The sequence below is a fragment of the Physcomitrium patens genome, chromosome 14 (genome assembly GCF_059467195.1).
Source record: "Physcomitrium patens ecotype Gransden chromosome 14, ASM5946719v1, whole genome shotgun sequence".
Classification (NCBI taxonomy): Eukaryota; Viridiplantae; Streptophyta; class Bryopsida; order Funariales; family Funariaceae; genus Physcomitrium; species Physcomitrium patens.
The window spans coordinates 13532419-13602073 of record NC_143423.1 but is presented as its reverse complement, the minus strand read 5'-3'; the positions used below and the strand labels follow the sequence as shown (position 1 = coordinate 13602073).

Sequence of the window (69655 nt, the reverse complement as noted above, 5' to 3'; positions counted from 1 at the left end):
TGAAAAGTCATGAAAGCAAACAGAAGGACAAGACAGGAGGGAATTGTATGATTGTGTCAAATGTTTACTAAATTTATATGGTATACATTTATGGGAATGTTAGGTAGACCCAATTTTTTACTAAATTTATATGGGATACATTTACAAGAATGTTAAATAGACCCAATTTTTTACTAAATTTATATGGGATACATTTACAAGAATGTTAAATAGACCCAATTTTTTACTAAATTTATATGGGATACATTTACAAGAATGTTAAGTAGACCCAATTTTTTACTAAATCAACCTACCTATCCTAACCATTATACAAAATATATATATATATATATATATATATTGATTTCTAGATTCATTTTCCCATTATTGGATGTGCAATCAATAAAAAAAATATTGATTTGTACATTTATTTTTCCATTATTGGATCTGCAATCAATAAAAAAAATAAAAAATAAAAAATAAAAAATCTAGATTCATTTTCTCATTATTGGAATTGCAATCAATAAAATAAAATAAAAATAATTTTTAGATTCTTTTTCCTATTATTGGATCTACAACCAACAAAAATCAACCACATTCATCATAATTATTAGATTCTTTATCAAAGGTGGGTCTATTTAAATTTTTCCTATATTTATTGATTTATTACTTTGTAATAACAAAATATTATATATTTATTAAAACTATCTACATTAAATTAAAGAATCTTAAATAGTAATAATCATGTAAGCATGTAATTTGGTGGTTTTAATAATAAAAGTTGGATCATTTTTCAAACTAAAATATATTCAATGGTTTATTATATCTTTAAGGTAGAAATTAAACATAGAATTATGATTTAGCTAGAAACAAAGTAATATTATAAATTATAAATTTTTGACTAGATATGTATGTATACTAGAAAGATTTAAAGATTTAAGTTATATGATATTTGATAGTTAAATATTTATATTTTTGGTAGTATATAAAGGCTTGTTTTACATATAGCAAGTATAAAATTCTATTAATTAAATATTTTCTTCTAGTGTGCTATAAAAATTGGATTCTTATAGTAGTCTATTTTTCTATTCAAAGATAATTTCTTGTTAAGCAATATTTTGTCTTTATATTCTTCAATAAATCTATTAATACCACTATTTAAAAAATTCATTGAAGCTATTATTAAATGATTTGAGATACTAGTATTAATTATAAAATTAGATTCTATAGAATATTAATTTTAATTTTAAAAATAAATTAACTAAAGAATATTAGCCAAAGAATGAAAATAAATAAATTTAAAATATGTAATACTATTTATTTTACATGAACAATGCTTAAGCATTATTGATTGTTTCATTTTTTGCTTAACATATAATGAATTCAAACTCAAGTTGTAGAATATTTTAATAATAGAATAGAATAGAATAGAATAGGAGATTCATAGACAATACTATCTTATTTTTTATAAATTTAATATTTTCAGAATTTGATTTATTTATGTTAATCATGTCTTTCTCTCTAATTATTTATTTTGTTACTTTTATAAATTTTAAGCCAAAATTTAAAGAATATATAGCTTTATAAATAAAATTTCATGACTTTAAATTATAAATTTTAATGTAATAAGCAATTTAAAATATTTTTAGTTTATACAATGTTCTATGATAAATTATTTTATGTATAATAAATACATTGTTCAAAACGTGTTTAAGGAATAAAAAGGCACTTTGATCTTTTTATAATTATTTTTAATAAAGAGACCAAATTTTTAATTATCAAATGTTTTCAAAGATCTTGTCTATATTATGTAATAGAGTAATGAAAATAGCTTTATACTTGAAGCCCACTTTACAAGACCATTATTCTAATGCCTTATTAAGGCTTAGTAGAGAATAAATCTTTTTTGAAAGACTTGGCCTTTACATGTAGTGTAGAGTGAAAAGATGCTATAAATTAAACCAAACTATTTTTTTTATTTCAAGTATAAATATGTTGGTATATGCCTTAATTCTAAAAAATTTAGAAATTCTATATATATATATATAAACAACAACAACAACAACAACAAATTTTTGTTACTTATAGGTTATTTTAATTATTTTATAACATCAATTTTTAATCATTTCTTTAAAACAACTCTTGAAATTTATGCAATCAAAATGCTAAGAATCAACACTATTCATGTTTTATAGAAAGAAATTACATTCTACCTCATCTATTCTTCAGAAGGCCTTTAGATCAATTTTTCTAAGTTCAAAGCCAAAATAATAAGAGTTCTAAAGTTCAACCAATCTAAGAATTTAAAGGTTTTAGTTTCTTGCATTATCTTCTACATATAAAGATTATTTATTTTATAATCTCTAATTTTAAAGCAAAAACATAATAAGTCTTTATATAATGGTTTAATTTTTTTCTATTAATTCTTTAAATAATTTAGAATCATAGTATTAGATGATAAACTAAAATTATAGATAAACTATATTTTAATATACTTTGACCTAAAGTTTAATTATTGATTAGATTTTTGATTGAGTTTTATATTTCTTACATCATTAAAGATTTTTCTATAAGACTTGATATTAGTTATTTAAATATTTTTTTATTAGAGTACTATAACTTTATCTAAAAATATATACTTATTTTATAATATGCTTATATTTGAATATAAATTAAAATTTTATCTTATTTTAGTTATTTTTATAGTATTTTTTAATTACTTATAGATAATACTTTTTTATTTTTTATTATTGAAAATATAACTAATAAGAATAAAGAATAACTTTACAAGTCTTTAAAAAAACTTGTTTCTATACTTTAATTAAAATTATCAAAAAATGTAGTTTAAAATGGATTTTATAATTTTTTTTTTCTAGAATCATTTTTTGCTTTTTGTTATTATATTTTATCAATAATAAATTTTAATAAATTTATCAATTAATTAATATTCTATATATTAAAATTAAAATACCATTAAATAAAAAATACGATTTATTTTTTTATCTTTATCTTTAAAAAAGTAAAGAAATTCTTCTAAAAATAATACTCTACTTCCTCCCATTATAAATGTCTAAGTGTTTAAATATTATTTCTTCTTATGCTTTGATTTAAATTAAAAGAGTACAAAAAGATAATTTAATAAATCTCATACAAATATGTGATTGATGTATATTATAGATTCTATTAAAATCTTTTAAGTTTCTAATTATTACAATAAATATCTATTAATTATCCTTATTCTATCTTTTGGTAGACTTTATTGGTTTGTGACTCTATTTTATGCCTATGTTGATTGTTTTAACTATATTATGGCATAGACTATTAGTCTTTCATCTCCGACTTTAGATTTTTTCTACTAAATTTTTTTAGTAAGGTCTAATTTTAATAAATTAAATTTTATTACATCAAATATATTTAAAGAAAAATAAAAGCCTTATTTTTTTTATTATAAGAGTGAATAAACTTCTCAACTAGTGGATATACTTTTATCTTAATGTCTTTCATAGTATTTTTGTTTTGTAGTTAAAAAAATATTAATTATCTTAGTATTAGGTAAAATAAATTATGCATAATTATAGAGAAGAAATTAGAAGTGACAAATATTAAATTATTACTAAATATTAAATATACTATAACCATCTTTATTTTTCATAATAAAAAATCAAAAATAAAAATAAAAAATCCTTCTTTTTTCTTCTTCTTGATATAGCTAAATTATCTTCTATTTTTAATAGTTTTTTCAAACTCATATAAATCTATTTTTAATTTTCATTTTTATTAATGTTTTTCATCTTTTTGTTTTTCTTGAGCTTAACATGTAGATTTCTCACTTGATGATTGTCTTTTTAAAAGTTGTTAAAATCAACTTAAAAACATTGTGAATATCTTACTTGTTTATTATTATTTATTAATTTTGATCTTCTCTAATTCTATTTTTTTATTATTTTATTCTAAGTCTCATTTTCTTTTAGTATATTCTAATTGAATTTTGTACAGTGACATTTATTTGGTTTTTTAGTACAAAAGATTGTCCACAGTGCCTTGAATCTTAACTAACATGTTGATACTATGCAATAGTAAGGAGTCGTAAGACAGAAAATTTCTTTTATAATAGTAATGTTTAGTTTAAATATCTCTTTTTTGATTATGATAAAGAATTTAGTTTTTTTTCAAATAATTAATTTAATGCCTATGCTTGATAATATAGATAATACATATACAAAGATATAATAATACTATAAATATATGTATATACATAATTGATTATTTTTGAATACATGTACCTATTTTTGGAATCTCTTGCTATATAAAATATATGACTTAAAATATCTTTATCAATATATAATTGTTAGAAAATATTTCTATTATTAATCTAATAGCAACTTCATTTACTCTAAATTCATAAATTATATTTTAAAATATAATTTAAGTAAGAATTTAAATTTAGATTAATATCATTTATAATTGAGAAATAATTTGATATTTATCTATATATTATACATATTTGTATTATCAAAGTATAACATATTTTCTTCAAAAATTAAAAAAATTATTGTTGAAAAGATACTAATAAAAAAATGTTTTAAGAATAAATTTTTCTTCTTTTAATATTTTTTATCGATTTCTATCAAATCATTTTAATTTCTAAGTAATAAATTTCCTAGTTATAGAAATATTCTTATATATTTTTTTCTTTGGCATTTCTTTTAATGAATCAGTGTCTAAATATGTATCTTGATTAGATATTGGATTTTCTAAGACCATCAAACATTCACCTTCCATTATAACTCTAGTCACATTATTTTTCTCCAACTTCATTGAACTCTCAACATTTCTTATTTCATATACACCAAGAGCTAGATTTTATATTATTTTTTTGCATATATCAAGTTGCATGCTGCTATATTTAGTCAAACTATTATTACCAACTCTAAGCTCTTGCAATCCTAAACAACATTTTATTCTAACTCTTACTCAAACCAATTACATTAAAAAAATTCCAAGTCTCTAAATTATAATTGTCAAAGTAAGAGAAATTAGAAACATTTTATTATAAATAATCTATGTAGACAAATGATATAAGAACAAATCAAAGAGTTGTTGATGCCATCCATTTGTGCTTCCATAGAAGTAAAAATTATTTCTTTCAAAAGCACACACACACTAGTAGTCTTTAACACCTTTCATTTGTTCCACAGCAATTTATTTTCCACTAATATAATGAAAAATTCAATCAATCAATCAATGAAGAAGAGCAACCTTTTAAGATTACAAGAGCTCATGACTTTGAGGCTCACCCTGGATGCTCTCATTTCATATCTTCTCCCAAAATAGTGTGCTCCATGTTCCTGCTACATCCTCCTCCCCCCCCCCCCCCCCCCCCCAACAACACAATATGTTGTTTCTCTGCTAAATTCTACATGGACACCCTTTAAATGACCACATTTATGCAAAAGTGTACTACTTAACAGGCAATGAGCAGCAGAGATCTTCACAGCCAGCGACGCCTGGCCATGCACTCCAATTGTTTTTCCCACTGACTGACCAGGTGCTTCCATTCATGGCGCCTTCAGAACCTGAGGTTTCCCTTCTGATCTGAGCTGCAGCAGAAGCACCACAATGGATGCAACCATTTGACAGAGTCAACCATGATGGCCCTGACAACTCCTCCTAAGATTTGTGGAGCTTGGCAACATCTTGTTGTTGCTGTTGTTGTTGTTGTTCTAGTTGTTATTGATGTTGCTCCTCCTCAAATCCTCTTCCTCCTCCTCATCTCCCACTCATGAACCCCCTTCTGTCCTCGCCGTCTCCTGACATTAAATTACATTGTATTAATGCATATTATCGTCCGTATTGTATTGAATTACCATCGACAAGAAGCACTGGAATGCAAGGCGCGTTTGTTTGTTTGTTTGTGTGTCGTGTCGACCTCCACGCCGCTGTGGTGTGACGTACGTGGCTTCGGATCCTATGACAAGAGGAGAGAGTGAGGGAGGAAAAAGAAAAAAGGAGTGATTTAGAACTCGAGGTTTGGGGTTATACTTTTGACACAGTGATCTCGTCATACCTCCGTCGTGCCGAATTCAATGTTGTCTACGTACTCCAACATTAAATTGCGCCTCTCTGCTGACTTGGAGTTGTACCTGGAAACGACAGGTGGTACCAACAGTTTCGAGCAAGACTTTGAAGTATCGGTCTAGCTTGCAGAATGATCAAAAGCACTTAATTTCAGGTGCCTAGGTTCTGGGACAGCGAGGATTATCAAACAAGAGTGACTAAGTAAATAAACTAATCCTTGGTTCTTCCTAGATCGTTACTTGTAACTGAACTCAGCGTACACTTGTCCTTGATCGGAGCCTATATGTGTTCTTCTCAGGATACGAGTAACGGCCTACTAGAGTGGTAGAAATATCGCCCTTTGAAACTGTACTCCTCATAGATGTGGCCCTAGTACACGTAGTAGAAGCTCAGCTTAGTTCAGATCATTAGAAATAATCTTTCAGTTGCCACAGGAATGGTAGTCCTTTCCCCCCCGGTCTAGCATTTACGTTGCACGCATTTTGAATGAGGGCAGAGAGGTGGCAGAAACGGCAGGGAGGCAGTCAGACCCAACGGCAGTCAATGGATCCAATGACCCCACAAAGGCCTGCAGGTGGCGGTGTGTTAAGGCTATTGCGACTTTAATGACGCCTTACTTGCAACAACTGTTACTTTGCACGATCGTTGAAGTTAGTGTGCACCCGTTCCCTGGGAGTCCCAACTAACCCAAGAACCTTCCCCAACCGACATGCTAGCCTGACGAGGTTGATCAAACTCACAGCAAGAATTTCCTCCCTCGTACCAGGTATCGCACAATTCGCGGCTAATCCAGGTTGTTTCAAAACAAATCTGCATAGCAGGTTTATGTCAAAGGTGTGATAAAAAGTTCGGGAAGATAATTTGAAACAGAAGTTCCTTTCTAGACACCGTCTAATGTGCTGACTTTGATTGTTATTATGTCGTGAAGCAATGAGAGGCCGAATCCAATGACTGATGTTTCACTGTTCCATAGGGTGGTTAGCTACAAAGTGATGTCGAGGATCCCTAAGGAGTGTTGCTTGGATTGTTTTTTGAAAGCTTAAACGATAGCAACTTTCGGTTCCCAGTGATTTGAACTTGCCCTACCCGTTCTGGCAACAGCCCAACCTCCTCATTGAAAAACTGAGGGATTGGATGCTCTGGTCTATATCTGTGACATGCAGATGCCTCGACTGTTGGAGTGGTCGGAGTAGGCGGACCGTCGCACACCCATGCAGTTGAATTGTACACCATAATCAACCAATGTGACCCTGAGCCATATGCGAGCTTCATCTGCTCTGGGTTTCTTCTCGAATTCAGAATCAACGAGACATTTCTTGGCTAATGCCAGATAGCGATCAAACGAAAACTGGTGGAGGTTCATTGTTTAGTGTTTTCAAACCGAGCGACTAATCACCAGTCTCCGTCTCCCTGCAACCCCAGATTTACTTTTATCTTTCACAACTTGAGTGATGATTTGCAAATGGAAGTGAATTGTGAAAGTATCCGGTTGGCTGAATGTTTGAGAACCAATCTGCGAATGGGTATCAATTACCTGCAGATGGGCATAAAGCTGTGACTGATGTGAGCCTTCTTTAGAGCAGAATCTGCGTTGTCAAAGCTGCGGACAGGTTCAGCAAAGGTAACCTGCAGTGGCGAGGAGTTTCAGCGGCCATTTCTTTGCACTGCGGTGCCAGGATCTGTCACAGATCGTGAATAAATGCAGGTGAGGCGAATGAAGTCCAAGGGCAGGTAACCAGGTGTTGCACAACATCAATGAAGTGCTCGCCAGTGGTGATGGACTGAGTGAACTCTTATCATTTCCAAATTGAAAGTGGTCACTAAACCTCCCTTTCAGACATGGATCCCGAAAGATGGACCCAGAAGTAGTGGAGCCATGGATGGTGGAGCTTACTTGCTTGCGATTCTTAGATTGCAGATGTTCTGAGTCCCTTGATGGAGATAAAGGCTTGGTGGAGCATTTATGAAGCAGCAAGAGAAATCTTTGCTCGTGGATTACACCGTCGTTCTTTCCATGTGATACTTTACAGGAAGCTACACCACTTCAGTTCCTCAACAGAGATTGAGCTGCCACGATTCAGTAACATAGCCAAACCTGGTTATACACAAGCTTCAACCTTCTGAATATCGATAAGAATAATAGGTGTTGTTCACCCAAACAATGAACTGCCGGCTAGCGTGCGCATCAACCGATGGATGAGTCCGCGGCACAAACCAGGTGTGGTGTAATCAGTGTACCCCTAAAACGTCGATTATGTCATCTGAGGGAATGAACTTGCTCCCTCCCTCCCTCCTTTCCTTCCGAGTGCTGCTCCTCAAAGCCCTCTTCCAGCAATTGCAAGCAAGTCCCGGGATTTCGAACTCATCCCAGCATTTCCGATCACAACTTCGATTGCATATTCCACCCGCAACTCAGGCTGCAACCCACAACGCCCCATTAGCGGCACGCCCTTCCATTGCAGATCACAGTCTCAGGAACCAGAGGAGCTTCGGATTTCGCGAGAGCAGGAGAAACGCAGATTCCCCTCGGCGCTAATCGTTCAACACAAGCAAAGCCAGTGCAGATTTTCACCAGACTCATGTTTCGAAGATCTGGAGTCTGTTTCATCCTCGGCGCCGCAATCTCCATCCCAGATCGACCCAGATTCATATTCTAGTTGTTGAATGCCTATTTCATTAACAATAGTAAAAGTAAAATGTTTAATATCTTAAGATTCTGTTACAATGATTAGCTTTACACACACACAAACTCTCTCGCAGACACATATTTTTATATTTATATAGATGTAATATGTAAAGGTGGCATGCCATTGCAACAAACGGCACAACCTGTTCTTTTATTTCGTTTTGGTCTACTCCGAGTTCATATGTCATCGCAACAGATACTTCCACACAATTTTGTTAAATCTTCTAATTGGAATACAAACATATAAAATCAGATACATGCATGTACAGCAAACCCCTCCATTTCTTCATAGAGTCCAAGAGTTTTTCACGAGAAAGTCCATTTCCTGGAAGCTTGCTGCACAATTTCGATCCTTCGGCATCATCGCCGACTGTTTTTGATGTGGGTCATTTGACGCAGAGCAGCGATAGACCGAGGGCGATCCTCACAATTAACTGGGTTCCTCTCGATTCAATTCTCTATGTGCTTTTTTGAGGCAATTTATTGAAGGAGTTGTGGTTGTGGTTGTGGATGGAAGCGGGAGAAGCCATGGCGACGTATGAGTTGCGGTAGACGGCGTACGTGAAGCTCGTCCTGCACTCGTTGAAGCACACATCCAGTGTGTTGAACGGCGCCTTGATCGGACGCGAGGGAGGAACGGGCGATGGGAAACCCACAGCTTAGGTCACGAATTGCGTGCCGTTGTTTCATGGGAAGCTGGGCCTGTTGTCCATGCAGGAGCTGGCGCTCACGCAGGTGGAGGAGTACCTGGTTGGTGGCGATGACGGGTCGTTGAAAATTGTTGGGTATTACCATGCGAACGAGCAGTTTGAAAACCACGAGCTGAGCTCTGTTACAAAGATGATTGGTGACCACTTTGCTAAGCATTGCCCGCAAGCTGCTATTGTTTCATTGGATGACATGCTGCCTCAAGGTCTCGCGAAAGGGAACACTGAGGCGGCAGGTGAACCCTTCCATAATATGTGACGGAAGGGTTGGGATGGCGGATAGCAGGGTCTGGGGAGGTGCAAAGTATGGAGATGCGGTTAAAGGAGACAATGGCAAACAGCATTTTGAGCGCTTTCATTATGGAAGAGCGTAAGTGCCGCGTCTCCTGATTTGACAAACATTTGGACGATGTTGCTAAAGATTGGCTGAATCCTACCCATTTCAATTAAGTACAGGTTTATGCTTATCCTCGGATTAAAACCAATTTTAGTTCTTTGATGACACTTCAACTGCAGCGATGCCACACGCACTATCAATGTCATCGTTCTGGGGTTTTCTTTTTTATGAGTTCTTGTGACAAAGACCTTGTGTAAATAATTTTGACATCATTAGAAATATATTCTCTAGTTTCCGATTCCTGCGGAGTGCAATTTCTTTTTGAATGGTGCTTGTTCTTCTCCCCAATTTATGCTGTTCGTCGGCATTATCGTGATTGTCGGTTAATTCGCGATTGAATAGAACAACCACTTATGAAAAACAAATAATTAAATAAAAATAAGTACCTGAATTCTGCTAGAATGCCTACGTTTTTACGGTTCTAACTTCTGTTACTTCTTTACTATTATTATTATTATTATTATTATTTACTCAGTCGGTGTACATGGCAGACATTACCACCAGTAGATAATATCTTATGCCAAGCGAAACAAAACATTCCGGATGGTTGTCAGAATATTGGGCATGTTTAAAAGTTACAAATTTACCAAAAACCAAATCGTTGATCTTATGATCATTTGTTAAAACTAGATTTGGTCATGTAACGTCGCAGTGAATCTTCCGGGATGATTAGTTCACAAATCAAACGTGTGGACCTTCTGCCAGAAACCCTACGATTCTACATCTTCAAACATGAACTGCTGGAGTCAATCCTTGCGGTGTACTAGCGTCATGCATCACAGGTTAGCTCATAAACTTAAATTCACTTAAGTGCAACCCCAACTGCCGCACTCTGACGGCACAGCGCCCTCACAAGACTCATACTCTGATTACGCATCACCTAGATTGCTGTTGACCATCATGAAATGTAGTGATGAGCTTCACATTGCTCTTGCCACACAAAGTCGGCTTAACACAGTAATCAAGCAGCGGGATACAGGCTACATTTACCCTAAGCTCCTACCTCATACGTGTTTCAATTAGTTGCGTCAATGTTGAAAGTAGCAACGTAAAACACTTGGTTTGTTGACGCACCGCCACAGAAGCAATTTTTGTCATCCTGCTACTTGGTGTTGCATCTTTAGGCCCACGCATACGTAGCCACCACTTATAATCAAGCTCCTCCACATTCGGAACGGATCTTCAAGACTATGAAGGTCTGGTGTGGACATGGCATCAGATTCCTGTTCAAACAGGCAGCTAAAGTCGTATGAGGTTTACCGAACTCGAAAGCTTAGATCCGCACAAAACGCCCTTGATTTTCATAACGATTGTTTTTCCGACCCCGCCTTAGTCAAATCGTCTGGATAATATGGTTAGTGCAGCCCCCATGATTTCCCGATAATCTAAGTATCAATGTTAACACAGACTTTACAGAGCTTTCCATCGAAACCGATAAGGATTCGTAGTTCTGAATCGCACTGGAGTATCTCCTTGCATGAGTGGCCTGATTCTGCACGAGATCTAGGATAGACCGTGTGAGAAGATCGACTGGAGGCATCGTCGCATTCGATAGATATACCTAGTCCGTGCAATCCAGTCCTTCAGGGACACTGAAGAAGACCAACGGATCACGGCGTGATCCACTGCTTGTCGAGGATATTAACCAAGATATGAATGGAACCAATTTCTATCACCCTCACACAGTGACCAGGATTGATCAAAGCACTCCCTAGCGTGGTAAGAGTAAAGTGGCCATTTCAATGCGGGTATATTCTGTGCCAGTTCTGCAGCCCTCATCTGACCCAACCATGGTCGAATGGTGACTTGAAGAGGGAGAAGTTCTGACTTCGTGTGATGGCCATTGCTGCAACGTGTAGTTTTGAGTAGGCCGCTCGGCACTTTGCAGCAGGGGTTCTAGTACACTAACTACATGCTGCCACACACACATACACATACACAACCAAATCAAGTGTGTTAATGGGTGGTCTAATGAAACCGTAAACTTGAAAATGAAAATATCATGAAAGCACAGAGATCATGACCAGCAGCTAGGTAGAGCAACCGAACCTTCATGGATGGTCTCCTGCTCTTCTCAAAACTTGCACACATCAAGGCCAAGTCCACAAGCTTAGCATACGTTTCTTGAGGATATTTCCCCTCGAGTTTGCAATCTACAATACTTGCAACGTTGCCATCTTTACTCTGCTCCCTTCTGAGCTTTGTCTGCAGCCAGTCGAGGTCAAATTTTGTTAAGGATCTCGTACTCTGAATAATCTAGGCAGCTAAAATCTAAGAGATCACGTGCGCAATCACGAATAGTTTGCGCTGCTCACCCATTCGATAAGATTAGTGTCCTCATCAGAAGTAGAATTGAGAACAATGGCTCTGCGGCCAGTTATCAACTCCAATAAAACCACCCCAAAGCTGTAAACGTCGCTAGCTGTAGTTAGTTGGCGACGAAGGAAGTACTGAGGATCGAAGTACCTGATGCAGAAGGGCACTGTGATGTCAACAAGGAAAAATGCCGTGGTAATGAGGTTCTACTAACTACGAAGGTATTGGCAGATTGTGAAGAAAATAAAAAGAAGCATTGTAAGGGTGACTCAAATAGTTGGAGTCTACCCTGCGGTGCCCGCTGGCCTGGTGGACACATGCGTGTCAATTTCCGGTGACTCTCTGGAGATACCAAAGTCAGCCACTTTCGCCACCAGATTTTCGTCCAGCAAGATGTTGCTTGGCTTCACATCTCTATGGATCACCGGAGGATCCTATAAACACCAAGTTTTTCTTTAAACAAAGAAGAAAAACAAAAAAACAAAAAAAAAATCATATTTATTTCAAAAGTAAGATGCGGAGGAACAATCGTCAACGCATCAGTGCAATGGGTGCACCCCTAGCAATTCCTTTTAAAAAAAGAATAAGCGGAGTTAGAATGTTTTTGATTCGAGAAAAATACCGCAAAGGAATGAAGGTAGTCCAATCCCTGAGCAATATGAAGTGCAATCTCAAGGCGCTTGTACCAGTCCAACATGATGTATTTACCAGCATTCTTCCCTGCGATCCCAATTACATGATTTTAGAGGAACATAGTCTACACAGAATGAACACCCAATCTATCTTTTCTCTGAAATCATAGGATTGAATGTGAAACATGTGCGAGGGGTCCTATTTACCACGATGATCTTCATGGAGAAGGCTGTGAAGATTTCCTAGCTTCATGAACTCGTACACCAAAATCTGTAACCAACACAAGCAACAACCCCCACCGCCACATGTGGTCAGATTTGAAGCCCACTACTCCCATGCTCCAGAATATTACAAAACAATAAGAACATTCTCATGAGAACAGTCGGAAGAGAAATAGAAAAAAGTACCTGGTAATCTTCCTCATCACAGAATCCCTCAAGCCGAACCAAGTTCTTGTGGTGGAGTCTACTCAACAGTAACACCTGACAACCCCGAGATTATTCAAAAGTTGAGAATAGGTTGAGGCTGTAGGTATTAAGGGCATTTCGCCAAAAGGAACGCATTATGATCTTCATGTAACTTAGTCAATTGAAAACAACATACCTCATTCCTGAACTGCTGGTGGCCTGCTCCTGAGTTGGGGCTGAAGACAGGGGCGGCTCGCTTGAGAGCCAAAGTGCGACCATCAGGAAAGTGACCGACAAATACCTTGCCGAATCCACCTTCGCCAATTTCATGGGCCTTGTCGAAGCCATCGGTTGCCTTGGTTAATTCTTCTAATGTAAATCGCTGTACACCGTTCGGAACTTCCCATAGTGCACTACTATACCTCATGCTACCCACTGTCATCACCACACAAAAATAAGAAAGAAAAACTTTTTGCAGAAGGGTTTTTAGTGGAGCACTGAAACGAAAAACGTATTTTTTTTTAATTCCAAATGCACAATCCAATATCTAGACAAGTACCTTCTTTACCTATGCTGAAAAAGTCAGGACGAGACTTGGGTCCCTCCCTGGCTTTGCTCTTGCGTTTAAATAAGAAAAAGTATGCTAGGGTCATTAGGAAAATCATAAGCACAGCTCCGCCCACGGTAACACCTATAATTGCACCAATTCCGAACTTCTTGCTCGATTTCACTTCATCTGCAAGCACGGTCAAAACCGACCATTTCAGAACAAAGAACGCCACAAGACGATAGAAAATAAAGTTAAATGAAGACAGATGTAGGTATCATGCTAGTGACAATTGACTGGAAACAAGCCAATCATAAAATCAGTGTTAAGGGGAATGGATTGCACCTTTAAAACAAATGCAAGTAGTTAAGTTAACAGGATGTTGATCTGGAGGACATGCGGGACACCGTGTTCCTGTAATAAGGAGAAAACGAAAGAGATAATACTGAGTATAATCTACTGCATCCTTGAGTAACTAAGCCTGTTTAGCATACCCGAGCTACCTTAAAGCTACACCACAGCATAGCATATTCGTCCAGCACAGCTGATGAAAATGCTGAAGAATAATTCGATAAGGCTGAAAGAACGGTTCCTGTACCATTTCCCGTGGCCAGTTGAAAGTTGAGGCAATTTTGAGGCCTGATGCAGGCCGAATCTGAGTTGGTATCACCAACAAAGCAATTGTATTGGAGAGAGGCCCTATAAAGAGTAATAAGGATACTTTGCATCACTTAAGGAAACGTCTGATATGGGCAGAAAAGTATATTCGCTCAGCAGTTATATCATATTTTAGTGTATAAGGTAATCTATCTTGAACATCAGTTTCAAATTCGGCTCACAAAACACTGTTAAAACGTGGAGCACAGTAGCAATTCCAAAAGAAGTTGACAAACTTACGTAATATTTTGGGACACGCTTGGCCTGTTCCCATTTAAGTAGTTGCACTCCATAGATCTGCAAAGAAGAAGCCGCAACCAAGTGGCCACGTCAGTCCTCTAATAATACAGCATACATTATCACAGGAAAAAACGTAGTCCCAAACCAGTTGACCAACAGTATATAAGATACCGCAGAATAGGTTGTCACAATGCCCTTAAAAATCCTAAAATCGGTTAGACGGATTCTCAAAGCGATCTCACAAGCTAAACACACGATTGATTTATTGATTGGCAGTGGACGGAGGAGAGAACTGATGTTCCAGCCCAAGGAAAACTCACATGTTTCGCAGCCCTGGGGTGTAGGTCTCATTCAGACCTGGTGGAAGCGGTCCATAGAGATTATTATTGGTGCCTCGTCTGTTGAATTACATGTCAATGGCCGAACCTGATAATGTCAGTAACTTGAGCATAGGGTCTATCTCCCCAAGTTAGATAGCAATTTAGGCGGCAAAGCGCCATGTATTAACATATTTTCGACATCAACCAGGAATATGAGAACCACAAGCGGTTTAATGAGGCTTACATGATCGCAAGCTTAGGAAATTGCAGAAGCCAGGTAGGCAACGGTCCGTATAAGTAGTTGTTGTTGATCTCGCTGCATTGCAATAGAATGAGTTGGTTAGTTTATTAAAGCACGAGTCAGATTTAAAAGCTTCGCTGGATGTTTAGACATAATGAAGCAGGCAAAGAAGATTTAGAGCCCCTACAAATCTTTGAGGTTAACCATAGAACGCCAGCTGTCTGGAATAGGCCCTGTGAAATTGTTCTTGAACAGAATCCTGAGCTCACGAATACACAGGACAACAACAAATACATAATCGGGCAAGTATACATAAATAATCGGGCAGATTAATCATGAATTGTAACGCATCAGAAGATCAGCAGTATGCGTGAATAAAAACAAAAAATAAATAAAAGAAAATCAAAAAGACGTTGAATCTTCTTCAATTCTTCTGTTGCACCAAACTTTCAATTACCATCAAGAATTTCAACAGGAAAGATTTTATGGATTTCATGGCTTACAATTTCTCCAATTTGGTGAGTTTCGAATATTCCGGGGGAAGGCCACCGTAGAGACCACACTTATTCAAATTCCTGCACACGGACGCAAGGATTGAGAAATAAATACTTGCCAATCCTCACGTAAGGCGTTGTCAAAATGAAACCCTAAATGATCAAGTATATGCTGTTATCATGCGCAGTAGTATGTCATTGAGTTTTCAAATGTGTGGAGGATTTATTTTCCTTCAAAAAGACTCTGATGAGCTGCTTACAAGTAGGTTAAATTGACAAGCTTTCCCAGCTCCGGAGGACATACAGAGTAGAATGGACTATTCCAGATAGTCCTGGACAGCATAAACCCCCACAACGTTAATTACAAAGGCGAACAGGTTTACAAAATAATGTCTCAAGAAACTCCTACTTCTGTGGGTACTCTTCGGGCAATCGAAACACTCACTTAACCCCCCTAGATAATATGTCTACGGGGAATCGATGAACTCACAGCTCATGTAAATTCACGAGTTTGCTGAGAGGCCCCCCGTCCAAGGGACCCGTGAATGAGTTGTTTCCCAAGTACCTGTAACCAGCAGATGGGTTTGTAAGAACCCATATCATACAAACCTACCAAATCGAGTGAAGAGCTAAAATATAATTGATCCCATCAGAGCTCTTGAATATTACAATGAAGAAAGTTCTGTCACGTACAGAATCTGCAGATTGGTAAGTGTTGAGAGCTGATAAGGAAATTTTCCTCTAATCAAGGTGTTGTCCACTCTCCTGTTCCCAAGCAGAGAGCAAATTAGATCACACATATTCATCTCTTCATAGACAATCAAAACTTGCTAAATTTTCCCAGCAATCGAGGAATCCAACCAGCTAGAGAAATATGATCACTTACAAGTTTACTAACTTCGTAAGTTTGAAGATGGAGGAAGGAAATATATCGAGAGAAAGCTCATTCGAGGTAAGTATTCTGCAAAGCGCCACAAGAGAAGGTGGATAAGTAAATGAAACACCGCAAGCTGACAGTGTGCAGAACTCTCCATTCCAACGTTCACTCTACGAAAACGGAAGTGATGTGAAGCAGATAAAGCTGATCAGAACTGGAAGCTTCTACGCCACGGCCAGAACTCACAATGTCTGTAAATTCACCAGAGTCGAAAGAGCGGCAAGGTCACCCTTCACCCTATTCCATGGCCCACATTTCTCACAGTTCTTGTCGTTACCCATATCCAAAACCTTCAGCGAAGTAAGCTTGCCCAACGCCATTGGAATTTCTCCACTGAGTCCGACGTGTGTTAAGTTCCTGGGCGGGAATCGCAATGCAACAATTTTCGTTAGAAGCTCTGCATAAATTGATGGACGCTCAACTACCAACCTTAAGAACACGATGTAGGGAGCGAACCCTCTTTCGATTACGTTTTCCTTCGCAGTCGGATATGGACTAAAAATATGCAGAAAGTGGTGCTCGGAAGCCAGTGGTGAAGAGATGAAATGTGACGATTCTTACAGTGTGACGACGTGGCCTGTTGTATCGCAATCCAACCTCATCCAGACGGCAACACATGGATCTGTGCCAATCACCCATGAAGGCATGGACCTTGTTATCCACTTAGTATCCAACACTTCTTGCAATGCATTGCCTGAAATTTCCACACCCAACTTGTGAGCCCCTGTGCATCTGCAACATTCTTTGGTTTTTGATTGACGGAAAATATGGTTCTCGCGAGTTAGCGGCTGGTGGCAGAGATCCACCTCCATCTCGCCATCAGAAGGTGGAGATTATAGCAATAGAGCTAGCATTTGCTGAAGTTCGTAATACGAGCGGACAGAGGAGGGATTAATGGTAATTGCTTCTTTGCTCCTAAAATTTCATAACTGAGCATTGGATCGGTCCAGCAGTAAACTATGTTTACTGAAGACGTAGCGTAACCGAAGCAATATTTCATGAGCTTTACACTGCATCCGTAATTGCAAACACCGGTGTTGTTATGGAGAAATGGACGTATTAAGAACCGCGTACCTTCTTCAATGGTGGCTGCACCTCGGCTACATAAGGAGGTGAACATTGCCACTAATAAAACAGATACTAAGAGCGTGGGCCGCTCGGATCCTCCCATATCACCCCACGGATTTATCGACTGCACACGCACCACTAACTTTACTGCCTTGCGCTTCGGCGCCCGAGACTCACAAGTACCCCTTGAAGATCGCCCCCATTCGGCCGACCTTTCGCGACATCAGCTACAAATGGTGTTTAGGTATTGTGTACTAAAATTTCTTGAATACCTACAAAGTCGATTTGGTGACAAGATCATAAGCTTGGCTCCTCATTGTTTGCAGCCCCATGAGCTGGCGCACAAGCTACTCCCAACACCCACAGCTACAAAGAACTAACCAACCGTCTGCCTGCACCAAACTAGAAAAGAAGACTAACAGACTGTTCAGCACCGCGATTTTGACAGCGATGGCGCAGGACTTCGAACCCACCTAAGCCCTCGGCAGCTGCAAGGAAGCACTGTAAACTAACCGGAAAGACTGAGTCAAAACAGCAATTCCTAGTCATTTCGTGTGCCTGTAAACAAAGTGAAACACTCGTTCGAACAACCCGAGCGCAGCGCGCACGACTCCATCGCAACGGTACAGAAACGTCCACCTGGACCACAAGGCAGTCCCTTGTTAAATGAAAACTCTTAAGTTCAGCATCCTCGTCACAGCTAGTTAGATATCGACACTGATCTAGCGGAATCTAGAACAAAGATCAAATAACTATCCAAGAAAGCGTTACGCGATCAATCGGTCGCTTCGCTGTGCACAATCCCACTTGAGCTGGAAGCCTCGTGCGAGAGAGCCCTTTCGACAGTCTACAATGCACCACCTGGAAACTGAAACTATTGATCGGGTCGTCTTGGTCATGGCCTACTCGTAGCCAACAAGGTGCGCAAGAGTCGAACTCGAATGGATCCCTGGTGTTGTGGCTCGACTCATCCCACAATCGCACCATCGTCCGTGCAATGCCCTTGCACATTTCGTGGGCTTCGCGTGACGTGCATGATCGCAAAGGTCCACCATACTGACACCGAAATTCCCAAAGCTAAAGCATCATGGCCTTCCCTGCTGACTGAGAAACCCCAGGTCCATCTGTCTGCTGCCATGCGAAGTTTCAATGCAACCACTGTAGCTTCCATGCACAAATTAACCACAGCAAATGATTATTGACACCTAGTTTCAAACCTTCCAAGCAACTGACAATGTTCAGACGCGGTTTTCAAGCCTGTCAGTGAAAAACTAAAACACCAAGACGACCATTATTAAGGTATTGGATGAGAGTTGGAAAAAGGATAAGTAAAACAACACAAAAAACAAAGCCCGTGGTTGATATTCTTTTGCCAACAAGGCCTGCAGAGATCTCGAAAATGAAACAAAAATCTATGAAACTGTGATGAATTTCAGTGTGACTACCGAATTGGAAATTGGAAAACCTGGAACAGCAATCCATGCCAAAAACGAATATGTTTAGATGCAGAGGTTTTAATGACAGGTTGGACCCATGCCACAAAGCTACCCTCAATGAAGAAAAACCTTTCAAGGATTCATTTTTTTTCTTCCTTAGAAGGTGTGATATTCAATGGGATATCTACTACAGTGGTCAGTGTTGTCAATAGGATTCCATGCACCTTCCATAGCAGTAGGTGACTTAGTCTTACTTCCCCTTTATTTCCACCTCTCAACTCCTTTATCCATCGGTTGTTGTGCTGTGCTTGACATTTTTGCTGCACAGTCCACACACTAGTCCTGTTTTCATTCCACATTCATTGCCCCCAAAGTGTCCACACATGATGATTCTGGGGCCAGCACTTGGATTGTACTAAACTTTTCCACCTTTTTTTTTTTTTTTTTTTTTTTTTTCCATCTTCATTCACATTCTTCTACTTCTTTTCATTATTATTTTTTTCTTATTTAAATGTGTTATTTGTTATCTTGCTAATTTAATAATTTTTGGTGAAATATCATTTTTTTTCAATGTGATGTTTGTGGGTGTGATCCAGATATCTAAGCAGTGGGGTACTGTCAGAAAGGGACTTGTGGATGCCATTTGCATCACCAAATGCCTCTTTCCTCTTGCCTTGCAGATTTTTCATACTGCACAGTTTGGTGGATACAGGCTTCTAACAATGACCTATTTGATTTCATCTCTAGCATGTCAATATTGGCAGTATAATCCAGAATCAAGGTCACAAAAAAACACAACTCAGTAAAATCTTACTTTAGAATCCATCTGGGAGATTGCACAATAAGAAAGAAGGCATGAACAACTCTGAAAGTTCACACTAAAATTCGTTATTCTCACCATGGCAGCAATTCTTTTGATCATAACATCTTTCCATAAACAAATTCATACTCCCATGTCTGAATTAGAGAAAAATTAACTAAATTATGGATACAAAACAAATCTCATGGAGATCAAAATAAAAACGCAACAAAAAATATAATAATAATAATGATAATAATAATATTATTATTATAAAAAACACAGTGAATGAAATCATCTCTTAGTAAAAACATGCCATACCAAACTCAACTGGGTTTTGCAAGTTGTGAGATTATGATTCAGCTAGTAAAGGTTGTCCTCTAACAGGCATTTTGATGCTTACTGCTGTGAAAAAGAACCTCTGTAGGATCCTGCATCCAATCTTATTTACTATTTCTATTTGTTAGTATTATTATTATGATTGTTTTTGTCTGTTGTTTGATTTATATTTACCTCTCTTCCACTATCCCTGTGACTTCCGAAATGGATCCAATATAAGCTACAATTAGGTCAGCAGCACCATCCCAGTGACAAAGCACAAGAGGTAGGCTGCCCTATTCCCCCTTGTTTGGTCTTTTCAATAAAGATAAGCGTGAGTAGAATGATGTCTGTGGGTTTACTGTAGACTCTAAATAGTAGAGGGTGTGTCGGTGCACATGTTGCATCCTTCCCCTTCTGCCCACAACCTGCGTTGGCCTCACATTTAGATACTTGGGGTTGGGGGGGGGGGTGCTTGGAATAGGGTCCCGGGAGAGCCACTAATAGGCGGTCAGTTGTCAGTGGCTGGGAATTGCCCCTTGCTGCCCTGGCTAGTGCGCCATGAGCTCACCGCATCTACCCGTGGCCCATCCCCATTGGCACCAATGGATGGCGATGCCCTAAGACAAAGTTTAAAACTTTATAAAATTTGTTTCTGGGATCCATTATATTGTGATGTAGTAACATGTAGTTTGAATTTGTTAAAACTAATTGATTATATCACAAGCATTGATGTGTAGGAATTTTGAACCACGTGCAAATGTCCAATTAGAATAAAAGTAAAATGATATGATTTAGCACAATATCAACATCCTAAAAACAATTTGGTATGTTTTTCTCCAAAAAAATTAGAAGGGTGCATTTCAAATTAGAATAGAATTCTACATTTGCACCGTATCTAAATGAGTTTACCATTATGTGTTCAAGTGATACAAGGTTTTTAAAAATCAATCTAAAATAATATTTATAGTTTTTTTTAATATGTATTTTTAATATGGGTGTTGTAAGATTGCTATGAACACGTAAAACATCCAATTATATATTTTTTGAAAAAATAAAATAGTATTACAATCTTAAATTTAAAAGAAAAAATCGAATTATATTACATAATTTAATCCGGTTTTAATACTGTAAAACATCAAAAATGATTTGCAATCTTCAGAAATCCTTACCTTGCATACGCTTCAAAGAATGGCTTAAGAATTTTTTAATTCTTCTTATTATTTTTTTACTTTTGGTGCATACTTTTGGTATAACTATAGTCAAACATTTTCAGTAATTATAGTCATACTTATGTAATTTTCTTATAAATTAAAAACATTCAATATTAATCAGTTAACAGTTATAAGAAATACATGATGTCACTTGTAATGAAACTAATGAACTACAGGATACTTGCACGTAACTATGACCAGTTTTTTTTTTTTTTTTTTTTATTTATTACTCTTATCAAAGTTAGTATATACTCATCAAAACTGTTTAGTTATAAATGTTTTTTAAAAAATATGTTAAAACTAAAATTTATAATTCTGGTTTTACTGTTTAAAAATCTACATTAGTCATACTTTTAATAAACATAGTATACCATCTAACATCTAAAGTCATGAAATTTTTGTTCTCAATAATATAAAATAATCTTGTCCATTATTTAAAAAATATTTAAAAAATTGGGAATCTAATTGTATTCTAAAGCTTTTTTTAGATATAAAATATGCCAAAATAATAACTTAATAACTATTTATAAAATTTTAATACACATATAATAATAAATAATAAAAATAGTAATAATAAATAAAATGTATATTTAATTTTTTGAAATCAACTGAATCTTTTTTTCTTGAACACAAAAGATTATTGAATTGTAAATTAAAGCTAAAAAAACATATTTTAACATAATTTTGTATAAAAATTTATGAAGAGTATAGCTTTAAATTAATTCCAACACCCTGATTGTACATTATCTTAATATTATTTGTGCACTGCACAGGTAGGAAAAATACTTTCAACCAAAACAAGAGCTTTTAGATCCCCTCTTTGCCCACAATAAAAACTCATGCATTTCCCAAAATGAAAAACTCATGCCTTGGGTTCATGTGGTTCCACAAACAAACACAAAAACAATCATAAAAGTGGGACCCTAAAAACAAGGCCATAAAGTCCCCATTGTCCCCCCCCCCCCCTATCCCCATGCAACCTGGCCCTCTCCCAAAGGAGAAAGAAACTACTGGGATGTGTGGAAGTCAAACTTTGAAAGCGGGTGACAGTTGTCCTTTTGTTGACAGGGCAACCCACCCAGGCTCTTGGCCCATCCTGTCCCCATCATTTCCAAGCCTCCCCCCAAGCCTCTCTTCTGCCTCAGAGTTTGCTTCGGGGTGGGCATCCCCACCATGGCTGGCTCACCATTCAGTCCACACCAACCATGTGGGACTGTGTGGGCACTGCAGGACGTCTGTTCACCTGGCCCATGTGTTCATGAAGCATTAACAATGGCATGCCCCAGTTCTGAGAAAAAGGATAATATGAGGTTGTCCTCTTGGGGGAAATTCCCACATCCCCCAAATTCATTGAAACCCACAAGTACTTGGTTGTTGTTTTGTATGCTTTGTCTCAATCTATGTTCTTATATTGTATTGATTTCATTATGGAATAAATGCAGGGTTTTGTTAACCTGACTTTGTACATGGTCCATTCAGTTGTAGTAAGGTAGATATACTATTTCCAATGACTTAAGCATTTCAACATAAATAAAAATAAAATTTGTAGTAAATGTAAAATTAAAAATAATATATTCCTACACAGGAAAAAAAATCAAAAAATCAAGAAGATTCCAAGTGTTATTACACAATTTGGCCCAAGAGCTAAATTTACATAAATGTTTAAGTTGAAAATTTGCCTTGACCCATTTTTAACATACAAACCAACCTCATTCTAACCTGATATGGGTATAAAAGTGTGGCACCTGATTATGCAATATTATTCCACCCCAACCAATCAACAACTACCACCTATATCAATAGTTTACACATATCCATTCCAAGCACAATGAATTTTATTTATTACTCACAACCTAACACCAATTTAACAAATCCCTGACCTATTTCCGACCAACAAATGTAAGATATGGTTCATAACAGCTTGCCGGACTAATGGAAACACCCCACCCTCTGGGTTGGTCAACAATGAGTCGGCCACCTCATTCCAAAAACGTTTTCCTCAAGGAAGGACGAAGCAGGATGACTATGAGCTAGTGGGAGAGCTTCGAATGCTCTGGAAGGATACACACCGTGCTGTGTGAACAAGACCTTGGTGCGTGACTTCTCGGGCGCGTGGGGGTCATTTGACTCATGCTCTGGCATGGGACGGGCCGGGCCGGGCTTGGGCCAGGCTGGTGAAAGGGTGGGTCCCGGTGGCGGGAGACAGCTCCGACTGTTATGCTGGAGCCCAGCAGCCTCAGTTGATTTTCGGAGCCATTCCAGGTCAGAGGTATGAATCTTGTTTTGTCAACCCTGCCCGTAAGTTCACTGCCCGATTGTGCCACCTTGCTCAACCATCCTTCACCAATTGCTCAACTTAGGATCTTTTGCTGTTTTCATGTGGACCTTCAACATGTACAACATTTCCTGTCTTCAATTATAAAATAAAAGCAGATTTTAAATGGAATATTATTTAATGACTTGTGGTGTATTGAATTTTACATGTGAAGAATGTCCACTTCATATTCATGCAATACATACTGTCATTACATCTTATTGAAGCATCAATGAGAATTAACACAACAACAATTAACAATCAACAAAAGATTGCAAAGGCTACAGTTGATGGCTATGACCACCACTCCAAAAGAATGACCATGCCATTGATTGAAACCCTACAACAATAATATTAAAAATAGCAAAAGTTCACCAATGTCAAAACTACACTACCATATCATCGCAATGTAGAAAAGAATGAATTAAAATCACAACAGCTAATTGCACCACCCCCTTCATGTGTTCCTCATTGATTTATCCAGAGCCTGTAACCACATCCATAGAGTCTACCCTGGTTACTTTGCATACAACATTGTACTGATTATGTATCCTTCAGATCAAACCCTGCAACCTAATACAATACTTAAAGATAAGCGTTATGTGCTTTTGTGATGCCCATCCAGAGAAATGATGGTGACCATGGATACCTGGTCAATACCCATTAAACACCAGGTAACCCTAACATGATGTCACTAGAACTACAAAAAAAAGTAAAATTTGGACATGTCATAATGTATTGTTGTAGTAACAATGATACTGCACTGATTTGATATATGCATACATATATTTATATTTATTGGTGGTTAAACCATTGACTTTGCCAATATTGCAAACCTTTTTTGCAGTCCAAAAAACTGTTGAGATCATTAAATATAGCAGGCGTTCTCCAAAAATATTTATTGTAGAATATAGTAAATACTATAGCTATAGTATTTAGAGTCTAGTGGAGAAGTACTGTTTATCCTCTCCCCTTTTTCTCTTCTTCTATACGAGACACAACCAGATCAATAGATTTTTGTGTGTGAAGCTCTCTCTCCTTAGAAACCCTCTTGTGTGTATGACTTACTACTACTCTTGTGTCTGTGTATGACTTACTATTACTCTTGTGTCTTTCTAAACATTCTCAACATGTTATCAGCACGACTCTCTTCTACACAATATCACATTTTTTTTGCTCTAATCTTGACTCTTCAAACTTGTTGCTACCCTTGCTCAGTGTTTGCCTCATGATCTTGTTCTTCTTAATAGCCCCTCACACATTAGCTGCTTCCTTAGAGCACTTGTTCCAGTCTCTGCCCTGCTTGCTTAGAATACTTAATCTAGCCCAACTCTACCCTAGCTTGCTCCGTGCTCTAGCGCCTGCCGCCAAATTATTGCCGAATAGCCGCCAAACCCACCACTTCCATCGCCGCCATAACGCCGCAACCGTCACAGCCTGTTGTTGTTGTCCGTCGTTGCTTGCCATTGTCCGCTGCTGTCCGCCGTTGCCACCTTACTCCTACCGCCCTACCGCTACCTGTTGCTGCCATCTTAATGCTGTTCTGCTGCTTTAATCTACAACCTCCTTAAAAAATATATATATATATATATATATATATATATATATATTTAATTTCAAGTTTATTATTTTATTTGACTTTATGTTTTAAGGTATGTTTTACTCAACTTTTCTACTTGATCTTGTATTTTCTTTACAAATTTATTTATAATGAGTGCTTCAACATCTTCAACTGCTTCTACTATGGTTCCAACTATTACTAGTGCATCCCAACATTTTCAAGCTCTTTTATTTCCACCATTGATTATGGATGGAAACAATTATCTATTATAGGCAAAAATGACAAAAATAAATTTATTTGTAGAATAATTCTCGGATGCCATTATGTTTGAAGAATCTTCTACAATAAGTATTTCTATACCTCATGTTATTCAATGGAAAGCACTTCTTCTCCTTCGTCGTCATCTTGTATCTGCATTACAACATCAATATTTGGAATTAGAAGATCGTATAGAGCTTTGGAAGAATCTTAAATCTAGGTTGGATCATCAAAAGACCATTTTTCTTCCACGTCCACGTCATAATTGGACACATTTATGTGTCTTGGAATTTCCAAATTTAAATGCTTTCAATAGTGAAATGTATAGTATTGTCTTACAATTACGATTATATGGACAAAGCATTTCTGAAGAAGAAATGATTGAAAAAACTCTCTCTATATTTCTTTCTATATCTGCTGTGCTTGCACAACAATACAGGAACATGAAATTTCAGAGTCATTCTGATCTCATGTCCTATCTACTTCTTGCAGAGAAGCAAAATGAACTACTCTTGTGCAATGCAGAAGCTCATCCTATTGGAACTACAGTTCCAAAATCTCATGCGCTTAATATTTCAGAGTCTAAGAAGAAATTATATAAATATGGGAAACGTACTCATAAGTATCAGGGTATTCATAGTCATGACCATTTCTATCTATATGGAAAGAATAAACGTTCTACTATTAATTATAATAGAAAATAAAAATCAGAGATGTATTCTTGCCATAAATGTGGAATGATTGGACATTTAGCATATGCATATCGTACTTCAGAATATTTTATTAAAATGTTCCAAGAAAATAAAAAATTACAAGCTGAGGCTTGTGAAGTTCATACCATAGATGCGTCTATGGATTCAATTGGTGTTGATGACTTAGAGGCTTATATGAATGATAGAACCTCTAATGATGAATCAAATGATGCACTCATTGATTTTGCAATAATACATATTATCTTGCAAGATAGACGATTTTTTATTCAAAAATCTTCAACTTGGCAAACTAAAAATATGATGACCATGGCTGGAGCAAATGCGTTCTGTTTCCAAGAGGCCACAGCAATGGTAAAATTACTTGTGGGTTCCATCATAAAATGTAATCATGCGATGTTTGCACCTTCAGCACCTCGCAGTTTGATCAACTATTGAGATGTGCGTATTAATGGTTATCATCTCTCGACTGCCACTTTAAATAGAAAAGAGGTTTTGGTTCTTGCGAAGAACCATAAAGTTGTTGAAAAAGCTTTTGCTACAAAAAATGGTTTATACCGAATTGTGATTCAGCCTCCCATTATATTTAATTTTGCATCATCTATCTCTGAGAGTCGAGTTTCTCTCTGGCATGGACAATTGGGACATCCAAGATCCACATTATTTAGAAAGATCATTCCATGTATAACTGGACACAATTTAAAGCCTGCAGATGTAGATTCTATGGAATTATGTCGTGCATGCATGCAAGGTAAAATGATTACTCGACCTACAATTTGGAAACTACCACAAGAATTACCACCATTGTTTGAAAGATTGCATGGTTATATTTGTGGTCTTATTAATCCAATATCGTGACCATTTCATTATTTTTTGGTCCTTGTTGATGCATCAGGCAAACAATCACATGTTTCATTATTATCAACTCAAAACATGGTGTTTGCCAATCTTATATCTATGCTTATTCGCTTTTGGACACATTTTCCTGATTATCCTATAAAAATATTGCATATAGATAATGCAAAAGAATTCCCATCAAAGTCTTTTGAAGACTATTGTACTGCAACAGAAATTGAGTTGACATATTATGTTCTATATGAACATGCTTAAAATGGACTTGCATAGTCATTTATAAAACATATACAATTCATTACCCGGCCACTCCTCTTTCATACATATTTACCTGCATCTATGTGAGATCATTCAGTTTTACATGCTACAGCATTAATACGCCTCCGTCCTTCTTCTCTTGAAATTATTTTATTACATGAGTTCATTTCGAGTCGTATTCCAAATGAATCTCACTTGCAAGTATTTGGTTGCCAAATTTGGATTCCAGTACGAGAACCTCAATGGCGTACCATTGGAGCTCATTGATAAGAAGGCATATATGTTGGTTTTGATTCACCAAGCATTATTCGTATTGTTCATCCATCAACTAGCACATTATTACCTACACATTTGTAAAATTGCCGTTTTGAAGAAAATGTATTCTCATCTCTTCAAGGAAGAGTATCCAATCAACAAAGAAATAAAGTACTCATATTTGAAGCACCAAAAATATTTACAATGAATCCCGATCCTAGGACATCTTTGGGAGAAACTGAAGTTGCTAAGATTTTGCATCTAAAACGGATCGCAGATGAAACACCTGATGGCTTCAATGATGCACCTAGAATTACAAGAGTTCCTATTAATGAGGCTCAAAATGCACCTGCTCAGATTGCAGTGCCATTGACTACAATACCTCAAGTTATAACAACAACAACTAAAAGAACTCGTGGACCAGATAAGCAATCACGTGAGAAAAAAGCTATAAAATTCACTAATCCTGGTATTATTTCTCAAGAAATTGCCACACATCTTGCAAGATTACCATTTCATGATGATATATCCATGCATAATGTACCTTCAATTCCTATGAAAAACAATCTTGGAATTGTTAGGAATAAGAATAAGTTGGGTAAAGAATTATCTATTCTATATTGTGCTACAGATGATATTTAGGACAGACCATGTATTATGGTAGATGAATCATTTGTATATATGATTGTAGAAGCCCTTTCTCGTAAGGAAGACAATCCTAAATCTCAAACCATCAAAGAGGCGATGCGTCGCTGAGATTGGTCAAAATAAAAAACTGCTATTGAGGAGGAGTATGCCTCTTTGCGTAAGAAGAAAGTCTTTGGTCCAATTGTAGACACTCTTACATCTTGCCCTATGGGATATAAAATGATATTAATATGCAAGCGAGATGCTCAAGGCCAAATAACTTATTATAAAGCTCGTCTTGTTGCTGAAGAATTTAGTCAATGATTTGGCATTGATTATGAATTCACATATTCTTCAGTCATGGATTCAATTACATTTTGATATATTATTGGAATGATAGTTCATGCCACCCTTGAGATGCATCTGATGGATGTAGTAACTGCATATCTATATGGTTCTCTTGATGCAAATATTTATATGAAAGTTCCACCTGGTTTAGAAACAGGAACTCCAAATCAACCCGCTCTAGGACAATATCCAGGTATTAAATTATGTAAGGCCTTGTATGGTTTAAAACAATCTGAATATATGTAGTATCAATGTCTTTGAGATTATTTAATTACAAATAATTTTATAAGTGATCCACTAATCCCTTATTTATTTATCAAATGAGACAAAATTGGTTTTGTGATCATCATTGTATATGTTGATGATCTTAATCTAGTGGGCACTACATCTGCATGTGTTACAGCTACTAACCTACTAATACGTGAATTTGATATGAAAATGCTAGGAAAAATAACTTTCTGCATTGGTCTTCAAATTATTCATCTAACAGATGGTAGCATTTTTCTCTACCAACTAACGTATATTAAACAAATCTTGCAAAGATTTAATATGATTGATGCTTATCCATTGTCCACACCAATGGTTGGACGTGGTCGTGATGGTCATTTTTCATACTTTCTATGTAAGGAGAAGGATAAAATATTAGGAGATCAATATCTATACCTCACAGCGGTTGGAACACTTTTGTATTTAGCTACATCTACAAGATTAGATATTGCATTTGGAGTTACTGTCCTTGCAAGACATAGTATACGTCCAACACTACAACATTGAAATGACATCAAATATTTATTATGTTATTTAAAAGGTATTGAAGACTTGGGATTATACTAGACACAATCAGTAGATCCAAAATTGGTTGGATATTATGATGCAGGATATAAATCTGATATTGCAACAGCTAAATCTCAAATAGGATATGTATTCTTAAGACATAGAGCTGCAATATCATAGAAATCAGTGAAACAAACAATAACTGCAACTTCATCCAACTATGCAAAAATTATTACCTTACATGAAGCATCTCGAGAATATATTTGGTTGCAATCAATTGATAAATTCATTCAAACAACATGTGGATTTTCATATGATGATTCTCCAACTATCTTGCATGAAGATAATAGTGCTTGTATTGCACAGATGCAAGTTGGTTTCATTAAAGGCGACAAAACAAAGCATATTGATCTAAAGTATTTTAGTTATACCCACGACTTGATTACTAATCAAGCACTTATAATTAAGAAAATTGAATCTACAAATAATCTTGCTCATCTCTTCACCAAAGCTCTTCCATTAAGTAACCATCATCGACTTACTTATGACATTGGTATGCGGTGACTTTCTCTTCTTGAATAAGAAAATTAATGAGCTCTTTAAATAATTAAAAAAAATGATGTTGTACTCTTTTTCCTTCATGTATGGTTTTGTCCTTAAATAAAATAAGGTTTTCCTAGATAAGGTTTTAATGAGGCAACAATTGTTGATCTTGCAAGATCACAGAAAAGTATAGATCATAATTATATATAAATTTTATATTATGTAAATATTATGATGAGCTAGGAGGAGTGTTGAGATCATTAAATATAGTTGGTGCTCTCCACAATATTTACTGTAGAATATAATAAATAATATAGCTACAATATTTAGAGTCTAGTAAAAAAGTATTGTTTATCCTCTCCTCTTTTTCTCTTCTTGTATACAAGACACAATTAAATCAATAGATTTTTGTGTGTGAAGCTCTCTCCTTAGAAATCCTCTTGTGTGTATGACTTACTATTGTTCTTGTATCTTTCTAAACATTCTCAACAAAAACAAAACAAAAACACCTAATGAGTGCCCCTTATGGTGATAAAAAACACAACAAAAAATGGCACCATGTCAACAATGTACACCACTTTCATCAATAGTCCCGCCCATCCCATCTCAATAACTGGATATGTAGGTAGTAACTAGGTTAAACCCATAATTAGGTTTTACCACCATATTGCTCTAGCCAATGGGATTTTTTGACGCTCCAATCAAATGTAGGCTGGTCAATTTTTTTAAATATATATGTATGATAGATGACCTATTTCCAATTATTGAAGCATTTCAACATATTTTCAATGAGTGTAAAAATTAAATTAAAATACTTCCATACAGAAATATACAAATGAAAAGGATTCTAAGTATTTATATACAATATGGCTGAAAAATAAAATTCGTATAAATGTTTTAGTTGAAGATTCTCTTTGATCCATATATGACTAATAGACCAACCTCATTCCAACTTGGTGGGTTATAAAAGTGAGAATCCAACTTTTACAAACCAAGAAGTATGGAACCTAATTATTCTATCCCATTCTATCAACAATTGCCACCTATATTGATAATTCATATATATCCATGCCAAGTACAATGAATTTTATTTATTACTCATAGCTTAACATTATTTTGACTAACCTCCGAGTTATTTTCCAATCAACAAATGTTAGACCTAGTTGACAATAGGTTGCCAGACTAACAAAAACATCCCACCCTATAGGTTAGAAATAAGGAGGTGGTTGATAAGCTTTAATTCTTTTTATTATTTATAATTTTATAAAACTTTAACTAAAATAAAATTGAAAGTTATTATTATTATTACTATTATTATTATTGAGTAAAATTTCACATTAGGCTTGCAAGAGTTATGAAAGCTTACGTTAAATTCAAATATTTAAGCTTCAGATTCAAGTTTTTGAAATAACATGAAACTTTTGCCTAACCTTTTCTTCACAGAAGTTAAAAATCCATTCTCTGTAGAATTTTACAAAAATTCGTAATATTGAATTGCGATTGCAAAAACAAAAATGTAACGGAATTAAAGACAGAGATACAAATTTTAGTATTGTCTACAAACAATGATCCACTTCATACACAACTGCATACACATGTATATACATGTGTAACAGCTACGAATATCCTTGTAACACCCTAAGTACTTGATACCCGTCACTCCAGGCACTCGCTGGTACACTCTATGAGAACCGGAAACTCATTTGTGTGACAAAGTGTTCCGGGCATCAACTGCAGAGACGCCCCCCCCTCCTAGGAAGTCATGCATGCATGCATGCAGGTCATGGCACCAAGTGCAAGCTATGGGGTGAAGGTGTGCTCTGTAGCGCAACTCTAACTGTGCGCTCTGTTGCTGCTCGTCACTGTGCACGTATCTGTGATGTTGTTTGCGATTCGCCTGGCTTTCCTGGTCAAATTTTGGAGAACTGTGAGGCTAGGTGTGTGTGTTTATCGTGTGTGTGTTTGTGGGGTCCAAATGAGACCGCTTGGAAGGAGGTTTTGAGGAGCGGGACCTGGAGCAGAGCAAGTTCCACACATGACTTTCATGGCTCTGAGGGTTTGTGTGCGCCTTGTTTATCGTTTCTTAATCAGAGGTAGAGTTCCTTTTCCCAGTCAGCTCATTCTTCTGATGCATCTTGCCATTTTTTCGTTTTGCCTTCGACGCACAGGTCTGAGCCCTCTGCCAAAAAGACTCACAGCTTTTATTGCTTCATGTTCTGTGCTTGGACTATGGAGACGAAGTAAAAGTCTTTTTGCACGTTCTAGTCCACGAAGTTTTGGTTTGTGCATTGGAGTCCCAGTTCTCGTCCAGTTGGCTGGCAGTTTCTTTCGATTTGACAGTTAACAGCTCTTTCAAAGATTAGATGGTGTGATGCGCATTGAGGTCAATTATGGGAACTCAGGAGCTGCACCAGAACTTGATTCAGTGACCTGAACCAGAACTTGCTTCTCTCCACAGTGTCTGTGGTAGGCCTTTCCTGGTGATCTTTGCGACCAGGCACGTTTTCACAATTGAAGGAGCTTTTTATTGTGTTCATTCTAATCATTTGACAGAATGAAAGTTTCTACTAATGCGCGTTTCTGTGTGCATGTGATGCTGCCTCTATTGAGCGAGGTTGGATCGACAAATGCCGATTCTCTCTTGGTAGGGCGCAGCTTCAAGTCCTCATCTCCTATGATATTTGGAGTCAAAAAGTCAGTTCTTGAATGATTTCCTTCTTCCTTGCCTGTGGTGTCTTGTATTTCCTTACTTGTAACTTGACATGGCATTTTAAAATACCAAGAAACAGTGAACTGGGGATGTTGTCTTCTATGCCTACAAAGTATTGGAATATGTGCAAGTTTATGCATAGGTTCCAAATCCCTACATTCTCAGCATGCAGGAGATGGACTAACTATCCAGTCAAGGTATACAAAAACCTGTAATTGGAATGGCGCTGATGTTTGCAACAGCAGAATTATTCACGGAAGATATGTGAATATACTTGCGTCTGTTTGAATTCGGTAAGCTTCGGCTTTGAAATAACTCATTAAAACTAATTTCGTAAATTTTGTCTTCAAACATGCGGAGTAGTAAGACGTGCACATTGTGTTGATATTATTTGAATGGTTGCGTCTGCTCAAGTCTGTTAGAAGTTTAATGTTCTGTGTTAGCTCATGTGCTGAAATTGGACTTCTGGGAATTGAACTTTGCAGTAAATCGTGTCCTTTCCGTACGATGTTGCAAAATTCGATGTAATTTGAGAGGAGAAGATTTCTGCAATCCTAAGCCAAGGCTTTCAACGAAGTTAATTAAAAATTTTAGGCTGTTTATGATCTTGCAATCCATGATGTTTTCTTTGAAAAGAATCTCATTGCTTGACGATACAAGCTCCGTTTCGCTTGGATAAAAACCGGTCTCAACTTTCGGCTGTCGTAGTGAAAGAGCGTTAATGGGCAAAAGATAAGTGGAGTTTGTTTTGCATAAAATTTAATGCAGACCAGACTCTTTTGAGAAATTGGAACCTCCACATAAAATTCTGGTAGGCACTGGTAGTACCTATCTGTTGAGTGATTGCAGTGCCCTGACGACCTTCAATTTTTTATTCGTTCCTTTGCTATGTTCAATTTTAGTAATCTTTAGCTGCAGAATAGATCTCACATAGTGAAGATATTTCTGAACCACTTTGTATTATTATGTCGTGCATTGCTGATATATCTTGTAACAACTAAGCAGTAAATTATTAAATTAGCTAGGAGAAAAGAATTGTTTGGTGGATGGCTTTGTTCTTGTGTGAAGTACAAAGTTTCCAAGAACACAAATTTAATACATTTCAAGTCTCTAAAAGTCTCCAAGAACACAAATTTGGTTGGAGGAAAAGAAATCAAGGCTTGACAACAAGTCCTAAGTTTTTAAAAACTATTTCATCAAAATTGGAACATATGAGAATTGATGAGACATAATTTAAATTCTTTATATGCAAAAAAAAGAAAAAGAAAAAGAAAAAGATTTGACATTGTCAAGAAAGATTATGCTAATATTGTAGAAAATTTAGGCACATTGTTAAAAAATAGAAATATAATTGCAGAATAAAAAACATGGTTCATAGTGAAGAGAATGTATTAAAAATAATTTTGTTTAAAAACATCATGTTCTTTCTTAAATAAATGGCAAGATACATTACATTTGGTATCACAACCTTCAAAGAAATCTTTGATCTTCAGTGATATTTTTGGACGTAAAAACCACTTTTAATGGTATAATAAATTTTTTATTTAAAAAAATATATAAAGTCCTCAATAATGATAAAATATCAAAGTGGCCTTTCTACTTTGGTATGAAATATTATTGATCCTTGAAGGGATATATCACCTATTTTTAAAAAGAATAAAGTTCAAAATATGTAGGAAATACAATTTACCGCATCTTAAACTTTATCATTTTGTAATCACTGCTTCTTATAAAACTTATCTTTAAAAAAAGAATAATGTTACAAACATATGTTTTAACATTAGTGTTTAATTTCATAAGAAGAATTAAGTAAAAATAAATAAACATGATAATATATTTTAAAGTAGTTTCTTAAAAGCTAGGTAGATACATGTTAGACTTTTCAAGTATTTGTAGGTGAACAGTAGGTTGAAAACTAGGCCAACAAGTTGGCCACTTGTTGTATATGTTGGCCATGAGGCTCATATGTTAGAAACTTGCTTTGCAAGTTAAACATATATTTAGTAAGTTAGATACATGTCGGATGATCTGTAGAATATTGCCACATAATTTCTTTATTAGATAGTATATATAAAGGCAAGAATAAAGCCTTTTTCATTTTTTTTAATTCCATTTTTACTTCTAGTCTACTTTCAAGAGTTTGTAGCTTTAAAATCTTTGACAATAGTCATTCCATTTTTTTTTTTTTGAATATACATACTTTCTCATTTCTTTTATGTTGTCTTTCTCTGAGATATATCTCACTTTTTAAAATTATATTATTTGAGATTTTGTTGTTGATATTAGGGCATATTTCTTATTTGTAATTTTGTTATGCTTCATATTCTAGACACAATATGTATAATAATATTATAAGGTTTTTTATTTTTTATATTTTCTAAATTTTTTCCAATTTCAATCTCGAATATTCTAAAATCAATGAGATTAACAATAACATATCAAACATTCTTATCAATAGTTTTTTTTTTTTTTTTTTTTTTTTTTTTTTTTTCGATATCATTGATCAAAATATTATTAGACTTTAGATCACAATATTTATATGTATGTTATGCAAGTAATGCATCTTTTTTGTAATTTGATGCATAATATCATTAAAAAAAATATAAGAATTTATTTATTTATTTATTTATTTGTTTGTAAAATATCATTCAAATTTATTTTTTGTTAATTCTATTTCTATATAAGAACAATATTTTTTATAATAATAGATTTACTAATTTAATTGGTATTGTCTTTCATTGCAATATAATATGTTATGAAGTTGTAATGGCATAAATTGTCTAAAATGCTCACCTTTTTTTTAAAAAACTTCTTATAAACAATATCTACATTTTTAGTTGATCAAAAAAGTCTCAACAACATTGATTTTTAAACTTGTCAAAAATATATAACTTCTCTTTTTACAAATTCTATAATTTTAAGTCTTGTCATATTTTTCAATGGTTCCAAACCATCTAATTTTTAAAATTCTATGCAATAAAAGTATTTTAATCTTCATAATAAATGATTTCTTAATTTATAATATTCAAATTTTTTACTATTTACATAGATCAACTAATTATCTTAAAATTTAACACCACCTTCCATATTTATCATTTATTGCAATGTCAAAAATAAAAAATATATTATCTTTGAATTTATTAGAATAGTGCTTTGAAAGCATATCACTTGTTGCATCATAGCAATACTATAGATTCTAAAGTAATTATTTAAAAGTCTCTTTGTTATTTAACTAAGGTTATTCATACCAATTTGATTTTTCACAATTTTGTATTAATGAGTAGAATTTATTTAATTTAAAAAATAACTTACTTAATATAAAAACCAAAATCCAATCTATTATTATTGCAAGTTATTAGGTGTCCAAACAGCTTTATAACATGCTCAATTTTCTTGTATAAAATTTCAGATTGGTTTTTATTTAACAAGTTTATATATATATATTAGAAAAGTTTCTAATATAGACTTGAAATCTTTCTTAAGTACCTCCATAAATACCTTGCAATAATGATATTTTGTGAATATCTTCTGCCAAATTTTCACATAGCTCCATGGTGTTTGAAAATATTGGTATGAAAAATCATATATACCTCCATACTTTTAATATCTATTATTGAATTAGTTCTAATTGATAAGCCAAAATGAATTTGTAATAAATATTCAATTTTTTTTCTTCTCACCACCATCAAAAAATCAAACATTGGATTTATTTTGTGTTTCAAGGGCATTCATCTAACATTCTTTTATCCACATTACTCTACAAAGAATACAATTTACTACCTTAATTATTATAATATATAATTATAAGACTAAATATTTAATTTTAAATAATTTAAAAATAAATACTTAATCTCTTTATATATTTTAAAAATCTAATTTAAACCTATGACTTCAATGAAGACATTACTAACTCTTAATTATAATCCTAAACTTTGAATTACTTTTGTCTTAAGAAATCTACTTTACAAAACATTATATACAACTAAAATGATCTTTTAAAAAGATACAAACATGCTCCAAAAACTTTACAACAATGATACAAGGTTAGTTAAATGCACCACTTTATGATTGAAATAAATAATAATAAATAAATAAAACTTAATTCCTAAAAAAACATTCAACCAAACTATATTTTGTAGGCAATCAATCAACTACAACATGATATTTTGTTCCAAATTATAATAAGAATAACATTCAACTACACTTATTTCTTTCCTCCTTTTTGGTTCTACTAACAAAGATATTGTAAATGGAACCCATTCTCCATTTAACTCACTTTCATCTTTACTTCCACAATTTCCTTCACGTCAAATTTAAACTTGGAAATTGAATGTACTACACTAGACTAGCAAACTCTGAAATGTGCAATCTATTGTTGTATTGTCTTCTGCTTCATATGCTCCAAACAAGTGGTTCTCAGTAAACTCTGAAAGACTCGCTCTCAGGAATGGACAAGAGCAATGCATGTAGCACATAGGACCTACCTGGGCTGAGATTTACTCCCTGCCTTGATTTCCGGCAGGTAGATTCTTGAAGGTGCCACCACCAAGGTTCGAGCCCGGAACCATCCCAGGAGAAGATACCAGATAGAAGTTCTCTTTGCAAGTCCGTCTATAAAAATCATCGCAGAGAACTGAAGCGTGTGATGATACCGAGTAGAATCGAACCCCCCACCAAGACCAAAAAAGAAGAAGAATCTTAAAGGTACTGACCCTCTCCTAAAAGTCTATCATTAGAAATCATCCGGCCCAGTAGATCACTGTCGACGAATACCATCCAGATCGGCGGATGTATCCTGCGAAGCTCTCCTTGGCCCTACTTCCGGCACTGCGAACAAATCGACGAGCCTTCCGATTGTCGCCGTTGCGAGGAAGCTTAAATCCCACTGGCGATGCGTCGCACCAGTGAATCAATCTCTGCATTCGTGTACAAATTGTGAAAACCTTCCACGACCCTGGTTCAATACGTGTTGTGTGCGTTTCGATTTTGCTCGAAGGATTAGTGACTTCGTTTCTGGACATTGAATTCTCTAGTATTCCTGTGTGTCAGTGGCGCTAGCTAACATCGGACGAAGCAGTAGACTATTTGCAGCGATGGCGAAGAAGTTGATACGAGTAGATGTAACCTCGGACACCGTGTGTCCATGGTGCTTCGTAGGGAAGAAGCACCTGGAGAAAGCAATCGAGGCATGTAAAGATCGTTACGACGTTGAGGTCAAGTGGCATCCCTTCTTCTTGAATCCGGATGCGTCCGTGAAGGGAGTTAATAAGAAGGAGTATTACAGGTCGAAGTTCGGAGAAGGTAGGATGCACATGATTGTAGACCATGTTGGAGCTGCTTTCGCGAACTTAGGGTATAAGTTCTCCATCGGTGGGGAGACGGGAAGCACTTTGGATAGTCACCGGTTGATTGAGCTCGCCGGGAGGCAGGGTCTGAAGAAGCAGAATGCGCTAGTGGAGGAATTGTTCGTCAATTTCTTCACAGAGGAGAAGTATATTGGTGACAAGAACGTCTTGGTTGCGGCTGCGGAGAAGGTTGGCATTGAAGGGGCCCGGGAGTTTTTGGATGATCCACAGGCAGGGTTGAAGGAGGTACTGGCGGAAGAGCGAAAGTTTCGGCGAGGAGTTTCAGGCGTACCTCATTTTGTGATTGATGGACGGTATCAAGTGTCGGGAGCTCAGCCCCCTGAGGTGTTCATCGAGGCTTTTGAGATCTCTGTGATTTTAGATAAATCGTGACTATTTTTTGCATTGAGATGTACATAATATTTACTATACGTCGTGTATGCACAGCTAATAAAGCACAGGGACAGATACAAAATCATGAGTGTAGATTTGTCAGAATTTTAAATATATATATATATATATATATATATTTTCTGTGATGGATGGTTGGGTGTTGCATTTTTGCATGCAATATTTTTTGAAAATATTAAAAACTACTAGAAATGAATGTAATAAAAGTTGCTAGATTGAGATGCAACTTTGCATATAACAAAGTGCTGCAGAAAGAAACAAAGAAGTTGATGATGTTGTTGCTAAGCGAAATGCTGTTTTAGATGAAACTGCCCAAGAAATCTTGTGAATTCATACTGAATCCGTTCCATCACCATTATCTCACCTGATTTCTGATTCAATTTAATGTTGTTTATTTATTTATTTTTCCAATGTAACACATTCTCAAGAAGATATTTTATGGTAGAAAAATAAAGTAAAAATTTATTTGGTTTTCAAGAATACCAAAATTTTCGAGAAGATTATCCGCCCTAGTTTCAACAATAGGTTTCAACAAATACTTCTACTGGAATGACATGACCACGCGGTCAGACATTAGTCGGGCAGACTCGGTCATGGGGACATAGACGGTCTTGGGGTGAATGCGGGTATGGGGAAACCGTGGGGTGAGCTTCGTTTACTTCTTCTTCTGCTTCGTCATGTCTGCAAAGATGGGTCGTCCACGTTCGGTCGGGGGTGAGCTGCGGCAGCTTTGACATTTCTAGAGCCAGTTTCTCGGGTGCATTTCATCGCAACATCACATAGATAGGGTAATGAGGGGGAAATAGGGGGAAAAACCAGATGTGGCGCCAACGGAATGCGTTGTTGAGGTCGCACGCAGAGTTGTCGCAAGCCGAACATGGCCTGATTTGATGCTAGGTTCGTGGTTTTTACACAAGTGCCGTGTTGGATTCGGGTGAGTGGACTGATGTTGGGGTTTCGGGGTTTTCTCCTCCGGACTAGACATTTTGCTGCATTATGGTGGTCGCGGAGCTCGGAAGAACATAATGTTTGATGAGAGGTGGAGCCCGTCACGAGAGGTTTGAGAACCATCGCAGTGCATCTAAAGCCTTTACCCGTTTACACCGTTGGGGTTGCGGAATTTTTGGGTATTGTGGGATCGTGGTCGGCTTGGCGTTTCGAAAATGGTGGGAGGGCGATATTGGGTGACGTTGTTTTGGTGCATCCTGTTCTTCTGCTCGCTTCTGGCGATGGTTATGTTCCGGCAGGCCAGTGCGGATGTCCCTGCTTGGCCAGCCGAAAACCTGGGACTTCTACCCCCGCTTGCAGACTCCCACAAGTGAGCTCTCTGCCCACTTTTATCGACTACCTAGGCTTCTTTTGTGTCGTCGTAGTTAGTTTCGTGTGTTAGAATTTGCGCATTGTGGTCTCCTCTCCTTATTTTTGTAAATCTCCTCTGCTCCTACCCGCTTTTCTGGAGGTTGAAATGGCGTTTTTTAGGAAGAATATTTTATGTGTCGTTCTTGTCAAAAAGGAAATAAAGAAAGGAATAAAACAGAATTATGAGTCTTTACACTCAGGGGATTATTGTGGTGTTAAGAAAATTGACTTTTGTGTTTAGATTTTGGGGAATTTATGAAGTTCTTTCCGAAATTTAAACCATTGTGTAGATAGGAGATTATCACAGTACGCCAGTTTAAACTGTCTGAAGTACTGTTGAATCAGATAATCGACCCTCAATTTCTCAGCAGGCTTCAAAATGAAAAAATTACTAATTTTTCGGTGTCCGCATGATTAAATGGGAAATGATACATGTTTCCTGAGCTATTTCATTCTTACAAAAGCTTTTTTTTTTTTTTTTTTGTTTTTTTTTTTTTTCCTCCTTCGAGCTCAGCTTGTAGAGGTCACTGGAGCACGTGTTTAGTGCACATTGGTTTTTATAGTGGAATGCCTTATTTTTTGATGTGACGTGCATCGAACACCTCATGTTGTGGTCTGATCGTTAGATCCCTCTTGCTGTTGATGTTTGTGGGCTTAGTGTACCATTCTGTTTGCATCAGTCTCTTTTAACCCCTGAAGTTGCCGAGGGCCTTCTTGGTTCCTTGGAAAACCTCAAATATTCTTGGCTTGTCAAAGAATCATTTTTATAGACAGTTTTTCTTTAGTCAGAACATAACTTCTTTAAGCGTAGAACGTTTGTTCCGAATTAGAGATTTCAATTGCTGATTGTGAAAGACTTAAGAGACTGGGTTCATGAGCTTTTTCTCGGGTAATCTCAAATGGATCCCTTGGAATCTTGGGCGTTTGTTACACTCGATTCCTGCTTGCTTACATATGTTTTAAATGTGTTATTTAATTTCCAACTTTGTTACTGAGTCAGTGGGCAAGAGCCGATTATGGTGGTGTCGCTTGGTGGAGTCCTCCACGCAGTGAACCCTGCAACAAGGAAGACTCTCTGGTCATTTGCATCAGGATCAGAAATGTCTACCACATCCATGGCTGGAAGAGAAAAGGAAACCAGGGAAATCAACTCCAGTCTGGAAGATGGACTTGATGTAGAAACTGAGGATTGGTCTATTTTTACTGGACCAGATGGAAAACTATATGTCCAGGATGAAAATGGAATTTCGGTGAGTTTTGGACTGTTCCTATGTTCCTATGTTCTACTCACTGGATGCACACACACACACCTCCCCGCCCTTTTCAAATATTATACTTTTCTTTAAAATGTTCTCTTTGAAGAGAGGTTCGGTCCAGAATCGTTGACGATATTCTGAGCTGACAAAGTTTTCAGCTATATTGTACAAAGAACTGCAGGAAATTATGTGCATAAGGTCCTGATGGTTGAAACTACAAAGAATTGACCATAAGTGCACGCAGAGAATCGTTGCTCTGAGGGTCGTAGTATTGAAGTGAATTTAACTTGCTGTGCTTTTATTTAGAGCTGTATGTCTTAGAAATGTTTTTTGGTTATTGCAGCCTATGCAAATCAATATAAAGGATCTGGTAGCCAGCTCACCTCATCACACGGATGATGGAGCAGTGGTTTTAAGTTCAGTAACGAACACCGCATTTCTTCTCAATAAGGACACGGGGGCTCTCATACGCCAATTTGATAATTCCGGAAAAGTGTTGGAGAAAGCCGCCTCTTTTGCGAATGGGCAAGCTAAGGCTGAAGATGCAGAGCTTTTATTGCAGCAGAATTCTTTCACTGATTCTGAGAAGAAGGTCAACACCATGCTTTGTCTTAGGACCGATTATTCAGTGACTGTGCAGGAACTCGCAACGGGCAAAATCCGCTGGAATGTCTCGTTGGGCGAGGTTAAGACCCTATCCCTTGTTCAGGCTTCGGGGCAGTCATCCATGCTGAGGCATGTTGATGCCAACGAAAATAGTAACTTTGTCAAGCCGGTTCTCGGTGCTTCCGTGGCGTCTTCAAGGCCATCGTATCAAGTGGCTCCAATTGCCATCTTTTCTTCTTCAGGTGAACTCTCTTATTGGACGTTTCTTAGTTTATGCAATACACGGGTGGTTTATATCTTTGCAAACCTCAGCATGCCTTTATTGCAGGGATCAATTCGTCTTCGTTTTTGTCACAGGTGAATACATAGGAGATCTGCTGCCCGCAACTGCTGCTTTGGACAGGAAATCCAATTCTCCAGGAAAGATTTCTATTGTTCATAGGATGCAGCCGATTTCCAATGTTGCAGATAATAAACAGCTTCTACCAGTACTTGCAAAAGTTGGACATGGCCTGTATCCGAATGGAGGGTATCCAGGACAGAAGACTTTTGATGGTGTGCCAAGTTTGGACAATAGATCTGTCCACCACGGCAGTGTTACTACCAGAGCAGGACGTGATATTGCCTGGGCTTTAGGGAGCGTTGGGGGCATCTTGCTGGTAGTGACCGGATGTTTGTCTTCTCTTTGGTACGTGTACAACCAATCTTTATTTGGGAGAAGAGAGGAAATGGTGAAATCAAAGAAAACAGGGGCCAACAAGAATCGCCGAAAAGGTAGAAAAGGGGGTCCTTCGGCTTCGTACAAAGGGCCATCCGAGGATGATGGGAACAACGAAGTTATTCAATCAAACCAAAGGCCGGTTATTGAGACTACTGCTGAAGGAACTACCCGGAAAGTCTTTATTAAAAACAGCGCTTGTGGAGATGGCACACAAGTTGGACGGTTGTTTGTAACAAAGGTTGTTATTGGAGCTGGAAGCAACGGCACGAGTGTTTTTGAGGGGTACCTCGAAGGTCGTCATGTGGCCGTGAAAAGGCTTCTAGCTCATCATTATGACAAAGCTGTGAAAGAGATAAAATTTCTCATTACCAGTGATGAACACCCAAATGTGGTGAGGTACTTTGCAATGGAAGAAACCATGGATTTTGTGTATGTAGCTTTGGAAAGGTGCGCTTTGAGCCTGCATGACCTTATTGTGTCTGGAAGTGACAACAATTCTCCAAAAGCTGGTTGCAAAGATGACGATTCTCACGACGTGAAGCATTTGAAGCTGCCCAACGGAAAGGATTTAAAATTGTGGGATGATAATGGGCGCTGCTCACCTCAACTCTTGCAGCTGATGAGGTAACAAAAGTAGTATTTGGTCTTTCCAGCATCATGAATATAATCTATGAGTCCTTTTTGTTTTCGTGAGATTTAACTTTGGTGAGAGACAGGCACTCTGTAGAAGGGGTTTTTGTTCAGGAGGTCTTTGCTGTTTAGTGAATACTTTGTGAACAATTTCAGCAAGTCACATCGCTAATAAGTTGTTGGAACAGGGACATAGTTGCAGGTTTGTCACACCTGCATGCTGTGGGAATCGTCCATCGGGATCTGAAGCCCCACAACGTGCTCGTGAGTAATGGGCGTATTTTGCAAGCCAAGCTAGCTGACATGGGCCTGAGCAAACATCTTGCTAATGATGTCTCGTCCTATCAAGATACGGGTTTGTTTCTGAACTTATCCTGGGCAAATTTCTTTCAATGTCCTTCTTTTCCACATGTGGATGTTGACATTACCACTACCTAGAACTACATTTGTTCACGAGTCAATTGGGAAACGTCCGTGACATTCTGCTTAAAATTAGTTACCTGCAATGATTAGCACATTTCTCTCTTAGATATTGTTGCTATTAACTGCTCTGTAAATCTGTTGCTTAACAAATGCTCTGCGGTCACCTACCGAGCCCTTATGTCTCTTCATGAGTCCCTGACTCCATAATTTCGTGGCCATAGTTAAATATGAGCATGCCGTTTGATTCTGATCGGTGACAAGGATGTTTCTGTTCCTTCATGTAGCCGCAGCTGTGTATGCTGCTTTTTAACGCAACATTGAAACCTGTGCAGGTAAAGGTGGCTCAGGTAGTAGAGGTTGGCAAGCCCCAGAGCAGCTCAAAGAAGGTCGTCAAACTCGGGCAGTGGATGTATTCAGCCTCGGGTGTGTTTTCTTCTTTTGTATCACCGGAGGCCAACATCCTTACGGGGAGCATTTTCTCCGAGATGCCAATATTGCGAATGATACTCCAGATTTTTTTTACATTGAGGACATGCCAGAGGCTTATCACTTGATCAAGTCACTGCTTTCTCATGACCCTTCCAAAAGGTACTTTTTTGAGCTGCTACGCCTTCTCGCTTACTTTCCACATGGACGTGATTCGATGTGTTACGTTTCATTTTTGGTTTTGAGAAAATTGAAAATGCCACGTGTGATGATTTCCCAGTCCCAGCGAAGCCTTCCATCATTCATCGCATATGAAGATTTGTGCGCCTCATTTGTTTATTTTATTTTATTTTATGTTATTTTTGGTTTTTTCTCACTTTGTTGCCTTGAATGGATTTAAGTCATGTCATGGTTTCGGACGTTTGCGTGATAACTATCATTAACTCAGAGCAATTGGCCAGGGCGTTTCTTTCCACTACTAAGAATCTCATTTGTGGTATGTAGGCCAGCTGCCAAGGATGTTCTGCTACATCCCTTCTTCTGGAATAGCGAACAACGCCTCTCTTTTCTGCTGAAAGCCAGTGACCGAGTGGAACATGAAGATCGAGCGCCAGACTCAGCTGTATTGCCTGCAGTAGAAGCTATTGGACCTGATGTATTTGGGTCGTCTTGGGAGACGAAGTTAGATTCAAAACTGTTGGACGATGGACGCCGTTATCGTAAGTACAACTTTAGCAGTGTCAGGGACCTACTCCGCATCATCCGTAACAAAAGCCATCACTTTCTGGAGCTTTCTCAAGATATGCAGGTTCGTGTTTAGTTTGCCATTCAGCACCGTAGTTCTTATTTGGAAAGTAGGGTGTAATCTTTGTTAGATTCATCTTAGTTTTATCTCATTTAGGGGGACATTGTTTCACTTCCTTATCACAACCAAAGTTTAGTATGCTTGGAAGCAAGTGATCTAGTTTTACGGGGCTGTTTCAAGAATGCAAGTGGCTTGAATCAGGTTCAGTCATTGCTTACGTTGTTGATTTGGTTCTAATTAATTAGGTTTTGTGGACTCGATGTAGCCCTGCACATCTTTTACATGGTGAATTCCAATCGAGTGTTTTATTTTGTTGTTAGCCATATGTTTGAGTTGTGACTCGCGATTGCAGGAATCACTAGGGCCTTTTCCAGATGGTTTTGAGATCTACTTTTCCACTAGGTTTCCTCGGCTGTTGATGGAGGTTTACACAGTGCTGCACGACCATTGCAAGGAAGAACCAACTTTCAAACGCTACTTCGAAGCTAGTGATGTAATATAAGACGCTATCATAGGAAAATACCTGTTTCATCTGTTGACGAATCCTGTTGTGCTACCTTTTGGCAGTCGTAAGGGTGCAGCAAAGGTGCGTATGGGATTGTTTCATCAAGATGTGGCTTCCTTGTTATGACGTTGCAGTGATGGTTGAGTAGTTACCCTGCTATGAGTGACTTCCAATCGCATCAATGTCAACTCTGAAATTACATGGGTTCTCAATTGGCTTGTCCACTCTGCTGTGTGGAACAGATTGGAGTTGATAAGCTAGCAGCAGTAGCTTTCATTCCTCGAGGAGTATCGGCATCTGGTATATCGCCCTTTTCACTTTGCAGGTAAGTTTGAACCTGGCCTATGACAATCGTTTGTGGTAGTGAATTTGGTCAGCCTCTTCTAGGAGAATCACTGTCTGGGTATGCAGTCACGCTCTTTCGTTAATAGACTTACTGGAAAATGTTCATGCAGAATGAGCAGTCGACACTGATCTGCCACCCGTGTGTGCAACATTGGTATATCATATTTCAAGTTCAAACAGTATGAATTGCTCTTCAAGTTTGCTAATTGCAATAGCATTCAATATTGTATCATATTGAGCTATTATTCGAATGGTGTGGGAAGCTCGTACCACTGCAATGGATGTGCAAATGATAGGGTTTGACTTGGAGACTTGCGTATTTAGACGCAGGTCCAAATGTCGTTACCAAAAGTAGACAGGTGCGAGCACTGTCATTACCGGTTACAGGACGAGATGATAAGACTCAAACGAAGAGTACGTGTGCATTTCTTTGAAACTTTGCGCATCTTCAGATTCTTGGTTCTTTCATGTGCACTATTGCGCAACTTAAGTAAATTATTTTGTTTATTCTAATCAAGAATTTCAAAAAATATAATAAAATTGTACGTTTCTTGCTACCATATTTAACACATCATTTTCGGGGGAAAAGTAGGGAAGGTTTTGAGAGACATGTGCCAGTACGTGAACATTGTTAACATGTGTAATATGGTGTTGCGTGAGGTTCAAACAACATTCAACAGTGGAGTGTGCCGTACTTTGTCTCTACATGTTTCTGATTTGGTTTTGAAGCTTGTATTGGTTATAACCATGAGAAATCAAATCAATTTATGCCCTTTGAAATGACACAGTCTGAACCCATGTCAAAGGCTGTGTGTGGCTGTTATTACAGGTCCTCATGCTGTGTAAAGCCCTTAGGATGTCTACTGTTGTTCTCTACACTAAAAGCTAAAAAGTTATTATTGTTGGTTATTATGGATCTCAAGGGTAAGTGTAAAATTCTAGCACAAACAATGGGAATGACCTGTAAATATACACAAAAGTTGGAAGGTTCCAAGAGAAGAAATTCAAACAATGGTGATATGAAATGTTTGTTCATACATTGGAGTTTTGATGAACAAGTTCATTATTGATTTGACAGGCAGTCATGTAAAAGTTTATGAAGATCGCTAAAAGTGAAACCTTTCTTCCCAAGAACTACGTTTTGTAATAAACTTTATGTGTGTATAAATGTATAAATATATATATATATATATATATATATATATATGTATATACGTCATAAATAAAACAGAGAAATTTTTAAAATGGATATTTCTGAGAAAAATAATAAGCAAAAACAAAATTTTAAAATAGCAATACAATGATGTGATGTAAACTGCTAAACAATAATTTACAAAGCCTTCCAAAATTGATGATTTGGTATATAACCTCTTGCTATTTTGTTACTTATGTTTTTTGTTTTTTTAAAATAAATAACTATTTGTAATTACTTTTTATTATTATTTGTAAACTAAATTATTACTCAGATAGAAACATTTTTATCTTAATAAGATTGCTTATTTAGGTGGATACAAGAACTTCAAATTTTTAGTAGGATAAATTAGACTAACTTTGAAGAGATTTAATGGTTTAAAGTAAGTAAAAAGAATCCATTAAAAAATTATACGCTGTTACAATATATACATGTATTACATTACATATTAATATATACTTTTAATGCAAATATTTATTTATTTTAAAATTAAATAAATTTAAATGTTTTCTTTAGAAATAAAAGATTGTTGGTAAAATTCATGCATATTTGATACTATAAAATCATGAGTTAAAACCGTATATTTACATGTATATAATTAATCTTTCATCTACTTCCATTATATATATATATATATATATATATATATATATATATGTTATAAAATTAAAAAATGAATATTCTTAGTTCTAAGTATATATATATATATATTATTTTTATTTTTATTTTTATGATGATTATTTCCTATATTTATCTTGACAATATAGTTTTGGATGACTTAATTTTATGTATACTATATAATTTATTTTTGTACATATTTGGAAATATTCACAATCATCTCTATTTTATTTTTAAAAAAATGTACATTTAAAGTATACAATTTAAGTCCTTTCTATGTACAATATTAGAAGAACAAATTTCTTAACTTTATTTTGAAGCTTAACAAGTTGTTAAATTAGCAAAAACAAACCTATTGATTATACATGCAAATACATTTTATATTTATTTATTTACTTACAATTTTGCATAAAAAAACTAATTCTGAAAATGTATTTGATGCTCAATAATAAATCATAATATAGAATTTTTATGTCAACATTTTATAGTTTATCAAATGAGAATTTCAAAATTGTATAAATTTAGCTTCAGATTAATGAATATTTCCCATAAAAATATCCGCCTATAGTATTTAATTATTTTAGTAAATAAAAATAGCAAACTCAATACAATAATTTAAAATCCAACAATTGTTTTCTATATATATATATATATATATATACATATAATATGTTTGAACTAGTTATTGGCTTCATATGTTAGTGGGACAAACTTCAAGCTCCTTTCTCTCTTTATATATATACACGCATATACTCTCTTTTGTAATTTAGAAGGACTAAATTGTGTATAAGAACCCATCAATTGGGATTCAAAATACCAACTTAAATAGTTCTATTCCAAGAGATTTTCGTGAGCACCAAAGGTTCGGCTCTCTTCACCTTTTTGCGAATCACATTTCGGCTGAAAATGTTCAAATGTTCAAATCCTGTATCTCTTTGGAACGGAAATAGGTGCCACTTCTTCAGTGAGTCCCCCTCCGAAAACACTCTAAACCCGTACACTTGCAGTTTGCCGAGGTAGACGACGATCGATGCAAGCTCCAAATTTGCAGTGATTTCAATCACCGCATTTTCTGCCCATTCCATGATATCCTCATACAATTGGGTCCATCGTATCAACCCTGTCTGTGCCTGGCATTCAGATCTTCGCTAAACCCTAAAACCCTAAAGCTCTGTGGGTTTTTGTGATGTGGCGATGACGCTGGAAGAATAAAGCTCGTCGTGAGGTTGTTGTTGTTGTTGCCCGGGGTGTAGCAAAGAGTTGCGCGATGTTGCACGAGCTGTTGCTGGCGCTGGTGGGATGTACCGGAGATGTTTTCATGGATGTTAAGGAGAAGACAGTTGCTCTTGGTCTTTGCACGCCGAAAGTGAAGCGGTCCGGCAGCGGTGAGAATGGTGGAGAGAAGGAGTCGGATGCCTCGGAGACCATTGCCGATGAGTGCACGTTCCGCGTCGCTTCTGACATTAGCTTCCTCAAGGATTCGGAGAAGTAAGAATGGGGTCCTTTAGTAATTCTGGGTGATCAATCTTTGAAGTGCATTCGTTTTTTGCAATGTTAGAGAATTGATGGGTGTTGCTGGCATGATGATACTGTAGCTTTCTCTGATGTTGGAAGTGTGCGTTTTAAGACGATCTGAGATGAAGAAGTGAACTCATTGCTTGAATATTCAAATTATGGGATTTCCTGGACTTCATTGGGAATTGCTGCTGAATCTTCCATGTGATAGCTTTACTAAAGCTTATGTTACATGCGCTCAGACCTTCTCTGCGTTTCTATCTCCACGTAGGGTTTGTAATGTATTGTAACAAACAAGCTTTGTGGACGAAGCAGGCAAGTATTGGATCAACTTCTTCACCTGGGTTTTTACTACAAGGAGCTAGACAATTTCTGTGGGAAATGCCGGAACCTAAGTTGGATAAATCTGAAGCAGCAACCAGGCTTGCCACTTGTGCAACAAAGCGTGTATTGTAGAGCTCTTGCAAATGGTATTGCGGAAGTGCTGGCTGTTTACAGATCCGCTGTTCTTCAAGTAGAGCAAACTCTTATGGCTGATCCAGTGCCGGTGCTTGCTGCTGTCACGCAAGGCCTTCATCAGGTTTGTAATATGGCTGTCTTTAACGGCGCAGTGCACTACTGAAGTGAACCATAACCATTACTCGGGTTTGTTGAACATTTCGAGCATTGATCTAGTCAATCAATTTCTCAGTTCATTTACTATTTAAACATAGTTATGGACCAGGGTATGCTTTTGTAACAATCTCTACGAATTATGTGGCAGTTCGAAGTGCTGCTAGCACCATTGTACGCACTTATTCGTGAGGTGGAGCGGGAGCAGCTACGGGGAGGGCGGCTGCTGAATCTGCTACATGCTAAATGTCATTGTGGTATTCCGGAGCTGCAAGCTTGCATGCAACGGTCTGTATACTTTGCGCGTTACAGCGTCTTGCAGAATTTACAGTCTCCCGTATGCTTGATTGAAGCAGTGTTCAGGGCGTTATGGTACAACCTACCGTCGGTAGATTCAATATTAAAGTCTGCTGTTCTAGCTTGCTGATCAATAGTTTCTCGATACCTTATATTCAAGTAGCTTTGGGTGGCTGAATGAACTGTAGGCTTCTGTGGCATGGACATCAAGTGATGTATCGACAGCTATCAACGTGGATGGTTTATGGTTTACTTCAAGATCAACATCAGGAGTTCTTCGTGAGAAGGTTTGTGTTTGTGTTCAATCTGACTTTATCTCAGGGTCACAGTGGGCGTGCGTGTGGTATTTTGTTTATCACATCTGTTCAATACATGATGGACCATGATTCACCTCCCAATCTTATATTCTAGGATACTTCACTTGTTAGTTGTTTTCTAATCAGCAAGTCTGCTCTCTCGCACACTCGTGTGGTTGAGAGCTGAGACAAGGATTGTTTTGACAAAGAATGTGCTCTGCGCAGACAGCAACCTGCAGAAGGCTTGGTTGATGCAGACCAAGCAATAGAGGAAGCTCGCTTGGCAGATTGGCACTCCGGCTTTTGTGTAAACCTGGTCTGGATCTTTCTCTTTTCAGTAATGTCAAATTTTGTATGTTGTCCTTCGGTATCGTGAAACTTGTATTCAGTCTGAGGTATTTGTATGATTATCTCACCTTTTAGATCTTATTGTCAATTTTTTCTAGAAGCTTAGATGGAGCGAGCTTTATAATCTGGTGCCATGTCATATGGAAAATTCTCTCGAAATGCATTATGTCTGATTCAGTGATCTCTTTGCCTTGTTACAAGTATATTTTGGAGTCACATTTTCTTTATAAATCTTCATTGGCGTGTAGTTGCTGTCCTCTGCTGACATCTTTGGTGAATTTGTTGCAGGAGATGTTACCGGAGTACATCTCTCTGCAGGTGGCTGAGTCTATCCTCTTTGTCGGTAAAGCTCTACGTGTTTTACGGAATCCGAGTTTGACGTTTAAGAGTCAGGTTTCAGGATCTCAGCGAGGTTCCTCAAAAGGTTTCAATCGAGCAGATGATTCTACTGCAAAATATTCTGTGCCTCCGATTGGTGGTTATCAAGGCCCTGAACTTCTGCCTCCTGCGGAAGCTGATAGTATTGCTTCTATGCTACGAGATCTTAAGGTTACACCTTCATACGACATGTTTTCACGTCTTAACTGCTCTTCAAGTATTTGTGCATCTATTTCCAGTCATGTTTTAGGGGCTGGTTGATTGGCTGTCGTTTTTGGTACAGAAAGCCCCAGACTTTCATAAACTCACATTCGAGCGAGCAGTTGATTCTATTCGGTCTGTAGCAGCAATTCATCTATGGAAGGTAAATACAGTCTTGATGGCTGTTTCTGATGGCATGTATAAACTGGAAGGGTAGAATGTTTTTTGACTATTGAAAAGAGAGGTTGATGTCAATGAGTTTTCACTGTGTACTCAATGGGTTATTCGGACGAGGAGAAGACTTTGTATCAACTTTATACAACATATACCATAAAGTGAGACGGAGAAAATAGAACACCCACAGTAGTGCTATGACAGTTTCATGTTGGTACACAACATTTGCTGATAATGATTTTTATTTGTATAATGACAGTTCTATTCATACGTATTCTTAGAATGTGTTTTGATCTGGTTGTTTGCTAGTAAGATCTTGTGATATTCTGTATCTTGCAGTTGGTGGTGGTTCATGCAGACCTCATTGGGCACCTGAAGGCCCTGAAGGATTACTTCCTTTTGGCTAAAGGTGACTTCTTTCAGGCAAGTTTTAAATACATCCTCAATAGCTGGGTTTGTGAAGTGTGTAATGTGGGTTCGTTGTTCTCTGGCGTTCCTTTTCTTTCTACCATTTTCTGGCATTCTTTAGACTTATCATTCCCTCATATCTCAGTCTGTCCATTGTTATGGTATGAGTGTCACCCCTTAACACTTAAACTTAGTCAGGGTTTCGAGATCTTGCATTGTCCTGGTTGTTATTGTAATGCATTTTGCACATGTTAAATTTACTTACATCGGCTGTTGTTATATGCTGTAGTGTTTCTTGGAAGAAAGCCGCAGTATAATGCGCAGTCCACCACGGCTATCTACTGCCGAGGCAGACTTGAAAGTTCCTTTTCAACAGGTGATTGACCTTGTCGATCTTTTGCAGCAATTACTGCTTCTGATTGCTTTCTCTTGCCATCCTGTTGGCTTCTTAAGTTATTAGGCATAAGGAGTACAGTATTGTAGCTGAGGACCATGGACGGAAAAAATAGAATGTTGCATAGATCTTCTCATCAGGGATAAAGTTTGTGGGACTATCAAATATTCTCTTAACTTTGGAAGCTTGATCACAGCTATGTGTATTTAGTACATTGATACTGACGACTACTTTTCCGGCTCAAATAGGCAGCATTAAAAACTATTGGAGATGATGATAAGTATTTCAACCGAGTCTCTTTGAGGTACAAAATCTTCTACTGCGACTTCAAAAACCTATTTCATAAAGATGAAGAATAAGTAGATTGTCATGATCTGTTGTTTTTGTTGCTGTTGTTTAGGATGCCAAATCCTGCTTCAGGGAGTAGCGACTCAGATGCAAAACGAACGAGACCTGTTACAGACGGTCCAGGATTTGGAGAGAGCGTGCCCTACGATGGCTGGGATGGTTTAGCCCTTGAGTACAGCATTAACTGGCCTCTCCAACTGCTCTTCACCAAAGACGTACTATCAAAGTGGGTTCATGAAACTCACTATCAGTCTTCTTTTTTGTTTGTTCTTAAGCTCAAATGTGTCCTTAGATCTCGGGCACTTCCTTTTAATCTTTTTTAAATTGTGCGTATGTTTCTTTTCAAGCCCAACTTGCCCCTAATTTTAGGGCCTGTTTCTTGGAGAAGTTTTTGTTTGTGAGTGTCGGCAGTTATATTTGATTCCATCCAAGTTAGTGTAAATTATTGATGACCAAGCAAGTGAAATTGGAAGTTGAACAACTTCTTTCACCATGGGCAGCGTGGAGGTGTCGGATTAGATCCATGACATTCACAAGGACTAAATGAGAGCCTTTGTTTACAATTTATTTTAGTTTTTGTATAGCTATTTGATTTATAGTGATTAAGCCAACTATTTGTAGGTACACCAAAGTCTTTCAGTACTTGCTGAGGCTGAAGAGAATACAATTGGAATTGGAGAAATCATGGGCCCAGGCTATGCAGCAGGACCGCGATGACACTGCTAATAAGCGCAGGGATAGCCGTCAGCAACGCATGCCTATGTGGCGTGTCCGGCAACACATGACCTATCTAATCACCAATCTTCAATTTTATATTCAGGTACCATTTTCCCATCTCATAACTTTGGCTCTGCCATCTTAACTTGTTGGGAGACCTAGATCATCACTCTTCGATATATTTGTAATTGCAGAGAGCAGGACGAGATTATTTGACTCCATGTTTTGTACTGTACAAGGTAGTATACCATGTTAAGTTGCGCTGATTAGTTGACAATGCATTGTCTTTTTGATAGGTTGATGTTATTGAATCACAATGGAATCTTCTACAAGAACGGGTTGAAGCATCCAAGGACTTCACTGAGCTTGCTCGGTTCCACCAAGAGTACGTAGCTTGAGCAAGCCCAATGCATTATTTATGGCGTACTTTCAAATTTAAGGGCAATCAATAAATCATACCTCAACTGATTCACTACAAATACATGCTTTCTTCTGGTTGTGATCACAGGGTAAAAGATGTTTTCTCTATCTCGATTTACCAAGGGATAATGATGCACTAATGGGAACTGATTTCTATTTGCAGGTACCTGGCAGCTCTCATATCTCAATCATTTTTGGACATAGGGTCTGTTTCCCGTATTCTGGACAGCATAATAAATTTGTGCCTCGAACTCTGTCATGTGATTGAGCAGGAAGATGAAACACCTAACTTTGCTGAGCTGGAACGAATTACTGAGGTTCGACTTATGAAAGACTACTTTTACTGAATTTTAGTGGTTGCTGTGAGAGGTGTTTACGGTGATTTTAAAAATAGAAATCTGCAGATGTTTGGTTACAACAACCTCATACTTGCAATGCTATGAAGAGGTTTCACAATGCATAATGAGAGTTGAAAACACCTTCTTGTAGATCCTGAAACCTCAGGTTAGACGGTGGTTTACGAAACCTAGTGGCGATTAATACCATTTTGTCAACTTGAGTTTGCTTTCTCTCAGATGAAAATAGCTATGACGTGGGTCATGCATAATCTATTTTGGCCATACTCATCATGTGTGTGTTACATGCACCTGCAGGAGTTCAATAAAAAGTCAAATTCACTGTACACCATACTGAGAAGTACTAAATTGGCTGGAAGCCAACGTGCGCCCTTCCTGCGTCAATTTCTTCTACGCTTGAATTATAACTCTTTTTTCGAGGTAATTGGATGCTTTGATGAAACTACTTCATTTTGTAAAGATGTGCTGACTGAAGGTATTTGAAAGAGATGTTCCATGCTCTGAGAATCTGATAGCAGCGTCTTAATTTTTACTCCTATTTTCTTGCAGGTCACTGCGAGAGGGGCTTTAAATATGGGTCGACCTCGAGGCGGCGCATTTACCCACTAATTGCATTTCATATTTATCTAGATCTTAAGCTATAATTTGTCTACAAGTATAGCACGCTGCACAGGATTTCTAATAGATCAAAGCTCACTTGCACACAGATGTTTTACGGTAAATGCACTTGTACATGCCTCCTGTATATTGACAATCAGATTAAGGGTGATAGTTTCAGTGAATTATATCTTGAAACTTGTATCATGCAAGTAATAGAAGGTTAATCATCTGGATACGATGTCCTTGGACACGCAATTCTTGTGCAAACATTGATTGTAAACCGTCCAAGACACAATCATTACTTGCTGAATTCTCACATGAATGAACTAAATTTTTATTTACTAGTTCGTTAGATTACTTTGCCTGGAGAAAGATCATGTTCTAGGTTGCTTGTATGAACTGTTAATTCATTTTCCAGAGAAGGCCAAGAATGCGTAAAGACTATTGCCACTTTTAGAAATATGAGTTAATTATGTTCAACCGTGCTCTTTCATCCTTTGAAAAGTATATTCTGAAACAATTTTGCGTGCAAGTTGCGTAGGGGTTTTTATATCAAAAACTGCTTTAAGTTCATGAGCATAGACGCTACTATTGCTAGACACGAAACCGTCAGAAACCAATGGAAAGACAACCTCTCCTCCATTCACATCAACCACCTCCATACTGAATTTTGACTCATTCAGGACAAAGCACATGCACACCAGATCCTTGACACAAGTTCACATTGTCTGGCAGAGAAACACCCAGACCTCAATGTCTGACTGTAGTAACCTATCCATCCTGGTTTGTCCAAATTAAAATAAGAAAAGCATCCAGCTGAATGTGACGACTATAAAAAGTATGATTACACCACTAAATGAAAACATCATTTACATATCCGATATAGTACATGGAGGATATTCACAGTGCAACTGTTAATACACTGTAGAGCAGGTTATGCACTATGCATTACACTTCATAGATCTGCATTCCCATTAATCTAATAAAAATGCTTTCACAGGGATGCACAACCTAATTTTTAATGAAATGTTCGTTTGCAGTAATCTAAGCAGCGAACGATTTTCCACAGCCGCAGGTAGAAGAGGCGTTTGGATTGCTGAAAGAGAAGCCTCCTCCGATCAGAGCATCGCTGTAGTCCAACTGCATCCCAAACAAGAACAATAGACTTTTGGGGTCGCACACTGCCAAGTTCAGCAAGATGTCAGAACAATACTCTCACAGATATGATTTTAGAAATAAATGATAGTTCTCTTAACCATAAATAGAAAAGAAATTGGAACATAATACTTTTGATGTGCTTAAGAAAGCTTCACATCTCTGTTCACGAAGCGAATGTAGTTCAAATCAATACTTTCAGAAGAAAACTCAGGAGCGTTAGGAGTAACTGAGACTAGATGCAAAAAGAGACGCCCAGTCCGTTGAGAGTTTTGAACCCACCCATTTTAAAACCATCGTAGTCGATGATCGAATCATCAGGTCTAAGGTTGGAGGACTCTTCAAAATCCATCACATATGACATGCCGGAACAACCGCCCTGCCGAACTCCAACACGCAGACATAATTCCTTGTCCTGACTGGCCTTTAATTTCATCAAGTGACTCAGTGCTTTCTCTGTGAGCATGATGGCAGGAGCTGCACTAGACGGTGATGCAGTTGCTGCCAAACCATGCAAAAGTGAGGGAATGACACTTTAATATGCACTTCGAAGCACAAATTTAAGTTAAAAAAAAATTGTGCGGCTGCCGAACAATTAAAATGACCAGAGAAAGTACGTGGACAGAATAAAGATTCGCAGCACAAGCAAAGATTCATGAATTCCAGTCACAATGTCGTAAATTACGTATCCAGAAAACCTCATCTGCAAAACGCTAGAATTAAAACTAGCACACAACCCTAACTTATCGTCATCTCAAGTCTGTATTCTCCCAGGTTCTATCAACACTGAAAAAAACCGGCGATGACCAAGGATCACACTGAATAGCACCCCCGTCATTTACCAATACGTATGAATTTATTCACTCACTTTCTTGACCAAAAAGATCAAACACAAAACCGTATCAGTTACAGGACTGCAGGATATTAATCTCAAAATATGGTGCTTGCATGCATATTTCTGGCACATATGACAGTTTTTGTATGCAAGAAAATGCTTTTGAGTAACTCACGTCTCCGCACAAACTCCTTACGATGTTGTAGGTCTACAACCCAAATGGTCCTTACCCTTCTTCTGTAGTTTCCTGAACTAATCGTCACCTGAAATAAAACTGGGTATTGAGCCCCTACAACGTCTTTGAATCACTGCGAGATCATACTTCGCAGACCACTGAACCCATACAAGCGGAACCCGTATCCTCACAAGACTAACACAATGTAAAATCTGCAGGAAACTAACCAGAATCTGAAGCCCGCACAACTATCGCGTTACTTCTCCCCTTGTGAGAGATCCTCATAGCCGCTGGTAACGAGGAGACAGAGCTCACCCCACTTGAGGCAACCCTTAACGGCACCACCCTGACTGTGGTATGCGAAACCCACGTGGTCGCCATCGTTTGCGCGATAGCTGCCATCCTCTCCAACTCGACCACAAAACTCACAACCCACAACCTTCAGACTTCAATTGGTTGTTCCCACTTAAATTTCCCCTTCCGGCCTCCGCAACAATAAGCTCGACCTTCCGGCCTCCGCAACAATAAGCTCGAGTATGCGCAATTGGTAGGGTTGTGCAGGCGGGGATAGATGATGAAGAGAACTGAATTGCGTTGGAAGTGCGGAGAGTAGAGCAGCACAAGCTAGCACACGAGTGCATGCGAACCCACGCGCTGCTTGTACTCCATCTCCCGACGTAGACCAATCGCGGCTTCAGACCAAGTTGCCTCCCTCCTCAGGTACCGTGTCTCACTCAATTTCCTGGTTACTTTTCGACTTCATGATAAGAGGGGAGTATTGACATGGCACGCCCTTTCTAAAATATCCTCGTCACCTTTCGAGTTTGCGTCCAAACCGATGTTTGTCCTCCGCAATTTCCATGAGTGGAGGTCAGTAAACCAATGCCAGTAGAGCTTTCTGGAACTACTCCATAGTAGTGGTCCCACTCTTCTTCCAGGTGCAACGCCTTCACCTTGGCAGAAAAAACTTCACCTCTTAGCGTAGGGTCCCGAGTATTGGGGATTAGGGCTTCCAAGTTCAACGTCCTTTAGTCGCAGAATGGACCACCACAGTTAGGGTTTATTGCTTAGAGAAACACCTTCGGAAGTTACAGTAACGGTTTTTCAAATAGAACAATTTCATCATTTAACTCCGAATAAAACAGAGGCTAAGGCCCTTGTTTGACCCTTAACTCCGTTACGAACATTCAGAGTGATTTGTGAACGTTCTTCCACCTTTCTTTCCTTTCCTAAGTAATGAAGTAGAAAGTAAGCACTACAGCTCACATATGAACCCCACAAGACCATAAATCTCAACAGCTTGAATTAAATATGGTTTTGGGATACGTTTCTAAGTTGAATAAGGATAAATAAAGATGCTAAGGGTTAATGAACTGTTGAGGCAATACCATCATAACAACGACAACAAAGAGGAGAGCCCCTAACCACGTCACAAATGACAAGCCAAGGCTTACGCAATTCCTATTCTTGCAAATTTCTCCTGGAAGTGAAAAGAAAGAAAAAGGAGTGATTTGGAACAAAAATAACAAACAAGGCACCAAATTGCATCAGACCAGCTGGTGTTGAGCTTTTATGTACATGACTGATAGACTTTATCTGTAGGTTTCTCCTGCTTACTTATGGTCCATTACAAGATTATGAGACCTGTAACGCGTCAAGGTGCTTTAAGGTTGTCAAAACAAATGGTTCCTATGTTCCTTAAATACCAAAGACCTACGCATCCATTGTATAGTCCCAAGAGCAGCTTAAATTAAAGTTTCTCAGCAGGTACAGAGGACTGCAAGGTCACGTAAGACTTGATAAATCTGCAAAACAAAGGCTTTACGAATCAGTTCTGTACATTGATGGAATACAACATGATATCGCCAGTGTGTTGATCAGTAATAGATATCACATAGACTAAACCAGGAACAAGAGAAAATGCAGAAAGAAATAAGATACTGGAAATGTAGGGTGTGAAAGCTCCTTGGAGTCCGTCTCAATTTGAAGAGATCATAGAAACTCGCTAATAGAACGAGTTTCTATGAACCTCAATTTGGAGAAAACCATAGGATCAAAAGAATACTTCTCCTAGCCAAAGATAAGGATCCAAAACACTTCAAAGAACTAGGGATAAAGCTGGTCACAACTCTGGATTTTCTCAGGCATTCATCATCCACCCTTGATAGCCCCTACGAAGATATAGATCAGCTTACACCACCTCAGAATGGCTGCTTCAGCTCTCAATGATTATCGGGACTTTCACGTAGCTCGTTCCAGTGAGTGCCAAAGTCCGTGGTTGAGAACGGGCGGAAACTGCAAGCTGTTGTTCAAAGGGGAGCGCTTAACTACGATCTAGAAAGTCATGCTAGTTTCAGTCGTGCAACTCTGAGTGCCAACCAACTGAGAACATAATTAACTTAAATCTCTTACTGCACGAGCTAATACAGATTCAACCATAGAATAATATTCCCATTCATCGAAGGCTAAATCTTCTAAAGTCGTTGCTTCATGAGCTTCCGCCTGCAAAACAGAAGTTGTGTACAAGAGGCGATTAAAGACTGTGTTGAAAATCGAATCAGTTCCTACATGATAAAACAAAATAAGACAATAAAATTAAAAAAAAATATATAGATTATATGAATGGATGCCAGTTTGCATGATAAGTAACTATTTGCAAAGAATCATGTAGATAATGGGAAGGACCACAAACCTCGTCAAAGGTTAATAACACCAGGTTGTCAATACTAGGTGGCCGTGTTTGATCCCATCTGATAAACCCAACAATACATTTCAGATATTACATCAATCAGCTGAAGGATCAGAAATAGCAAAGCACCAAGAGAACATAAAGTTTTGTGAGTAATCAGCAAAATCATATTATTACGACGAGAGGTTTACGAGGAACTTCGATATTCCTATCTTTATCTGCTTGATTGTGCTATCTTAAACAAATCCATACTAAGCGCACTAAAATGTAAAGAGATTCAGAATGTGGAACAAAAACAATCTCTTAAAATACGGAACCAGCCAACAACAACAACGCTTAAGAATATGATATATGACCACCATTCAACACTTACTCATGAGCAAGGTTCCCTTACCTGGTAAGAGTAAGGTTGTTTATAGAGCGCCACATGCCTCTACCCACATTGGTAGAATCTTGATCTCTAGCACTACGGCCCCGCCAAAGTTCTCGAACTACATATGCGACTTCCTCTTTATCCACCTACATGACACAAGCATTATTGCCACAGCATTAAAAGGCACTGCCAAAAGCTGGTCAATCAACCTGAGGCATTTAACACTCAAGGAAGGATATATTGTCCGACGAAATACCTCAACGGCATCGGCAGAGCCAAATTGAAGCTCTTCCCGCTCAATCAGCCGCTGGTGAAGTAATCCATAGTGCTCCACATCCAGGTTTACGACAGGCTCAGTCTGTACAGGCATGCCTGCAAGTTGAGTGACCACATATGTAGCCATTATTTGACCGAATATTGCTGGGATGGTACCCATTACTGGGATGATGCGCACCCTGAACCCCGGAACAACCTGTACCAAGTGAACGTTCGCACAGTTCATCGCCTCAGTTCAAAAATGCAAAAAGGAACAGATATCACTCTGAAGAAAGAGTAGGTCCATATGTGGCCAAGGCAAGCTCGCCACTTGCAAAAGACAATTTGCAAAAGCCCAAACCCTGATAGCGCTATTACAGGTATTCAATCAGCAAAATACTCTAAATCCGAGTATCGGCGTCTTCTGCAGAATGAAAAGGCACCGTGAAGGTGTAATTTTCTCATCTAATCTAGTTCACGGTTTCAAGTTGCAGAGGTAGAACCTGATAATCCTCAGGCCGAGCGTCGTCTTCGTTAGGACTCTTGAAAGGTAGCAACTTCATTTTGGGTTTCTCCAAAGAGAAAACAACTGGAATTCCTCCATGAATGTCATGCTCTCTTCTTAAGCGATGTCTTACCTGCCACATTCAACGTCGTTTTCAGTATTCTTACAATCCTAGCTCTTTTAAAGAGCACAACCAGCACTGGCTTCCAGATCACTTGCTCTGATTTGCACGGCCTTTGAAAAGAAACTTACGGATCGAGATAGAGGATCATTTGACGACTCCTTTAAGTCTGCAATGCGAATACGAGTAGGATCCAAACGAGCGCCAGCTCCTGTTGCTGACAAAACTTTCAGACCCTTCTTCACACAAGCTGCCAAAAGGGCGACCTATACACATAAACAAAGACAGCTTTCCGTAAAGAAGCTACCGAGCTACACATCCTGACAGCAATCGAGATACTGAGATCACAATAAATTAGTTTGAATGCTAGCAACCAAATAATATCAGAAAGCTACCATCTTCTCGAACTACGAAGTGGAGATCATGAAATCTACATGTTTTAAGACCACTTGTGAAGCCTAGGGTGAATATAATAGATCACAAGCTGCTGGAAAGGGGAACATATCATTCAGTTAAAACAAGGAATTAAAGAGACCCGCTAACTACTCTGACTGTTGATGTAAGTTATGAACAAGGTTGTTTACTATCCCAGTATCCAGTGGTAAGTGTCACACACAAGTTTCTAGACATCAAACGCACCAACTTAATTGTTAACATACTTCCATTACAGAGGCAAGTGAGATGGGTGTGATAACCTTTGTGTCAATGTTGTCAATGCAATCAAGGACATAGTCAGGGGAGCCAGAAAGAAGCTCGTCTTGGGCGGAAGCGTCATACATTTGCACCCGTGCCTCAACTTGACACTCCGGAAAAATTCGTTGGAAGTGATTTTGCAAGCACACAGCTTTTGACATGCCAACATCTGCCCGCGTAGCGACCGCATGACGATTCAATGATGAGAGTGAGACCTGGAAACCAAGCTGGGTCAGTCAACTACGCAGATTCGTATGTAATGCAATTTTTTACATATAATATGCCAAATGAGCACACACAAAAGCATCGACATCTAGCAATAACAACCCAAGACTGGTAAGCCGGGGGTAGCATACATTCAAATCAAGGTAAGCAGCATCAATGCAGCGGCACAAGTTGAGTGCAATCCACTTAGAAGGACATCCGCCTCGTGAAACAGACCTGATCAAAATCAATCAATCGTAACTTGCCTACTCCAGAGCGTAGTAACATAGCGGCTGCATGACTGCCTACGCCACCAAGCCCCACCACTACTACGAAAGCACGGTGCACCTTCAATTGACCTGCATCCCCAAAAAACTGCACATTCCTGCAGCAGATAACCTAATTTGCATGATCATCGCAAAGAAACCGTGCAGAAGTAAGAAAGTTCGACTCTATAGGGGAGAACTATGAACCTTAGACTAAGACACCAAAATAAGAGCGTAAACCGAATGCCATGTTCTAGGTGCTACTGGATACAACGAGCGAGGAATGAAGTTTGCAAGTGCAGTGAGGCACCATGAAGTTCCGTTAATACCTGGTGAATTGCTCATTGACTATCTCATCACGCAAGAAATCTTCAACTGGAAGATTATTACTCAGTTTTGGCAATGACGACAGTGTATCGTAAGTAGTCTCTGCACAAGATACACGGTAAAGGTTTAGGGTTTAAGTAAACAATGGCTATCACGTTCCCTCACAACAACTGCTTGAAAACTATGATTCGTGTCAATCCAGATAACTTGCTGCTAAGCACCGATTCAAAGCCCAGGAATGCTCGACGGACATACCAATTACACCGTTCGCGTTTTTGCTGGTATCTACGAATGGCTCATACGTAGGATTCTTGACTAAAGACGGAATTGCCAATTGTCTCCTGCGATACAACACAGTCCATTAGCCACACATTCTGTACAAGACATCCCTTACAGTCATCTTCACGTACCAAAGCGACACTACAAGGCCAACGTAGGCGCCGGAGAAACAATTTTAACTCCATGACTTCTAAAGTTTTGGTGATGAGTGACTTGACACGGGCTGGAGCGAGGAGACCAATCGAGCGCGCTCACAAAATCTGTTACTGCTCTGGGAAACGAGAAAGCCGGTACACCTCGCAGGAGCAAATTCAGGCCATGGCGACGATCACATCAGGGATACATTTCCTAGGCGGTGATCACCTTGCCACCGATACATTACATGAGCAGGTTGCTAATCAGAAGGGCGGTACCTGTTGCTGGTCTTGGAAGTACGCCAAGAGATGAGGGCGAGAGTGAGAGCAGACCCTACCAATGCTCCCGCTCCCAGCACCAGCAATGAGGTAGTAGAAGAGGAAACCATTGTTTCGCTCGTCTTCCAGAGCCACTACAATGTTAGGATCTGTGGAGCCGCCGCAAGATTACAAAAAAGGCCATTACATGCCCCCCTGCCTCAAAGAACACGTCAACATGCGATGGTCGACTATCCCCGTTCACCTACACAAACATCGACCATCGTCACAAAAACCTCTTGCTTTGTTGTTTCTCAGGATGCTGCGTTTACCGCTGGGCTCTAGCACTTCGGACGAGCCCGACGAACCCGGCATAGGGGCCCTGTGATGACCACCGTACCCATGACCAAGAACCATCCCCCAGACCGCGTCTTCCGGTCCAGTACCTACAACCGTGTCACTAGACGCTAACATCATCATTCCTATTATGTCTTCAAGGCTAACATCATCATTCCTATTATGTCTTCAAGGCTAACATCATCATTCCTATTATGTCTTCAAGGCTAACATCATCATTCCTATTATGTCTTCAAGGCTAACGTCATCATTCCTATTATGTCTTCAAGGCTAACATCATCATTCCTATTATGTCTTCAAGGCTAACATCATCATTCCTATTATGTCTCCAAGGCTAACATCATCATTCCTATTATGTCTTCAAGGCTAACATCATCATTCCTATTATGTCTTCAAGGCTAACATCTTCACAACAATTATCAGACATCCAAGTTTCAATTTTAGCAATGAACATATCTCATTGACAACACATTCTGATATTATTGGTAAACCTAATTTCCTAACCCACAAGTTACTTCATTTTTTATCAATACCAATGGATGTTGCAATGGACATAGATATCACACACTAGTTGTATATAGATTGTATTTCAATCATAATTGACTTGACCAAATTGGGTAGACCAATTCAATCTTTTTTGAATAGTCAAATTCCATTTTCAAATTATTACTTTAGATCTTGAATTCTATTCTAAAAACTCAAAGGAGAATAATTATAATAATAATAATAAATAATACATTGTTATATTCCACTATCTTGTCTTTGAATGTATAAAAAAAGATTGGTTTATTGTTTGATTTGGTATAGTAGACTAGTCTTGAATGTATGTATTTTTAGTCACAACTAGACAACCTTGGATATATCAAGTTATAATTCTAAGATCCAAAATAATCTTTTCATCAAGTTACATCAATAATATTCAATCATAGCACATATATTTTATTAAATTAACTTTGGTTGTTAGTAAAGTTGCTCTTGCTTTGTATTTTGTGTTTTTTTTTTTTTTTTTTGCAACTTCTACTCTTATTCTAATTTCTTTACTTTATTTTTTTGTAATCTAATTTTTCTTAATCTTATTAAAAACTAATAATTTTAAACTTATCTTCTTTATTAGAAACCTTATGATTAAGCTACTTCCAATTACAAGAGACTTTTTTTTGAGTTTTTTCCTTTCAATGATTTGACATATGTAACTTCTTTACTTTATACTATGTTTATCTTTGATTTTGACTTTAATTTTTCATCTTTGAGTTAAGTGTATTATCAAACCTTTATTAAATACTTCAAAATCTTATTTATATCATCAAATTTAATTTTAATCTCTTTTTAGATTTTTATTTTTATTTTTATTTTTGTAATTATTAGTTGTCTACTTAGAACTTATTGCCAATCCAATTTTTATTTTTTATTTTTTTGTGCTAGCTAATTTTTGCTTAAATTTCTAAATTTAACACCAAAAATCATGTATTTTTTTATTTAGAAAAAAATATCTTTTTTATGTTCTTGTATTTAGAAATAATATCTTTTTTTTTTGGAATTATATTATTAAGATTAACTACACTACTTTAATTGGAACAATCTTATATATATATATATATATATATATATACATCTATATATACATATTTTTACAAATAGTAGTAGTATTGACATCTCTAATTTTTAACTTTATTAATAGATATTTTAAACTTTAAGATTGTTTTAAAGTTCTTAAAGAATAATATCTATTAAAAAAAATATGAAATACTTTGTCACAATTCTAATGATAGGCTCAATCTTTTTTGTTCAAATAGTTATTTGTCTTTTTGTATCTATGTTGAAGCCTCTATTATAAGCTTTTCATTTAGAGTATTTCTCTTATTTGAACTATATTAATTTTTTCTTTTAATGATATATTTTATTATCTAATGTTAAGGACATTAATACTTTGATACCATCATTTAATATTAGTTTGATTCTTTGTACATTCTTACTTATCTATTATAAAACTATTTAAAAAGAAGCATGTTAAATAATTCTTGTTTTTTCACTAATTTGAACCTTAATAACCAAATATTATTTCTTTCAAATATTTAAATTATGTTAATTAATTCTTTTACAAAATTATAATGTATTAGAATATTTTATTATTTAGATTAAGGTCTATTGTATAAAATAATTATATATTTAAAATATTATTATTTCCATAATAACTTGATATTTTTTTTATTATATGTGATATCAGCTTAAAATAACAAATAATGTTTAGAAATGGATTGCATATATTATTAATATTTTTATTATCAATGATGATAACAATTTTTTCATATATGATACTATGAATTTAAATGTACATTTTTGAAATAAATCTAAATAGATTGTCTCTAGTTTAATCAACAAAGTTTTAAAATGAAAACTAGTTTAGACATTAGTTATTTTAATAAATTTATCTTAATTTTCGATATAACATTTACACCTAATTTTTTATAAAAAATAATTTTATAAGGTTTTATTGATGATTTTGACTAACAAAATTAGAAGATCACAATTAAGCTTAATAATTCAAATTATGATTAGCTTGCATTCCAAAATTTATAATACTAATGTGGATATCATAGTCAAATGTGATTTGGATTAGAGTGGATCCAATTCAGATAAGATATAGATTAATACAAAGATTGTTATCATTGGTCCTATATATGTTATGTATTTTAATGACATATTATTTATTTGATTTGTTATTTAACACTATTGTACTTATTATTCAAGACTATTTAGTCAACTTTATTGCTTATATTAATTTAGTAAGTATTTGCAAATTAAAACAAAAAAAACTTGAATTGCACATAGGAATTGTATAAATATTAAATCTAAGATTTTATCCATGTTTTAAAATTCAAGAATATATATATATATATATATATATTTATTTATTTATCTCAAAAACATATAATCATAAAGATTTTATCCTATATCTTAATTTTCTTTATTTATAATTGAAAAGATTTTAATTAAAAATAATATTTATAAACTTTACAAATAAATCATTACTTATTTTTTTAATCTTTTGGAATTACTGAAGTGGCTTTCTTTGCAATAATTTATTCTAATATTTAATTTTAATTTTTTTTGTCGTTTTAATATATCTCTATCACCATAACCTTATACATGCAGTTAAAAAATAAAGACACACAAAAAAAAGAAAAAATCGAAACCAAATCTATGCCTTAATATAAACAACAGTTTCTTAGTGTAATAACTTCTGTTATAATACAAATTAGGTAAAAAAAAAAAAAAAAAAAAAAAAAAAAACACACACACACATTGCAATATTAGGCAAAAATGAAACTTAAATGAGTTCTAGGAATAAATGGAAAAATATGTGGTTATATATATATATATATATATATATATAGAGAGAGAGAGAGATATATATATAAAACAGCTAAGTAAGTTTTAAAAAATAAACAAATGCTTTGATTGTAATTGCATTGTCAAATAGAAATCATTGAATTTTAAAACTATATTTGTGTACAACATCAATACTGTGAAAAAAAATACATGCATCATATACACACACATCAGGTGTACAATTTTACTTGCTAGGAAAAGCAGCAGTTAATTGCATAAACATTTATTAAATTAATATTAGTATACCATAAAAACTGCACTATCCTTCAAAAACCTTCTTGTCAACATGGTGAATAAGTCACAGTGCTGTTTCGTTTCAAATTCAAGTTGCCACACAAGAGAATATGCAAATTTAACAACCTTCTCCAAAATTGTTCGTTCAAAGAAATCAGACAGATCTATTTGATTCAAAACAACAACAATAACAATAACTTAAATGTTATCTTAATGCTAGTGAGATTTTTTTGTCTTGTTCCTAGAGACACCGTACCTGGATCCCAGCCTAGTGGACGTAGGTGTGGAACCAGGCCTTGTTCCAGACCTCAACAGATTGAGAAGCATGGTTGCCATGGGGCCGCGCCCAAGGCCGTGGAGACCCGTGGAGACGGGTGCCCACACTTCTCTGGACATGGCCCCGATTCAGAATTTTCCGCTATATCGAAAGAATCCGGAGGTACTCAGGGCGTTGAAGTCGAGGGCGAGAGGATTTGTCGAGTGCTGATGGCACCGCACACGCATCAGCAAGCCATCGAAGGCGAGCAGGTGGAGGAGGAAGAGGAGGAGGAGGCAGCGGTCGCCACGCTCCGCTTTGGAAGAGTACGGCGCAGCGTCAATGGCATCAGGTGATTGAAGAGTGCCTCTCTGGAAAGGGGTTGAGTCAATGCATAACAGAAATCACAAGTAATAAAACATTGTTAATCAGTTTGCGAGGCTTGTAGGCTGGACAGGGCTGACAGAGCAGGGTAGAGCAGGGTAGGACAGGGGCTCTGGGGTGGGCTGGGCTGCCAAGATCAAGTGGAGTTTTCCGGTCACTCGAAATGCGTCATTGTTGCTGCATTATTACACTCCCCTCCTCGTCTCTCTTTCTCTCTTCTGTTGCTTGAGTTTGCTGGGCCCAGCTCCTCGTCACTCATTGCCACAACTAATCGTTCTCTCTTTGCCCGTTTGTGCATGTATGAGTGAGTGTGCATTTTTTTCCCTTCTCTTCTCTGAGTACCAATGCCATCTTACTGTGGTTTCTAGCAGCAAGGAGTGCAGTGTTGCGTGAATACGGCCAACAGAAACTTAGCTTGCAGCTGGTTTGATGTGCTTTTGCCGTTGGCCGTCCGAGCTTTGAGCTTCGTCTGGTGAGTTGGCTTGCCGGTTTCGCTCTCGCGTAGCCATTTTGTGTTTGGGTTAGAAATGTGGAGTTGAAGAGATTGTTGATGACGAATATGTTTCGGGCTTGTTAGCAGTGGCGGGGTCTTCTTCAAGCTTCCACTTTGGAGTCGAAATCGCGCTGAAGAGCCGTGTGTAGTGTGACAGTGGCTTGAGTAGACGTCAGGAACTATTGTTTGCTCTCTTGGTTGTGTATAGTTACCAGATTAAAGTTTACTCAGTAGCAAGTGTACGAGATAATATTTGAGATTGTGTCGGCGACTTTTGGTTTGAGTTTCAGCGGTGACGAAGAAGCGATGGTTTTTTATTGGAGTGATTGAAATTTACCTGGACTTCCTTGCAAGGTTAGAAGAATCGTAGATTTGGTGTTTTCAATGGTTGCTGAAAGCTCGCGATCTATTTTCAATCGTGCTAAATTTAACATAGTATGTGAGTTACTCATGCGTTAGCTCTTATCGGGTCGAGGATCGATGTGCAGGTCCATTTGCAGAGTAACGAAGGACTGAAGAAGGAGGAGTTGATAATGCAGAGAAGCGGTGCACGGGAGTGATGGTGAAGCTTCAGACAGTGTATTTCCTGTGTCTGAAGAGGCGGGACATTCCGGCATTTTCTTTTAGGGTAGTCGAATTATTTTAGCGGAAGTAACCGTGACCAGAAGCTGGATGTTGGAACTGAAACTATCAGTGTGCATAGTGACAATGTTGTAGATGGTTGAAGGAAGTGTTTCGTATTCGGAAGGCAGAGGGGCGCAATGCTCGTGCAGCAGGAGAATGGGAACGTGGCGTGGCTGGGGAATGGCTCTCGTAATGTCCCCGATGAGGCTGCCGCAGCAATCGAGTTGGAATCCGGGAACGACGAGACGATGGAACCTTACAGCGACGTATTCAGGCCGCCTGAGGTAGCATTTGAGGCGGAGAGAAGTGCCGTGAGCTTGGTGGGAGCTTGGCTGATAGAGAATCTCATCAAGGTCGTGATTGTCGTGTTCATGGTCCTAAGTGTGCTGATTCTCGTCGTCATGCGCAGCCACGAGGGGCAGAATGAGATCATAGATCTGGAGCTAATCTCAGAAGCACTGCCGCAAATTCCGTATCCGGAATTGAACCTGAAACATATCCCCGCACAGGTTGACAAAGGACGATACACTGCAGTGAGGACGGATAAGTGGATCGTAGTAGCCGCCCTCGGTGCCCCGACAGCGCACATTCAAGCGCTGACGAGGGTGAGTGGATGGCAGGTGCTCGCCGTTGCCGGCGAGAACACGCCGGCGGATTGGAAAGTCGCTGGAGCTATCTTCCTGTCCATGGACGACCAAGCTGCTCTCGGCTACCGTATTTCCGCACATCTTCCGGACAGCAACTATTTGCGTAAGAACATCGGTTACCTATTTGCGATCCAGCATGGTGCACAGGTAATTTTCGATGCGGACGAGAAAGAGTCGGTGATCGGCGAAGACCTGGACTCGAAATTTGATGTGTATCTTCAAGGACGACGAGCCCGTCGGGATCCGATTCTTCAGTTCCGCACCCTCCCCAACCGGACTGTTGTGAACCCTTTCATCCATTTCGGTCAGAAATCAGTGTGGCCTCGAGGGTATCCATTGGAATTCGTTGAGGAAATTGCACCCGATATTTCATACAGCGAAGTCTTCCCCGGCAAGCAGTTTATTCAGCAAGGCCTTGCTAATGGCTTACCAGACATCGACTCTATATTTTATAACACGAGGCGGTCTCGTAACGGCCATATCAGCATCAATTTCGACACAAACGCTCCCCCTGTCGCCCTTCCCCATGGCACAATGGCGCCCTGCAATGCCTTCAACACGCTTTTCCACTCTGCAGCTTTCTGGGGACTGATGCTGCCCGTGACGCTCAG

The 69655-nt window shown here is 37.5% G+C and overlaps 7 protein-coding genes, 1 long non-coding RNA gene and 1 pseudogene across 26 annotated transcripts in view; 6 read left to right on the top strand and 3 right to left on the bottom strand.

Annotated features, from left to right (window-relative positions):
* Positions 1 to 9335: 9335 nt before the first annotated feature.
* On the top strand, positions 9336 to 9852 carry LOC141046139 (ER membrane protein complex subunit 8/9 homolog pseudogene; annotated as a pseudogene).
* Positions 9853 to 10630: 778 nt separating this feature from the next.
* On the bottom strand, positions 10631 to 18780 carry LOC112291123 (uncharacterized). Of its 11 annotated transcripts, XM_090255952.1 has the most exons (25): positions 18569 to 18700; positions 18181 to 18346; positions 17714 to 17979; positions 17201 to 17333; positions 16826 to 16996; positions 16589 to 16663; positions 16396 to 16467; positions 16193 to 16267; positions 15963 to 16034; positions 15712 to 15783; positions 15396 to 15467; positions 15212 to 15283; positions 14968 to 15045; positions 14648 to 14704; positions 14349 to 14449; positions 14096 to 14164; positions 13772 to 13939; positions 13400 to 13638; positions 13204 to 13278; positions 13003 to 13066; positions 12786 to 12883; positions 12452 to 12597; positions 12163 to 12313; positions 11897 to 12052; positions 10631 to 11762 (listed from the first exon to the last, which is right to left on the bottom strand). In XM_090255952.1, the coding sequence occupies exons 3-25, from the start codon at positions 17808 to 17810 to the stop codon at positions 11559 to 11561; spliced, it is 2517 nt and encodes an 838-aa protein (XP_090112078.1). In that variant the 5' UTR covers positions 17811 to 17979; positions 18181 to 18346; positions 18569 to 18700; the 3' UTR covers positions 10631 to 11558. The 11 variants fall into 11 exon arrangements, with proteins under 11 accessions (XP_090112078.1, XP_090112073.1, XP_090112076.1 ...); XM_090255947.1 differs by having other exon boundaries at positions 13763 to 13939; positions 17714 to 18346; positions 18569 to 18774; XM_090255950.1 differs by having other exon boundaries at positions 17714 to 18346; positions 18569 to 18731.
* Positions 18781 to 31756: 12976 nt separating this feature from the next.
* Positions 31757 to 33719, top strand: LOC112291189 (uncharacterized). The gene is made up of 3 exons (XR_012218872.2): positions 31757 to 32618; positions 32850 to 32977; positions 33170 to 33719. It is a non-coding gene; the product is annotated as an uncharacterized LOC112291189 (long non-coding RNA).
* A 3780-nt stretch (positions 33720 to 37499) lies between these two features.
* On the top strand, positions 37500 to 38505 carry LOC112291238 (oxidoreductase bty37). Its single transcript, XM_024538382.3, has one exon. The coding sequence runs from the start codon at positions 37778 to 37780 to the stop codon at positions 38420 to 38422; it is 645 nt and encodes a 214-aa protein (XP_024394150.1). The 5' UTR covers positions 37500 to 37777; the 3' UTR covers positions 38423 to 38505.
* Positions 38506 to 39129: 624 nt separating this feature from the next.
* LOC112291236 (uncharacterized) lies at positions 39130 to 46076 on the top strand. The gene is made up of 10 exons (XM_024538381.2): positions 39130 to 39758; positions 40800 to 41049; positions 41399 to 41903; positions 42019 to 43006; positions 43201 to 43367; positions 43768 to 44023; positions 44366 to 44669; positions 45019 to 45252; positions 45414 to 45496; positions 45627 to 46076. The coding sequence occupies exons 1-8, from the start codon at positions 39604 to 39606 to the stop codon at positions 45166 to 45168; spliced, it is 2775 nt and encodes a 924-aa protein (XP_024394149.1). The 5' UTR covers positions 39130 to 39603; the 3' UTR covers positions 45169 to 45252; positions 45414 to 45496; positions 45627 to 46076.
* Positions 46077 to 48267: 2191 nt separating this feature from the next.
* Positions 48268 to 54742, top strand: LOC112291931 (gamma-tubulin complex component 4). 4 transcript variants are annotated; one of them, XM_024539947.3, is made up of 16 exons: positions 48268 to 48814; positions 49157 to 49421; positions 49605 to 49741; positions 49939 to 50037; positions 50272 to 50362; positions 50683 to 50943; positions 51056 to 51136; positions 51487 to 51570; positions 51845 to 51931; positions 52198 to 52253; positions 52350 to 52523; positions 52919 to 53117; positions 53311 to 53399; positions 53598 to 53751; positions 54088 to 54210; positions 54340 to 54742. In XM_024539947.3, exons 1-16 carry the CDS (start codon positions 48594 to 48596, stop codon positions 54397 to 54399), a joined length of 2181 nt encoding a protein of 726 aa, XP_024395715.1. In that variant the 5' UTR covers positions 48268 to 48593; the 3' UTR covers positions 54400 to 54742. The 4 variants fall into 4 exon arrangements, with proteins under 4 accessions (XP_024395715.1, XP_024395714.1, XP_073394818.1 ...); XM_024539946.3 differs by having other exon boundaries at positions 48322 to 48814; positions 51023 to 51136; XM_073538717.2 differs by lacking the exons at positions 54088 to 54210; positions 54340 to 54742 and having other exon boundaries at positions 48322 to 48814; positions 51023 to 51136; positions 53523 to 53630.
* A 492-nt stretch (positions 54743 to 55234) lies between these two features.
* On the bottom strand, positions 55235 to 57182 carry LOC112291933 (uncharacterized). The gene is made up of 3 exons (XM_024539951.3): positions 56783 to 57182; positions 55828 to 56046; positions 55235 to 55571 (listed from the first exon to the last, which is right to left on the bottom strand). The coding sequence occupies exons 1-3, from the start codon at positions 56955 to 56957 to the stop codon at positions 55435 to 55437; spliced, it is 531 nt and encodes a 176-aa protein (XP_024395719.1). The 5' UTR covers positions 56958 to 57182; the 3' UTR covers positions 55235 to 55434.
* An 860-nt stretch (positions 57183 to 58042) lies between these two features.
* Positions 58043 to 62992, bottom strand: LOC112291932 (tRNA threonylcarbamoyladenosine dehydratase). Of its 2 annotated transcripts, XR_002972556.3 has the most exons (12): positions 62681 to 62992; positions 62244 to 62329; positions 61991 to 62090; positions 61633 to 61780; positions 61194 to 61406; positions 60630 to 60764; positions 60376 to 60510; positions 59874 to 60089; positions 59639 to 59763; positions 59248 to 59305; positions 58756 to 59057; positions 58043 to 58360 (listed from the first exon to the last, which is right to left on the bottom strand). XR_002972556.3 is itself a non-coding variant. In XM_024539949.3 (11 exons), exons 1-11 carry the CDS (start codon positions 62788 to 62790, stop codon positions 58950 to 58952), a joined length of 1434 nt encoding a protein of 477 aa, XP_024395717.1. In that variant the 5' UTR covers positions 62791 to 62992; the 3' UTR covers positions 58505 to 58949. The 2 variants fall into 2 exon arrangements, 1 of the variants encoding a protein (XP_024395717.1); XM_024539949.3 differs by lacking the exon at positions 58043 to 58360 and having other exon boundaries at positions 58505 to 59057.
* A 4081-nt stretch (positions 62993 to 67073) lies between these two features.
* Positions 67074 to 69655, top strand: part of LOC112291677 (putative glycosyltransferase STELLO2) — a 4191-nt gene continuing 1609 nt past the window's right edge. The window contains exons 1-4 of one of the 5 annotated variants that reach the window (XM_090255943.1): positions 67074 to 67248; positions 67652 to 67752; positions 67861 to 68127; positions 68262 to 69655. The exon at positions 68262 to 69655 is cut by the window's right edge and continues 651 nt beyond it. In XM_090255943.1, coding sequence (XP_090112069.1) covers positions 68535 to 69655 — 1121 coding nt within the window. In that variant the 5' untranslated portion in view covers positions 67074 to 67248; positions 67652 to 67752; positions 67861 to 68127; positions 68262 to 68534. Of the gene's footprint in view, positions 67249 to 67450; positions 67753 to 67857; positions 68128 to 68261 lie in introns of those variants that run through there. The other 4 variants (XM_090255945.1, XM_024539450.3, XM_090255944.1 and 1 more) reach the window with 4 other exon arrangements.

Coding starts and splice junctions, on each gene's coding strand:
- LOC112291123 (XM_090255947.1), bottom strand. CDS start 17,810: ATGGGAGGATCCGAGCGGCCCACGCTCTTAGTATCTGTTTTATTAGTG. Junction 15,784..15,962: donor CTTGTCAATTTAACCTACTT/GTAAGCAGCTCA, acceptor GTCCGTGTGCAG/GAATTTGAATAAGTGTGGTC. Junction 14,165..14,348: donor TCAACTGGCCACGGGAAATG/GTACAGGAACCG, acceptor TCCTTATTACAG/GAACACGGTGTCCCGCATGT.
- LOC112291238 (XM_024538382.3), top strand. CDS start 37,778: ATGGCGAAGAAGTTGATACGAGTAGATGTAACCTCGGACACCGTGTGT.
- LOC112291236 (XM_024538381.2), top strand. CDS start 39,604: ATGGTGGGAGGGCGATATTGGGTGACGTTGTTTTGGTGCATCCTGTTC. Junction 39,759..40,799: donor CCGCTTGCAGACTCCCACAA/GTGAGCTCTCTG, acceptor TTACTGAGTCAG/TGGGCAAGAGCCGATTATGG. Junction 43,368..43,767: donor CTCGTCCTATCAAGATACGG/GTTTGTTTCTGA, acceptor AAACCTGTGCAG/GTAAAGGTGGCTCAGGTAGT.
- LOC112291931 (XM_024539946.3), top strand. CDS start 48,594: ATGTTGCACGAGCTGTTGCTGGCGCTGGTGGGATGTACCGGAGATGTT. Junction 50,944..51,022: donor CTATGCTACGAGATCTTAAG/GTTACACCTTCA, acceptor GTCATGTTTTAG/GGGCTGGTTGATTGGCTGTC. Junction 53,752..54,087: donor AGCTGGAACGAATTACTGAG/GTTCGACTTATG, acceptor ATGCACCTGCAG/GAGTTCAATAAAAAGTCAAA.
- LOC112291933 (XM_024539951.3), bottom strand. CDS start 56,957: ATGGCAGCTATCGCGCAAACGATGGCGACCACGTGGGTTTCGCATACC. Junction 56,047..56,782: donor TGTGCGGGCTTCAGATTCTG/GTTAGTTTCCTG, acceptor ATGGTTTGGCAG/CAACTGCATCACCGTCTAGT. Junction 55,572..55,827: donor CTACGATGGTTTTAAAATGG/GTGGGTTCAAAA, acceptor TGAACTTGGCAG/TGTGCGACCCCAAAAGTCTA.
- LOC112291932 (XM_024539949.3), bottom strand. CDS start 62,790: ATGGTTTCCTCTTCTACTACCTCATTGCTGGTGCTGGGAGCGGGAGCA. Junction 60,765..61,193: donor TTGACAACATTGACACAAAG/GTTATCACACCC, acceptor TTATGTGTATAG/GTCGCCCTTTTGGCAGCTTG. Junction 60,090..60,375: donor CTCGGCCTGAGGATTATCAG/GTTCTACCTCTG, acceptor CACTTGGTACAG/GTTGTTCCGGGGTTCAGGGT.